This window comes from Limanda limanda, chromosome 19 (assembly GCF_963576545.1).
Source record: "Limanda limanda chromosome 19, fLimLim1.1, whole genome shotgun sequence".
Lineage (NCBI taxonomy): Eukaryota > Metazoa > Chordata > Actinopteri > Pleuronectiformes > Pleuronectidae > Limanda > Limanda limanda.
In genome coordinates, this window is record NC_083654.1 from 11,015,112 (window position 1) to 11,087,200 (window position 72,089).

The 72,089-nt window shown below is 40.9% G+C and overlaps 4 protein-coding genes and 1 pseudogene across 4 annotated transcripts in view; 1 reads left to right on the top strand and 4 right to left on the bottom strand.

Annotated features, from left to right (window-relative positions):
• Positions 1-5,859: 5,859 nt before the first annotated feature.
• On the top strand, positions 5,860-6,504 carry LOC133026269 (lactose-binding lectin l-2-like). Its single transcript, XM_061093142.1, has one exon. The coding sequence runs from the start codon at positions 5,922-5,924 to the stop codon at positions 6,411-6,413; it is 492 nt and encodes a 163-aa protein (XP_060949125.1). The 5' UTR covers positions 5,860-5,921; the 3' UTR covers positions 6,414-6,504.
• A 6,749-nt stretch (positions 6,505-13,253) lies between these two features.
• Positions 13,254-13,829, bottom strand: LOC133025788 (lactose-binding lectin l-2-like; annotated as a pseudogene).
• A 2,269-nt stretch (positions 13,830-16,098) lies between these two features.
• LOC133026276 (lactose-binding lectin l-2-like) lies at positions 16,099-34,270 on the bottom strand. Its single transcript, XM_061093147.1, has 2 exons — positions 34,214-34,270; positions 16,099-16,736 (listed from the first exon to the last, which is right to left on the bottom strand). Exons 1-2 carry the CDS (start codon positions 34,237-34,239, stop codon positions 16,187-16,189), a joined length of 576 nt encoding a protein of 191 aa, XP_060949130.1. The 5' UTR covers positions 34,240-34,270; the 3' UTR covers positions 16,099-16,186.
• Positions 34,271-34,949: 679 nt separating this feature from the next.
• On the bottom strand, positions 34,950-41,967 carry LOC133025789 (lactose-binding lectin l-2-like). Its single transcript, XM_061092531.1, has 2 exons — positions 41,655-41,967; positions 34,950-35,295 (listed from the first exon to the last, which is right to left on the bottom strand). The coding sequence occupies exons 1-2, from the start codon at positions 41,899-41,901 to the stop codon at positions 35,039-35,041; spliced, it is 504 nt and encodes a 167-aa protein (XP_060948514.1). The 5' UTR covers positions 41,902-41,967; the 3' UTR covers positions 34,950-35,038.
• Positions 41,968-49,605: 7,638 nt separating this feature from the next.
• Positions 49,606-72,089, bottom strand: part of LOC133025869 (rap guanine nucleotide exchange factor 5-like) — a 44,740-nt gene continuing 22,256 nt past the window's right edge. Inside the window, exons 10-26 of the mRNA XM_061092654.1 lie at positions 65,392-65,537; positions 64,425-64,525; positions 61,176-61,254; positions 60,937-61,081; positions 58,515-58,606; positions 58,376-58,406; positions 58,176-58,254; positions 57,842-57,991; positions 56,955-57,052; positions 55,986-56,108; positions 55,340-55,518; positions 55,154-55,244; positions 55,003-55,053; positions 54,815-54,902; positions 54,608-54,672; positions 53,622-53,676; positions 49,606-53,299 (exon numbers count right to left, since the gene is read on the bottom strand). Coding sequence (XP_060948637.1) covers positions 53,181-53,299; positions 53,622-53,676; positions 54,608-54,672; positions 54,815-54,902; positions 55,003-55,053; positions 55,154-55,244; positions 55,340-55,518; positions 55,986-56,108; positions 56,955-57,052; positions 57,842-57,991; positions 58,176-58,254; positions 58,376-58,406; positions 58,515-58,606; positions 60,937-61,081; positions 61,176-61,254; positions 64,425-64,525; positions 65,392-65,537 — 1,692 coding nt within the window. The 3' untranslated portion in view covers positions 49,606-53,180. The remainder of the gene's footprint in view (positions 53,300-53,621; positions 53,677-54,607; positions 54,673-54,814; positions 54,903-55,002; positions 55,054-55,153; positions 55,245-55,339; positions 55,519-55,985; positions 56,109-56,954; positions 57,053-57,841; positions 57,992-58,175; positions 58,255-58,375; positions 58,407-58,514; positions 58,607-60,936; positions 61,082-61,175; positions 61,255-64,424; positions 64,526-65,391; positions 65,538-72,089) is intronic.

The window sequence follows — 72,089 nt, forward strand, 5'->3', positions numbered from 1 at the left end:
ACCTCACATGCTTTTTTATGCTTTTTTGGTGTGAGAAAAACACCTGTTTGGTCAGATTTAGTTTTTCTTAATAATAAATCGGTTAAATCTATTTTTTTCAAGGTTTAGGCCCTACTCAGTGGTGCCCCCCATAGGTTTGCATTGGGCTATGATAGTGGAGTTCAAGACCTTTCCAAAACAGTTCATACCATGTCTGTTGCATATTTAGTTTCCATCCTGTAAGCCATCAAAACTGACTCAGGTGAAAGGTTCAAAGGTCATACCTGAGGAGCAGGAGCTATCCACAATTTTCCCACTGACATAATGTTACTCCCGAGGTCAAGACCTTAACGATGATGTCTTTGTCTACAATAGGGGTGTCACGATACCAAAAATTCAGTAGTCGGTGCCAATACCATTCAAGTAACACGATTCTCGATGCCAATTTCAATACCACGGTAAAAAAAAAAGTGCATTATTTGGATGTTGTTAATGTCATATATGGTAATTCAATGTGCTTGCGCTGCGCATATACTGAGGGTTATACGGTAGTTGCGGTCGCATGTGAGTGACGCTTTGTTGTGAGCGCAGCACCAAGCCTTAAATAACAGCTGGCTCCCATCCACTCCCATGCGCCGCTTCAGCTTCCGGTGTAAACAACCATGTGCCGGCGCGCTAAGGATTAGCGCGGAGCGGCGGCGATGCTTCCGTGTCCGGTGTAAACCCGGCGTCAAACGCAAAATACTTCCATACACGACTCTTTGTGCCTTTTTAATAAACAAGTCGAGGTGGGGCGAACGCTGCAGCCGCAGTTGCCGTCTTGGTTTTCAGAATGTAAAAGTCGACTGGCGCAGCACCGATGCTAATGCTAAGTTGCTAACAGCTGCTGGCATCGAAGCTGACGGTGCCTACGGTACTTCAAAAACTTGGGCATCGGCATCGTTTTGTTATGTTAGTATCGAAAGGTATCGTAGGTATCGGTTCTCGTGACATCCCTAGTCTACTACATAGTTTACTAGTTTACATTTCATCTCACTCCAAAAGCACAGGCCCTCTCGGCCCTTTTGAGGTCCAAGCTGTATTAAATCTGTCAAATATGTTTTAAGTGGTATTTAATGGCCAGATATGGTAAAAATATGTATGTTTGCTTTATAACCAATCATATGTTTGAACAGAGTTCATATTTATTTTTCATATAAGGGTTAGGGTTAGATGAATGTCTATCATGTTTCTTGTTTTCACGAAGAGAGAGAAGCGCATAGGTCACGTGTCCCTAGCCTCCTGACCAGGCATGTGCACAGACATTTTGGGGGGCAGGTGCTCAAACCAAAAAAAAGGGCAACCATCGCCAAAATTATTTATGAAATTAAAAACATTAATAACAAATAAATAAAAACGTACTGATTCTCCCTCATTTGTTTTACTAGTTGATGGCCTGATCCAATATAAAAGAGAGCTGCTACCCTGAGCAGTTTGTTGCAGTTCCCTGTCCTTCTGCTTTTGGAGTCTCTCTTTTCTTGGCATTATGCTTAAAAAAATTTAAATGAGATAAATCAATGTTGTGCATAATAATCAAGAGTGACTTACATAATCGCTATAAAGCTGACAAAACAGTACACACACTTTTGTTTACTGTTTTCTGACAGAGTGGAAGTATAAGCAGCATTACACTAATAATATACCACAATATACCTCACCGGACTGTCATGTAGCTCAACTTAAGACCTACCTTTCAGTTCAATAATAATAACTTGTGCCTGCCTGCCTGCTTTACTGCCTGTCTGTCTGTCTGTCTGTCTGTCTGTCTGTCTGTCTGTCTGTCTGTCTGTCTGTCTGTCTGTCTGTCTGTCTGCCTACCTGTCTGTCTGCCTGTCTGCCTGTATCTCTCTCCCAACATCAGCGGCGCTAATGTTGTGGTTCATTTATCACCAAACACCGTCGGGGTATTGCACACACAGCGTCATTACCTGTTTGTCTGATGCTGCGGATCAGAGGAGAAGTGGCTGCAGCTGTTTGGCGCTCAGCGCTGCATGAGGAGGAGGAGGAGGAGGAGGAGGAGCAGTGTCGGCGCTATGGCGGGGCATGCCCTGTGTTGTATTAATTAATTATTTTTATTATAGTAAAAGTCAGACGTTTTCCTTTATAAATAGGCTATATAGGCTATTATTAAACGAAATCAAACAAAAATAATCTTAAAAGAAGTGTGTGTGATTGTTGATTGGTGTGTTTGAATTTATTATTACACTTGCGTCACGGTTGAGTTGACGGCTGTAGTCAGAGCGGAAGTTAGAGCGATAAGCATAAGCAACAATTTTATTTTGTCCTTCTGCATGTTTATGTAATATGTATGTGTTGAAACAGCTTTGGCAATAGTGTTAAAAAACATCCATGCTATTAAGCTTCTTTGAATTGAATTGAATTGAATTGAGAACTTGTGTGTGCGAACGTTTTGTTTTGAGATGTAGGCGCTATTAGAAACATGGCTGCATTGACTGTGATCATATATTTATTCAGTGGTGGAGGAAGTACTGAAGTTTAGTACTTAAGTAAAAGTACAAGTACCCAGGAAAATATATACTTAAGTAAAAGTAAAAGTACTACATCAACAATCCTACTTAAGTAAAAGTAAAAAGTACTGACTTTTAAATTTACTTTAAGTATTAAAAGTAAAAGTACTCACGCAATGGGTTGTCTCTCAATGTCTAGGCTGTGCCATTTTGATAAAGAATGCAGATATAGCTACTGGTAATACTCATGCCTCTACAGATGTCACTACTAGTAATTATTATAAGCAACAACATTTGCAGGTATGGCCTGCCCCTTTAAGGAACGGGCCCAGAGAGTGACGTAGTGCACCTGGGTAACTTGCGCAAGAAGTGTGTGAATACGAGAAGTGAACGACCACCTAGAGGTGATGACAGTGTTGCTCCGGAGGACAGTCAATAAATAAAGTGGCAGCGTTAAAACTAAAGAAACGTCTCCTCCTCCTTCTTCACGGAGTGGTCCGTACGGCTGCTTACCCGCCACTGTGTGTGACTGTGTGACTGTGTGTGTGTGTGTGTGTGTGTGTGTGTGTGTGTGTGTGTGTGTGTGTGTGTGTGTGTGTGTGTGTGTGTGTGTGTGTGTGTCACCCAGATGCGGAGCTGACGAGTGGGCACCCTCCGTCGGCCCAGCGCTAAACAGAGTAGCTGATGGTTAGATAGTGATCAACTACGAACTTTAACAGGAACGGTGGAAATGTTTGTTGGCGTGTGTGTGGCTGCGTGTGCGCGTGTGTGACTGTGTGTGCGCGTGTGGAGCGCTGGCGGTCAGTGACGGAGCCGCTCCGTCACAGCAACATCTTGGCGAAACTGTGTTCATGAAATGTAACGAGTAACGACACATATTGTAGAAATGTAGCGGAGTAAAAGTATAGATAATAGCTGCAAAATGTAACGGAGTAAAAGTAAAAAGTATGCACTATTATTTTTACTTAAGTAAAGTACAGATACGTAAAAATGTACTTAAGTACAGTAACGAAGTAAAAATACTTCGTTACATTCCACCACTGTATTTATTGATGCAATGGTGATAGTTGTACTGTAACATTACCTACTTAATTATTCGTAGGCTTGTCACTTGTGGTTTCGGCGATACTCTGATGCGCACGGTGCACAGTAGGCTACTCAGTGTGTGGTTTCGCCGATGCGTGTGTGTGTGTGTGTGAGAGAGAGAGAGAGAGAGAGAGAGAGAGAGAGAGAGAGAGAGAGAGAAAGAGAGAGAGAGAGAGAGACTGACTGACTGTCTTACGTGCACTCATGTTTTGAGATTGGAGGTTAATGTGTTTTGTGTGTTTGCGGAAAATTCATTTTATGTCACTATATTTGGTTACGCCTCAAATGTGTTTGTCTTCTCCCGGATATCCTTGTCGTGCTGTGTTACACAATGAACAATACGCTATTTGCACTTCTGTTCTTTTTACATTGGCTGCTTTGCAAATTGTTATGCTTAAAAGTGATTGTTATTGGATTAAGATAAAATAGATTAAGATACATTTATTTGTCCCAAACACATGCACAGACATGCACACTCATGCAAGGAGGGAAATTTAACCTCTGCTTTTAACCCATCTGGTGCAGGACACACAGAGCAGTGGGCAGCCATGTACGGCGCCCGGGGAGCAGATGTTAGGGGGGTAAGGTGCCTTGCTCAGGGGCACTAGACAGGGTAGGGAGAATCCTCTTGGATTTTTGGACAGATCAATCCAGGTTCGTCTTTTTGTCGTTTCTCCGTGGAGTCGAACCATAGACGAACCAGAGACCTTTTCTGCCCATAGTCCAAGTTTCTGCCACTAGTCCACCGCCTCTCCACTGCATATGCCTGCATTTAAATATACAATTATTTTAGCTATAAAATCAATAATATGTATGATTCTAGTCCTGTGTGTGGATCATTTAGTTATAAGTAAACTTCTTAAGTTTGGGAATGGCTGATATAGAGAAAGTGAAACTCTTAACAGTTAACAGTTTTCTGAAGGTGAACCTACGGAGGGATCGTTGGCAGATCAGCCTGCTCGACCCCGGTCGACCAAGGCAGCCCGACCAACATCCAGACTTTTAGGGTCTCGTGCTGCCCCCCCGACGGCAAACACGCCACTGGACATGCACATCTCCCGAGGCAGCGGGCAGGCGCGTGAGCAAGAGAGAGGTGCGCCGTGTGTAGAGGCGCACCTCCGCTGCTCAAGTAACGAGCCAGTTTTGAGAATATATGAAGTAGAAAGTATAGAAATTTGTGTTCAAATGTAGCGAGTAAAAGTAAAAAGTCGTCAGGAAAATCAGTAGTAAAGTACAGATATGTGAAAAATCTACTTAAGTACAGTAACAAAGCATTTCTACTTCGCTACTTCCCACCACTGCTATTTACCACTTTGGCCACTATAGGTTCCTATCCAGATTACAACTTGCTCAGAGCAGCAACTGTTTGGCAAAAAAGGCCCAAATTCGTTAAAAATGCAGATATTAACTGATATATGTAGTGGAGTGAAAGTGAGAAAAAGACAAAAATAAATCCACTTAAAGTAAGGATATGTGGAAAATGTTCTTAAGTACATTAAGTAAGTAAATATAACTCACCATGTGGCACTGTTATAATGCAATAAAATAAATAAAAGATAAGAACATAGAAAACAGAGAGCAGAGCTCTCCTAGACGTTCCAAAGCTTAACAGTTGTTAAAAATTTGTGAAGAATTATTTTCCGCCCTCTAATTTACTTATTGTTTTTTAGAGTGTTTGGTGATTCTGGGGCAAACGCTTCTGGTACACACTCGTTGGTTGACTATCATGTTTAAATCATTATGTATTTATTAACAGCTTGTAACCATCAGAGTTCTTATTGGGGAGATCCAAGCAGTAGGGAGATGCTATTTATTCATAGCACTAATAACAATTAAACCACTTTATGAGATCATTAGGAGTCACAGCAGGGATCCATCAAAGGTTTTTTGCCTATCTGTAGGTTGTGACAGTGTCCACTAGAAGGGAGCAGATGAGCAAGTCAGTCTGCTTGCTGTTTGTGTGAAGTCCTGTTTAATTACAGCAATGCTGTTTGCATGTTGGAAAAACACAAAGTTTACAATACAAGAGAGGAAACATTCAAGACTTTGTAATCAATAGTCGATGTGTCAACTTGTGTTTGGCAGTTGTTTACCTGGTGTGAATGAGCTGTTGATTTTTCTGACTCGTTTCCAGTGAAACCCCTTTATCGGGCAGCTGCTTATAAAACAAAGTGTTTGCCAAGTGCCTTTGACCAATAATATCAAACTTACCACGCAGACACCCTCTCTGAAGAGTATAAAAGAACAGCCTGCCCACCTGTCTCCTTCAAACTCTCATTCTCATCCAACACTGCAGATCATCTCCAACCCCTCGTCCTGCTCCTGTGAGAGAGAGAGAGAGACGCCAACATGATCCTGCTCCTCCTTCTGTTCGCCCTGACCCTGGGTGCTGTCTCTCCTTCAGATGGACCTGAGGTCAAGCTGCATTGTGGAAACTGTCCCAGGTTCTGGTTCAGCTTCAACAGCCGCTGCTACAAGTACGTGGCCACACAGATGACCTGGGCTGATGCTGAGTTCCACTGTGTGTCCCAGGGAGCCAACCTGGTGTCTATCCACAGTCTGGATGAAGAGAATTTCGTCAAAGCCCTGATCAAGAACTTTGATCATGCTGAAGGATTCACCTGGAACGGACTCAGCGACGTCCACAAAGAAGGCAGCTGGATGTGGTCAGATGGTTCTGCAGTGGACTTTACCTTTTGGTTACCAGGAGAGCCAAACAACTCTGCAGGACATGAAGACTGTGTTGAAAATAACCAAAAGGTTGCAGAAAAGAAATGGAATGATCTACCTTGTAGCGAGCGTATTCCCTCTGTTTGTGCATCTCGCATAATGTGTCCTTAGTGATTGTAAAGTCTGATTTAACCTGGTCACTGATCACCAGATGCTTGTTGACATAAAATAGTCCTCAGCAATAAAGATACAAATGCAAACTCCTCTGTTTTTTCTCCCTTACTTTTCGTACCTGTTGGATTGTGATGAACCCAGTGGTCGATTGAAGGAACAGCCTTAAAACAGATAACTCATATTAACGCTGTGGATGATCTGTGTACATATATACAGAGGTCCACTAGTGGCCTTTTAAAGATTAAATTAAATAGAAAGTTAATAGAGTTAATAGAGTTAATAGAGTTATAGAGGAACTAATTGTTCACTAAATATCAACAACTGTTTAGTTTTGGAACGTCCAGGAGAGCTCTGCTCTTTGTTTTTCTATGTTCGTAGATTTTATACATATTGATTGCACTATAACAGTCAGTGTCACAGTGTTTTGTTTCTTTTAAAGTAATCAATAATGAGTGGTCCCTGGTCAAATCAGAGTTGGCACGAAACATTACACTGGTGAAGAAGCATCTTGCGAAATCCAGCTAACAAACAGATAAACAGCAATGAGAAAAGACAAACTATCTGTCAATGATCCATCTGATATCAATGCCATTTAAATACCAGTGAGTTAAATGTTCCCTTTGCCCTCACTGGGAAGCTGCTGAGATCACTGGGCACCAGCAGCTGACATAGATCTACAGATATGATAACTACTTTAATCCTTGTGTAACGGGGTCAATTCTTGGTGACGTTTTATACTTTTAGCGGGGTTATTTTCCCCGTTCGGGATGTGTTCGGGATGTGTTAAATTTTCCTGACGGGAAAGGCGATGCTCATAGGCTGCGGGGAGGCAGCAGAGTTTATTTAGGGACGCCGTAGCGCTCTCCCTCTCTCTCTCTCTCCCCACTGCCAGTCCTGAGTGTGTGTGTGTGTGTGTGAGGAAGTGCAGCGTGAGCGCAGCAGATGCGGACGCAAATTGTTTGTTGTGAGCTCAGCGTGCAGCCGTGTCTGTGTGCGGGTGTGTGTGACGGTGTCGGCGCCGCGGTGGATGCACACGGTCCCTGCTTTATTTTAATGAATTAAAAGTACGATATAATTATGTGTTTTTATGTTTGTAACTGTTTTTAAACATTTTGACAAACTTGTTTAAATTGTGTGACCTAACTACAACATGTTTGTTTTATAGGGCTGCCTTCAGCAGAATAGTTACGGTCACTGTTTTCCCCCAACTTTAGATTTCATTTAGATTATTTGGCGTTGTTTAATTTTAGTTATTTGGGTTGATTATTGGTTTCTTTGTTTTATTTTATTTTGTTTTGTTTTATGGCAATGTGCAATATATATGGTTGAGTGGAACTGTGGGGTGTAATGACTTGAATAATAGTGAGTTATTGGCTCCATCAACTAAAGACCCTCTTTTGTCCTTTTGTTTGATTATATCGCTTGCAGAGTGTTTTAAAGTTTGCTGTGTTTGTTTTAATGCATGATGTTTTAGCATTGTATAATTGGGTCTGGAGCCTTTCATTTCTCTACTTTTAATCTGTTATTTATATTAAGTCCAGGCCAGTCCTTCAACCTTTGCACATGTCACTGTCTTTTAAATAATTTGCACCTATTGAATAAATTGTATACTTCTGAAATCTCAGCCTCCCTTCCTGGTTGTTCTGATTGACATTTAACTGTAATCTGTAAACCATTTTAAAACACTACATTTGTACTGCGCTTTTCCTTGACTCACTTTGATACAGTTAGAGGCTTCATAATAGATTCAGTTAAATAGTACAAATTGTCTAAAAAAGTAAGAAAATTAGTTTGTCCAGCAGTTTAGATTCATGATTCAAACATCTTAATATAAAAACTTCATCATTTCCTTTTATTTTCACTTAGCTTTTAATTTGACAAGCCCAAAATGCTTGATACCACTGTCTTCAATGGTATGGATCCAGTTCAGTAGAATATTCTTTCTTTGACTTTCTTTGACGGATGTGTTCGGGATGTGTTAAATTTTCCTGACGGGAAAGGCGATGCTCATAGGCTGCGGGGAGGCAGCAGAGTTTATTTAGGGACGCCGTAGCGCTCTCCCTCTCTCTCTCTCTCCCCACTGCCAGTCCTGAGTGTGTGTGTGTGTGTGTGAGGAAGTGCAGCGTGAGCGCAGCAGATGCGGACGCAAATTGTTTGTTGTGAGCTCAGCGTGCAGCCGTGTCTGTGTGCGGGTGTGTGTGACGGTGTCGGCGCCGCGGTGGATGCACACGGTCCCTGCTTTATTTTAATGAATTAAAAGTACGATATAATTATGTGTTTTTATGTTTGTAACTGTTTTTAAACATTTTGACAAACTTGTTTAAATTGTGTGACCTAACTACAACATGTTTGTTTTATAGGGCTGCCTTCAGCAGAATAGTTACGGTCACTGTTTTCCCCCAACTTTAGATTTCATTTAGATTATTTGGCGTTGTTTAATTTTAGTTATTTGGGTTGATTATTGGTTTCTTTGTTTTATTTTATTTTGTTTTGTTTTATGGCAATGTGCAATATATATGGTTGAGTGGAACTGTGGGGTGTAATGACTTGAATAATAGTGAGTTATTGGCTCCATCAACTAAAGACCCTCTTTTGTCCTTTTGTTTGATTATATCGCTTGCAGAGTGTTTTAAAGTTTGCTGTGTTTGTTTTAATGCATGATGTTTTAGCATTGTATAATTGGGTCTGGAGCCTTTCATTTCTCTACTTTTAATCTGTTATTTATATTAAGTCCAGGCCAGTCCTTCAACCTTTGCACATGTCACTGTCTTTTAAATAATTTGCACCTATTGAATAAATTGTATACTTCTGAAATCTCAGCCTCCCTTCCTGGTTGTTCTGATTGACATTTAACTGTAATCTGTAAACCATTTTAAAACACTACATTTGTACTGCGCTTTTCCTTGACTCACTTTGATACAGTTAGAGGCTTCATAATAGATTCAGTTAAATAGTACAAATTGTCTAAAAAAGTAAGAAAATTAGTTTGTCCAGCAGTTTAGATTCATGATTCAAACATCTTAATATAAAAACTTCATCATTTCCTTTTATTTTCACTTAGCTTTTAATTTGACAAGCCCAAAATGCTTGATACCACTGTCTTCAATGGTATGGATCCAGTTCAGTAGAATATTCTTTCTTTGACTTACTCATGTTCCTTGGAAAAATTTGCAAATCTGGTTTCTGATTTAAGGAGTAGGACCTCAAAATTAATATATTTATAACCTATCTGTCGATTTACACTTAATAACACAAGGGATCCACCGAGTTCTGAATATTTTGGTGTTGTCTATGGAGTTTCTTATCGTGTAATTGTTAAAAAAGAAAATGAAGATGGACCAAATACATTCCTCTAAAACAGCTTCCCACCTCAGCCATGTTCTTTTTGGGAGCTTCGGAGAGGGTGCTTGATATCATTGGACATTTCAGTAATATACAACCACAGTGTGAGTGAACGCAGGTGAAATAAACCTCCTGCTCACCTGGATGTCACATAAAACCTATAGTTTATTCATTTTCAGTCAAATGTTCACATAGTAAAACGTGTAGCTCCAGCTATCTGAAGGCTGAGGGGTCACGAGGGGTAGACGTGTTGCTTCATTGTTGACTCTTTTGGTTTCCATTTACATCAGATAAGTAATAAAAACATAACAACTCTAGGCGTATATATTTACACAGACATTATTACAATAGTACAAAGCCTTCAATGTGTCCTGTCTTGCATTGTGAACTTTGTGTTTTTCTTTTAACATGCAAACAGAATTTAAATACTGTTATAAAAAATCTTTACATTGTTATGACAATGACAAAGTACTGAATACAAACAACCTCCTGTGGTTTTCTCAAGGGTCATCTCACCAACTTGCTCCTCTGCTGCCCTCAAGTGGCCACAAAACACAACACATACTTTTACATTCCAGCAGTGCAGCTTCAAACCCACACATACCTTTTCGATCTGATGTGTGTGCACGTGTTAAACCTCTGATACATAAACAATTTGATCAACTTTCAAACACATAAATAAACAATATAGTACAATAAATAACTCATTCAGCACAATTATTCTGCTCCGTGGACGAGGTGGAGCAGAGTTGTGCCTGTGCACGTGTGTGTGTGTCATGGTTAATAGTAAATATGACGACCACAGGGCCTCTCTATCGTGAGGAACACCGCATATATCAAAAGGGTGAAGGCACCACACCAACACAAACAATTATCACAGAAGTAATTGATTTTTTAGAAAAGAAACACAAACTAATGAAAGGAACGTATGTTAAATATCAATCAGATGCATAATTCTAATATGCCATCGCACAAACTCACAGTGCTAGGGAAAGAGATTACATTCCTTGTAGTTTCAGGAGCAACACATTCAGTCATAAAGAGTGATATGTTTGACACACATTCTCAAATGAGCGGATGATTTGTCAGATCTTTGGGGTTTCAGGAAACACCGTGTTTGAAAAATTCACAACTCCCTTATTATGTATTGATAGCATCACAGAAAAATTCAAGTGTTAATTTTTGCTATCCTCATGTTGTCCAATTAATTCGATAGGAAGAGATGGAATGTGTGTTTTGGGCATTTCTCTCGTTTCCACCCCATCAGGAGTCGTAGTGGTCCGAACGGCTGATCTGGATCCACCACAGATTTACACAAGATTTAAGTGTAATGATGATTCACTGCTATATGTGTATGAGTGGAAGCTCTGTTCTAGTTCAAGGCCCTTTCAGTCACACTAAGAACAGACACCATGTGTATGCATCGAGAAGATTAACGCTGCACTGCACACATACACAAAGGGAAAGATGCAGGTTTTGAAAAAATATGGTTTACAGAAAGTTTTAAAGAAAGTTGTGTGAAAGATAATTTAACACTAAGTTGCATGTTCTGGAATGAACATAGATGTGCTGTTTCTGTAGTCACCCTCTCTGTTCATTCGCAGATGTTCAGAGGATGCTTTCCTTTTTTGACGTTCCTGGTTCACACGCACATGTCTTGCTGTCAAAACACAAATTATAAATGGAAAGTTTTGGGACCGTGGATTAAAAAGTTTGTCAATGCTGACATTTGGGAAAAGACATCAGATCCTGTAGTTCAGTATAAACCATTTTTGAAAGTGTATGAAACACTATTTGCATCTGTTGTTCACACTTTAAAGGCTGTTCAACTAGTGCCAGACACACAAACAGACACCCAATATGCACATGCATATTTACATTATAAAAACAACATTTCAAGGGCTCAAGGCAATCATGATGTGGGTTTAACTCGAAGCAAGAAACCTGTGATCATTAAACCAGAATCTGACTACAGACCACATCAATCACAAAATGCACTTGAACAGGAAGCCATCAATGGTATTACACCAGTTTTCAACTCTTTTGAGGGCAGGTGTAATTGTTCCTGGCAAGGTTTCACTAGTGCACGCTCCGATTTATCGGAACTGATTGACTGATTTTATTGCACTATAGCAGTGCCACAGTGGTGGGATGTAAAAAAAGTACATTTACTTACTTACTGTACTTAAGAACATTTTCAATGTGTCCTTACTTTAAGTGGATTTATTTTTGTCTTCTTTTCACTTTTACTCCACAACATATATCAGCTAATATCTGCACTTTCTAAGAATGTGGGCCTTTTGTGCCAAACATGTGGTGCTCTGAGCAAGTTGTAATCTGGATAGGAACCTATAGTGGCCCAAGTGGTAAATAGTGAACATGGATCAAAAAGCTAAAACTAACTTTGCCCTCTAGCCCCTATGATTCACTCCTCTGTAAAGAGTCTTAGTGTTCATTTGGACAGTATGTTCAAATTTGACAATCTGTTGTTAGGTCTAGCCCCCCCCCCCCCCCCCCCCCCCCCCAACTACTGGAACAGCGCACCAGTCCGTAATAGATCTGCCCCGTCTCTAGCATACTCTAAATCATTGTGAAAAACACGTCTCTTCTTTTCAAGTTGAGACATGTTTTATCCCAGCAGATTTAATTAAATTTAATGTAATTTGGTTTTATATTATTTTGTTTTGTTTTGTTTTATTTCATCTTTACCATTGGTATTATGATGTATTGCATGCTGCTGTTTTCTTGTTGCCATCATCATCATCATCATCATCATCATCATCATCATCATCATCATCATCATCATCATCATCATCATCATCATCATCATCATCATCATCATCATCATCATCATCATCATCATCATCATCATCATCATCATCATCATCATCAGCATCATCCTTTTATTTGTACTAAAAAGAATCGTACCATGGTCTTTTACTTTTTTAAATCTATATCTGATTAATAAAGAAAATGTATCCAATCCCTTTTATTTATCTTCTCAGAGCAGATGTTGTCTGTGTTTAAATTTCACAATCATGCCATGTCTGTGGTTTTTCTCACAGAGCCCTGAGTTCGAGAAAGAGAAAGTGACATCATGTAGGTTTCGATCTTAGTGTTCATGTAAACGTGTTGGTAACATTGACCTTGACAGTAAATCCTGTGTCATAAACAGACTGGAAGCCTTCATGCTGCTCCCACCCACATCACAGTGAGGTCTATCAGGGTATTTATTAAATGCATTAAAAATGTTCATGCATTCACAAAAGTTTGAGCAATGCACAAAGGTCCTTATGATCACACAAGTGTCCTTGAGATGATATTGAACCATTAAACCTGTGTTAGTACAAAAAGAATAATTTAAACTTAAAATGTGAGTGTTTATTTGTCATTGATTTTAACAATAACATTGGAGTTGTTAAAATCAACAAACAACAAATACCTGAAAACAAGTCTGAAAAGTAAGAGGGTGAAATGAGAACAAACAGAGAAGTGTGCATTTCTATCTTTATTGCTGAGGACTATTTCATGTCAACAAGCATCAGGTGATCAGTGATCAGGTTAAATAAGACATTACAATCACTGAGGACACATTATTTGAGATGCACAAACAGAAGGATAATATTCACTACAAGGATAATCATTCCATTTCTTATCAATGTCATAGTTGTTAAGAACACAGTTTTCCCATCCATGGTAGTTGTCTGGCTGTCCTGAGGACCAAAAGGTAAAGTCCACTGCAGAACCATCAGACCACATCCAGCGGCCTTCTTTGTGGACGTCGCTGAGTCCGATCCAGGTTCTTCCTTCAGCAGGATCAAAGTTCCTGATCAGGGATCTGACGAAATTATCTTCATCCAGACAGTGGATAGACACCAGGTTGGCTCCCTCTTTCACACAATAGAGCTCTGCAGCAGCCCAGGTCATCTGTGTGGACACGTACTTGTAGCAGCGGTTGTTGAAGCTGAACCAGAACATGGGACAGTTTACTCGCTGCAGTTAGACCTCAGGTCCATCTGAAGGAGACACAGCACCCAGGGTCAGGGCGAACAGAAGGAGAGGCAGGATCATGTTGGCGTCTCTCTCTCTCTGTCTCAGGAGCAGGACGAGGGGTTGGAGATGATCTGCAGTGTTGGATGAGAATGAGAGTTTGAAGGAGACAGGTGGGCAGGCTGTGTTCTTTTATACGCTTCTGCGAGGGTGTCTGCACGGTTGGTGTGAAGTTATTGGTCAAATACACTTGGCAAACATTTTGTTTTATCCACAGCCGCCCGATAAAAGTGTTTTCTCATAGCATAAGTCAGAAAAACCAACAGCTCACCTGGATGTCACATAAGTTTTCCCATGATTTTTCAGTTCAACCTTTTGACCTCGTAAAACGCAGCTTTAGAAAGGACGACACAAGGACAGATATGTCATTTTGTGGTTGACGTCTTCTCATTCACACCAGGTTAACAACTGCCAAACACAAGTTGACACATCGAAAATGTTACGATTACAAAGTCTTGTGTCCTCTAATGTGTCCTCTCTTGTATTGTGGACTTTGTGTTTTTTACAACACGCAAACAGCTTGGCTTTAATTAAACAGGACTTCACACAGACATGACAACAGCAGATAAATGATTGAGCACAGCATCATCAGACTGACTTGCTCATCTGCTGCCCTCTGCTGGCCACTGTCATAACCTACAGATAGTTTATAAATTAGGCAAAAATTCTTTAAATGAAATACATGTAATAGAATAGATTATATTTGGGTCTTTGCTGTGACTCCAAATGATCTCATTAAGTGGTTTAATTGTTATTAGTGCTATGAATAAATAGCATTTTTCTACTGCTTGGATCTCCCCAATAAGAACTCTGATGGTTACATGCTGTTAATAAATACATAAAGATTTAAACATGATAGTCAACCAACGAGTGTGTATCAGAATTGTTTGCCCCAGAATCACCCAACACTTTAAAAAGACCATAAGGAAATTAAAGGGAGGAAATAATTCTTCACTAATTTTTAACAACAGTTTAGCTTTGGAAAGTCCAGGAGATCTCTGCTCTTTGTTTTTTATGTTCTTATATTTTATGGATTATTTATTGCACTTTAACAGTGCCACAGTGCTGGGATGTAAAAAAGTATATTTAATTAGTTACTGAACCTAAGAACATTTTCCATGTTTCCTTACTATTAGTGGATTTATTTTTGTCTCTTTGCACTTTTACTCCACTACATATATCAGCTAATATCTGCCCTTTCTATGAATGTGGGCCTATTTTTGCCAAACATGTGGTGCTCTGGGCAAGTTGTAATCTGGATAGGAACCTATAGTAGCCCAAGTGGTAAATAGTGAGCATTGGCCCAAGAAGCGCAAAACTAACTTTGCCCTCTAGCCCCTATAATTCACTCCTCTGTGAAGAGTCTTGGTGTTCATTTGGACAGTGTTTTTAAATTTTACAATCTGTTGTTAGCTCTACCTTCTTTCAGTTGAGACTTATAGCTAAGGTAAAGGTCAATCTCCCACCTAAAGATCTAGTGAGGGTGATCCATGCCTTCATAACTTCTCGACTTGATTACTGTAGCCTGCAGCTCATCCAAAATGCTGCTGCTCGCCTCCTTACAGGAAAGGAAAAGAGGGACCATATAACACCAGTGTTTAGCTCCCTCCCCTGGCTTCCTGTTGGTCACAGGATTGATTTTAAAATGTTATCGTTAACTTTCAAACCTCTTAATGGACTGGCACCGCCTTACTGAACTCCTTCATGTCCACTCTTCACTTAGAGAGCTGAGGTCAGCCACTCAGCTGCTCCTGGACTTACCTAAGCAGAGGCTCATAACCAGAGGTGATCGAGCCTTTGCAGTAAATTAGTAAATTAGTAAATTAAATTTCACAATCATGCCATGTCTGTGGTTTTTCTCACAGAGCCCTGAGTTTGAGAAAGAGAAAGTGACATCATGGAGGTTTTGATCTTAGTGTTCATGTAAACGTGTTGGTAACGTTGACCTTGACAGTAAATCCTGTGTCATGAACAGACTGGAAGCCTTCATGCTGCTCCCACCCACATCACAGTGAGGTCTATCAGGGTATTTATTAAATGCTTTAAAAATGTTCATGCATTCACAAAAGTTTGAGCAATGCACAAAGGTCCTTATGATCACACAAGTGTCCTTGAGATGATATTGAACCATTAAACCTGTGTTAGTACAAAAAAAATTATTTAAATTTTAAATGTGAGTGTTTATTTGTCATTGATTTAAACAATAACATTGGAGTTGTTAAAATCAACAAACAACAAATACCTGAAAACAAGTCTGAAAAGTAAGTGGGTGAAATGAGAACAAACAGAGAAGTGTGCATTTCTGTCTTTATTGCAGAGGACTATTTCGCATCAACAAGCATCAGGTGATCAGTGATCAGGTTAAATCAGACATTACATCACTGAGGACACATTATTTGAGATTCACAAACAGAAGGAATATGTGCCCTACATTGTCCATCATTCCATTTCTTAGCAATGTGAAAGTTGTTATGACCACAGTTTTCCAATCCACCGTGGTTGTCTGGCTGTCCTGAGGACCAAAAGGTATAGTCCACTGCAGAACCATCAGACCACATCCAGCGGCCTTCTTTGTGGATGTCGCTGAGCCCGTTCCAGGTTCCCCCTTCAGCATGATCAAAGTTCTTGATCAGGGCTTTGACGAAATTCTCTTCATCCAGACTGTGGATAGACACCAGGTTGGCTCCCTGGGACACACAGTGGAACTCAGCATCAGCCCAGGTCATCTTAGTGGCCACGTACTTGTAGCAGCGGCTGTTGAAGCTGAACCAGAACATGGGACAGTTTCCACAATGCAGCTTGACCTCAGGTCCATCTGAAGGAGACACAGCACCCAGGGTCAGGGCGAACAGAAGGAGGAGCAGGATCATGTTGGGGTCTCTCTCTCTCTGTCTCAGGAGCAGGACGTGGGGTTGGAGATGATCTGCACTGTTGGATGAGAATGAGAGTTTGAAGGAGACAGGTGGGCAGGCTGCGTTCTTTTATACTCTTCAGAGAGGGTGTTTGCTCTGTTGGTTTGATATTATATTATTATTGGTCAAAGGCACTTGGCAAACACTTTGTTTTATACACAGCTGCCCGATAAAAGTGTTTTCTCATAGCACAAGGAGGGAAAATCAACAGCTCACCTGGATGTCACATAACTTTCCACATAATTTTTCAGTTAAAACTTTTGACCTCGTAAAAGGCAGCTTTAAAGACGACACAAGGGCAGATATGTCACTTTGTGGTTGACGTCTCATTCACACCAGGCAAACAACTGCCAAACACAAGTTGACACATCGACAATGTTACGATAACAAAGTCTTTAATGTGTCCTCTCTTGTATTGTGGACTTTGTGTTTTTTACAACACGCAAACAGCATTGCTGTAATTAAACAGGACTTCACACAGACATGACAACAGCTGATAAATGATTGAGCACAGCATCATCAGACTGACTTGGTCATCTGCTGCCCTCTGCTGGCCACTGTCACAACCTACAAATAGTTTATAAATGAGGCAAAAATGCTTTAAATTAAATACATGTAATAGAATAGATCATATTTGGGTCTTTGATGTGACTCCTAATGATGTCATTAATTGATTCATTTAATTGTTATTAGTGCTATGAATAAATAGCATTTCCCTACTGCTTGGATCTCCCCAATAACAACTCTGATGGTTACATGCTGTTAATAAATACATAAAGATTTAGACATGATAGTCAACCAACGAGTGTGTATCAGAATTGTTTGCCCCAGAATCACCCAACACTCTAAAAAGACCATAAGGAAATTAAAGGGAGGAAATAATTCTTCACTAATTTTTAACAACAGTTTAGCTTTGGAAAGTCCATGAGATCTCTGCTCTTTGTTTTTTATGTTCTTATATTTTATGCATATTTATTGCACTATAACAGTGCAACAGTGCTGGGATGTAACAAATTACATTTACTTACTTACTGTACTTAAGAACATTTTCCATATGTCCTTCCTTTTTCTGGATTTGTTTTTGTCTTTTTTTCACTTTTACTCCACTACATATATCAGCTACGAATATGGGCTTATTTTGGAAAAAACGTGGTGCTCTGAGCAAGTTGTAATCTGGATAGGAACCTATAGCACAGGCCCTCTCGGCCCTTTTGAGGTCCAAGCTGGAATCAAATCTGCCAAATATGTTTTAAGTGGTATTTAATGGCCAGATATGGTAAAAATATGTATGTTTGCTTCATACACAATCATATGTTTGAACAGAGTTCATATTTATTTTTCATATTAGGGTTAGGGTTAGATGAATGTCCACCATGTTTTTTGTTTTCACGAAGAGAGAGAAGCGCATAGGTCACGTGTCCCCAGCCTCCTGACTCACGATTACGTGGAATTCACAGAATTCTAGTGCATTACTTTCGTAGCACTTCCTAAGAAATTTTGCTAAACGCAGGCCCAGGTTAAACGCCTTAAGTATATATGGTTAGGCCTAAAATGTGTTTGTCTTCTCCCGGATATCCTTGTCATGCTCTGTTATACAAACAGTAAGAATGTATTTTTAACAATACCCTATTTGCACTTCTGTTTTTTTTACATTTGTTGCTTTGCAAATTGTTATGCTTAAAAGTGGTTGGTATTGGATTTGCACTGCATATGCCTGCATTTAAATATACAATTATTTTTGCTATAAAATCAATAATTTATGATTCTAGTCCTGTGTGTGGATCATGTAGTTGTGATTAAACTTCTTAAGTTTGGAAATGGCTGAATTAGAGGAAGTGAAACTCTTAACAAAGTTTCTTAAGGTGAACCTGCGGAGGGATCGTTACCAGAACAGCCTGCTCAACCCCGGTCGACCAAGGCAGCCCGACCAACATCTGGACTTTTAGGGTCTCGTGCTGCGGCAAACACGCCACCGGACAATCACGATTGCATGGAATTCATACGAATTCTAGTGCATTACTTTTCATAGCATTTCCTGGGAAGCTTTGCTAAACGCAGGCCCAGCTTAAACGCCTTAAGTATATTTGGTTACGCCTCAAATGTGTTTGTCTTCTCCCGGATATCCTTGTCATGCTCTGTTATACAAACTGTAAGAATGTATTTTTAACAATACCCTATTTGCACTTCTGTTTTTTTTACATTGGTTGCTTTGCAAATTGTTATGCTTAAAAGTGGTTGTTATCGGATTTGCACTGCATATGCCTGCATTTAAATATACAATTATTTTTGCAATAAAATCAATAATATGTATGATTCTAGTCCTGTGTGTGGATCATATAGTTGTGATTCAACTTCTTAAGTTTGGGATTGGCTGATCTAGAGGACGTAAAACTCTTAACAAAGTTTCAGAAGGTGAAACTGCACTCTAAAAAGTGGGACTGGGGTTGATTAATATTTAATAAATAAATAATAGTCACCTTTACATAATAAAAAAGACTTTGTGCAGTTTTGAATCAAAGTGAGCTGAATTCAACAAATTAGATGTTTTTATTGATTGAATTTTACTAATTTGTGAGGGAATAAAATCAGCTCTGAATCACTTAGTAGAATTTAATTGCAATTTTTAGGAAAGTCCAAAGTTCAAGAAAATTAATAGATTTTACTCATTGGGAGGCCTTAGGTTTTAATAATGTTACACTTCCTGAACCTGCTGGTCCTGAAACAGAGGACCCTGTAGCGCCTCCCAGAGGGGAGGAGGGCAAACAGTCTGAAGCTTGGGTGTGAGAAATTGGGTTGTTAACGAATAAAGGTGTCTCTAACTTGGTCCAAAGTGAAACATATGATTGTGTATAAATCAAACATACATATTTTGACCATATCTGGCCATCAAATAGCACTTAAAACAGATTTGACAGATTTGATCCAGCTTGGACCTCAAAGGGGTCTGAGAACATACACCCCAGAGGGCCTGTGTTTGGCGCAAGATGAAATCTAAACTTTGTCGTAGGACAAAAGCAAAGACATCATCGTTAAGGTCTTGACCTCGGGAGTAACATTATGTCAGTGAGAAAATTGTGGATAGCTCCTGCTCCTCAGGGATGACCTTTGAACCTTGCACCTGAGTCAGTTTTGATGGCTTCCAGGATGGAAACTAAATATGCAACAGATATGTTATGAACTGTTTTGGAAAGGGCTTGAACTCCTCTACCCTAGCCCAATGCAAACCTATGAGGGGAGCAACTGAGTAGGGCCAAAACCTTGAAAACACTAGATTTTACCGTTTGTTAGTAAGAAAAACTAAATCTGACTAAACAGGTGTTTTTCTCAAACCAAAAAACATAAAAAAGCAAACAAGGTTCCCAGTCCCAATCTCACTTAATAGTGAAAACACATTAGAACTACAAAGGATGGGTTGAGATTAGGGTTGTGAAAATAGGGTTTAGAAAACATATTAGCGGTTTGTTTTTTAACCATGAATAAAAATATTGAAACTGAAACACACATATCTCACCATAAATATCATCAAAACACATTTTTACTAAGAAACATTGCTAAAATATAGCGTTTTTCCACCAAGAATACAGCAATCTCTGCCATCTTGCTTGATCAGAGCGCTACAGAGTTATGCGCAGGCGCACTTGTCGTGGATGACTCTGCATCGATGCAAGCTTCTGTCTGCGTCAGAGTCTCTGATGGAGTCTGTTCCCTCCTCACTCCCCCTCTCACCTGCGCTCAGTTCACACTTTTACAATAAAAAACACCATCACCTATCACAATTTATTAGGACAAGAACAGGACTGACTTTTACTTTGTGTTTGTTTGAGATCAGTTCTAGGTGTGAGTGATTAGAAAACATCAGAGGAGCATGAGAGAGAGAGAGAGAGAGAGAGAGAGAGAGAGAGAGAGAGAGGTGAGCATGCCGTCAGTGTGTGTTGCAGCACCTGCTCTGATGGATTTGATTGGACACCTTCGACAGGAGAACTCACTCTGATTGGCTGCTGGCATTTTGACTGCGCATGAAGTACTCGGCTTCCACTCAGCTCAGCCTCTTTCATCTGCATCAGGTAAGTGATGGATCAGTCTATATTAGCTGCTGTTACCTGCTGCTGCTGCTACATGTTTAAATACTGTTGATGGCTTGCCTTGTGTTTTCTGCTAGTTATACTGTATTTGATCCCGGTGTTATTCTTGTCATTATATATTGGCATTTAAATGAATGAGTGAGCCGTTAGCGTGATGCTAAGTAGCGTTAGCTTGCCTCGGGCAGGCCAGTGTGGGAAAAACGCCTTTAGCCACGGACTATTTTCACATCTTACACGGTGAACTAAGGGTTTAACTCGACCTGACATCAGTGTGAGCGGTTATGAAACAGTGCGGGCGGGCTTGGTGAGTTTTATTTAGTTTCTGCGGAGTTTCATAAATAGTTGGCAGGGAAGCTAAGCTAACGCACGTTAGCATTAGCCACGTAGCTCCCTTGACCGGAGGTTGCTGCTGTGTGTGGGCGTGCGAGAGAGAGGGAGCATGTCCCAGTGAGTACACGCTACTTCCCCAGATGCACGTCGAGTTTCAGCGCCGTGCTGAGGCAAGCAAGCAAGCCATGAAGTCTCGGCTGGTTGGATTTCTGTCTGTGTAAAATGTGGACTAAAAAAATCCTTCACTCGCCTTACAGCTTAGTTTAGATCTCAATGAGGAAACACGCTGTGTTTTTTCTATTTTCACTGCATTTTAATATAGCCTATAAATAGGTAATAGGTAAATTATATTTTTTTCCCTCTGCTGCTTGTGTATTCAGTACTTTCCCGACTGAAATGTGCTTAATAAACTTTCCAAAACTGTTGAATTAGTGACCACAATCTGTAATAGATTTGTATCCTCTTTGGATAATTAATTGAATTAAAGGTAATTTTTTTTTTCCCAGGTGCATGAATCAATGTCAACTTCAACTTATCAAGAGGTATGTATCAAACTTATATGCATAATACAATATGCTTGGATATAACATTTCACATACATGTGTAAAGGATTGTACACCGTTTGTTTTGCAATACAACATTTTATTATTACTACTTTTTGCTGGTTAAAAAGCAGATTTGCTGCAGTTTTGATTGTCAGTGATGATCTAAACCTGTAGCTCCAACCTGAATTTGAAATTAAATCACCCAGAAATATATTGATATACTGATCACTTGATGTTTAATTAAGCTAAGATGACACATTGTTTGCGCATACTTTTACACACCATTCTTACCATTTATGTGAATTTGATTGCGTTGACAGTTATCAATCAAACTTTCTTCTTGTAATATTGTAACAGTGAAAAAAGGTTTAGTTTGAAAATTATTTTGAAGTCAAATGTCTATAAATAAAATTTGAACTTAATTTGTACAACATAAAAAAACTAAAGAAAATGCCAAATCTCTAACATTACATTGTTTTATTTAAGTATGCTTACTATTAGTGATAAAGGCTACTTTTTCTTATGTCTTTAGGTTTTCACCTATGGGATGGCAGTGTAAGATCTGCAAGGCTTTGTCTGCCACAAAGGGAAATCTACTTAAGCACTACAGACTGCAACACGCAACATTTGGTCCTGGGCAATCCCAGCCGTGTCTACATGTAAGCTGCCCTTGCACATTTAAAACACGGAGTGCCCTTCACACCCATTTGTCCAGATACCATACAGCTGAGAGTCTAGAGCCAGGAATCTGCTCTGCTTTTAAGTGTTTAGATTGCGATGCTTGTTGTTATACAGAGGACTACTTTCAGCATATTGGAAATCATCTAAAGAGCCACAAAACTGTCTTTTGTGTATTTGAAGGATGTAACTTTAGGACAAATATATACAATACATTTCTGAAACACAAAAGCAGAAGACACAAATCCTATTCTTTGAGTGATTTTAAGCAAGAAGTGAAGGCAAGTCACCATAATCAAACTGTTGATCATTCAGATTTACCAGAGGCCAGTGATGGTGAGGGTTTAGATTGTGATCAGGAAACAAGTTTTAGGTCAGTGCATGATTTTTACACCATGAACTTGAATAATGTTTGTTTTTGTCATTTCAGGCTCCAAGGAATCCTAGCATCCACGTATCCAGAGATGTTGTCATTCGTTGTTTGATTGTTTACCTTGGGGAATCGACAGATCAAATCTTAAAAGAGTATGATGTAAGTTGAAGAACATATAAAATATAAAGAAGGTGATCACTATTTCTTTCATCTCTCCCCCCTGGTTTGTCTTGGGAAGTTCAAAACACAAAATACAATCACAAGTAACTCCCAGTAATTCTTGGCAAGCTGCTAAGGTTTGTGAAGTCATGTAAGTAATCATTGGGGATTGTACATTTGTTTTCCATTAGGGAATTTTAAAGTACTAAATCCTCCCCATCTCTATCTGATTCACCAACTGGCAGAATTCAAAAGTTATCAGTTTACTTATTGTCTTTATAATGTAGCCCTAAACGTTCCTAGCTAAGAGTTTCTTCCTAAGAACTATTCACAAAGCAGTTGAGAGAGACTTTTATAGAGATACTGAGGCAACTTCTAAAATTGGCAGAGTTGGTTCAGTTGCTGTGGTCGACTTCAAGAATCAATAATGAGCTAAGGGTGCTTTATAAAGATTGGTTGACATGTGACCAGCCTTTTTAAGTCAATGTAAAATAAGATTTATCAATACATACGTGTCAGGAAGAAAATAATTTATGTAGGTATCCATTGATTTCATTTTAAAATTTAATTAACAAATATCTACAATAGTCAGTTCAGACCATCATCTCTGGTGTCACTTAATTTTTATCATTTGTTGGTGAGCTGGTTTGATCCTTTTTAAGTTATCTTGGATGGCAGTATACTTTTGCAATTACATGATCTCAGATTTTTTTTTTTTTAGCGTTATAAATGGTGAAATAGGCTGTGACAGCCCATTTCAATAGATTTTATTGTCCAAAGGGTTTGATGCACTGAGGGAGATATTCAATTAGGACATTCACATTTGGCTGTATAGTCTGAGAAACACAATGTTTTTACTCTTTCAGGATGCTGATGAAGACAGTGTTTCACAGGACCTTGCTGAACAAAAGATGAAGATCTTCAAGATAAATACATCAGAGGGTGCCGACAAAGTTGGTATCGTGGTGGAAAGCGTAACAGTTCTGACTGCACTGACCAATTTTCCAAGGGCTTGCTCCATGCTCGTTGGACTGACATATGCAGTGAATCTTGCCTATCCTAAGGAGCTCAGGTACACTTTCGAAGCCTTCCAGAAACTCTTCCTGGAACTGGATTGTTCAAAGCTGTCCCCAAAAGTGAACAGCCTCAAGAACAAGCTGCTAGCTTAAAAATGAAGGGAAGTTTGTTAGGTCAATGGCAAAACATCAACAGTTTTGACATTGACAAAACAAATCTCCTTTCATTTGAAAGGGTCCCTCTTCAAGTTTTAAGTTAAGTTTTGCTTCAAGGCTTTGGTAAATCCCACAGTGTCTGTGTTGAGGGATTGTCCTGTCTCAACCATACTCATTTGAGGGGAGGGGCATTATGTTTTTTACTATGCAACTGTTCTTAAACTTTGTCTACTGTGCACACTAGGGATGCAAATTTAAAAATTTTTACTGAGGAATTTTAAGTCAAAAAGTATCCAAGACCTTGTCCCGGATTAGCAGTATAAATTGTATCCCTATTGTACATATACATGTTTTTCATAATATTTGTATAACTCCTTGTTTTTTTTGCACTTCAAAAATGTTGAATAAACATGTTTAAGCAAAGTTGCACAAATAAATGTTTACCTACTGTTCTTGTTATACATGGTGATCTGTTGATCCTACTGAAGTAACTTGTGCCACCAAAAGTCATGGTATTGATTGGGGTAGATAGACAAATTTTTGCAACAAAGTGACATCCAACATTATTGAATATATTGATTTAAAGTATTGTGAAGCAATTTAATACTTGAATTAAAACATTATTTAACCACGTAGAGATAAATAAGAATAGCAGCGTAATTGTGTTGAACAATATGCAAAATTAGTTGATATAGTTAATATTAAGTGAATCCAAATCATTTATATCCTAATATTTAGTAAGGTTAAACAAATTTTACCCAGATAATCAGTAAAAATAAATCAATTTACACCGAATATTAATCAATTTACAGCAGATTTTCAGTAAATATAAATAAATTTACACCAGATTTTCAGTAAAAATAAATCAATTTACACCGAATATTCAGTAAATATTAATCAATTTACAGCAGATTTTCAGTAAATATAAATACATTTACACCAGATTTTCAGTAAAAATAGATCAATTTCCACCGAAAATTCAGTAAATGTAAAACAATTTACAGCAGAATTTCAGTAAATTTAAAACAATTTTACACCAGATTTTCAGTAAAAACAAATTAATTTACACCAAATCTTGAGTAAAAATAAATCCATTTCCACTGAACATTCAGTAAATCTAAATCAATTTTGCTTAGTAACTTAGTTAATTTAAATCTTTTTTAATGTTTAAAAGTAGTTAAATTATTCAATACTTTTTAATCAAAGTTGTAGTAATTAAAATCTACTCAATTATATCAATTGTCACTTTCTTGCCATAATTTTTTTGAGTAACCATTGGTCACATTTTTTAGGGTGTGCGGAGGGATCGTTACCAGAACAGCCTGCTCGACCCCGGTCGACCAAGGCAGCCCGACCAAAATCCAGACTTTTAGAGTCTCGTGCTGCCCCCCCGACGGCAAACACGCCAGCGGACCTGCACATCTCCCGAGGCAGCGGGCAGGCGAGTGAGATTTGCACCGTGTGTTGAGGCGCACATTCGCTGCTCAAGTAACGAGCCAGTTTTGAGAATATACGAAGTAGAAAGTACAGAAATTTGTGTTCAAATGTAGCGAGTAAAAGTAAAAAGTCGTCAGGAAAATCAGTAGTAAAGTACAGATATGTGAAAAATCTACTTAAGTACAGTAACAAAGTATTTCTACTTCGCTACTTCCCACCACTGCTATTTACCACTTTGGCCACTATAGGTTCCTATCCAGATTACAACTTGCTCAGAGCACCACATGTTTGGTGAAAAAGGCCCACATTTGTAGAAAGTGCAGATATTAGCTGATATATGTATTGGAGTAAAAGTGAAAAGTAGACAAAAATGAATCCACTTAAAGTAAGGACACATGGAAAATGTTCTTTAGTACAGTAAGTAAGTAAATGTACTTTTTTACATCCCACCACTGTTGCACTGTTATAGCGCAATAAAATAAATAAAATATAAGAACATAGAAAACAGAGCAGAGCTCTCCTGGACTTTCCAAAGCTTACCAGTTGTTTAACATTTGTGGAGAATTATTTTCCTCCCTCTAATTTACTTATTGTTTTTTAGAGTGTTTGGTGATTCTGGGGCAAACGCTTCTGATACACACTCGTGGATTGACTCATGTTTAAAACAGCATGTATTTATTAACAGCATGTAACCATCAGAGTTCTTATTGGGGAGATCCAAGCAGTAGGGAGATGCTATTTATTCATAGCACTAACAACAATAAAACCACATTATGAGATCAATAGGAGTCACAGCAGAGATCCAATTATGTTACGCCCCGGGTCTAGGGGACCCCAGAGACGTGCCATGTGGTGCTCCCCCCATTCTTCCCACTCCCAAGCAGGCAAGTGTCACAAAGGGGTTTGGTTTAGTGGTAGCTTTTATTTGCTTCGGAGGGAGAAAGGCCAACACAACAAACAAAACAATCTTATTCCCTACGTTCCTATCTATCAAACAAAACTGTTAACAAAAAGACAAATGCTTATCTAACTCCTACTCAGGAAAACACAGGAGAAAACAGGGGTAAAAGAAAAGGCTTCTCCCTCCTACAGGGCTACCACCAACACACACTTCAGATATATACAACAGAACAACACGGCATACAAACACTGGTCCTGGTTGGAGGTGGGAGATTCGGTGGAGAGGGAGACTGCAGTCAGTCCGTGCTTCTTGTAGACTCCTCTCTCCAGTCTGGCCAATCCTGGAGCAGCAATCAGGCAGCTCACTCCAATCAGCAGGTCCAACCTGCTAACAATCAGGCCACACACACACAGTCAAAGGGAGACGGCTTACATACAAGGAGGAGAAACAGACAGTGTCACACAAACACACAGGGTCGTAACATCTCCCCACCTAAAAATCAAACATTTATCCCCCAATAAATATTTGATTCATTGAGCACGTGATAGAGCATCAGCCATGACGTTGTCCAACCCCTTTGCATCTGGCTCAAAAAACTTAACTTAACTTAAAATCTCAGAATTTCGGAGGCGCGCACTGCTGAGTTGTGCCTGTCATTCAGCCCATCATCCGAGGCATTGTATGGGGGCTGTATGACAGATATGGAGGCTACAGGCACAATAACCCGGGGCGGGTCGGCACAGTTCTCACGACCAACATACTTTTTAAGCATGTTGATGTGGCATACGCGAGTTTTCTTTCTGCGGTTAGGTGTTCGGATTACATAATCCGTCTCACTGAGTTGCCGATCAACTAGGTACGGTCCTGACAATTTGGCTTGCAGAGTAGAACCAACGACGGGCAGCAAAACCAACACACGGTCCCCTGACTGGAAGACCCGTGCAACAGATTTTTTATCAAAACGCACTTTCATTTTGTTTTGGGCGGCTGAGAGCGAGGCACGGGACAAATCACACACATGGTGCAGTCGCTCTCGAAAAGAACTTACATAGTCCAGAATGTTTTCTTTGGAGCTGGATTTATCTGTGACAGGTATTGGCTTTAATGGAGCAGCTGGTATCACCTGATTGGGTTTACTGGAGATCTGGCAAGTGTGGCACAAACGGCAGAATTTCACCACGTCAGATTTAAGTCCAGGCCAGACGTAGTAACGGAGGACACGCTGATATGTTTTTCTGACACCCAAATGGCCGGACATACTGTGATCATGAGCCAGACTCAGGACCTGAGGACGGAAGGGCTGTGGCACTACAATTTGGCGCACAGACTGGTACGTAAAAACAGAGTCAGGAGACCAGTGGCGCATTAACACACCATCATCAACCAGGTATGACACCGCCTTTTTACATGCAGATGTATTTACAAGTGAAAAACAATGGGACAAAGTAGTGTCAATTTCTTGAGCCTTAATTAGCTGTTCCTTTTTTACAGGTAAGTTGAGGGGTTCGTCGTCAGGCTGGAGCTCGGTCACAGGTGCACCCATTGCACCCTCGGAAAGAGAGTTTGGTGGGTCAGAGGAACCCATGAACGAGTCACTCAGATCCACCAAGTTTTCGAATTTACGTCCCTGAGCACGGGTTATGGCACCCACGGGAAACAGGGGAAACGAACCTGACCCAGCTGGGTCAGAAACACACATATTTATAGTCGGGTTTTCGATAACCTCGGGAAATGGGAAAACTTTCCCTCCTGCTAATCATTACCGAGAATAAAATCCACACCCGCTATCGGTAACTCAGGACGCACGGCAATCTGGAATTCCCCTGAAACAAATTGCGAATATAACTGAACAAAGTGCAAGGGGGCACGAATATCACTCATTTCCAACCCCCATGCCAACACATCCGACCCACAGTAAGACTGCGCAGAGATCTATTTCATGTATTTCATTAAAAATATTTGTGCCCTCTTTATAAAATATCTGTAGGTTGTGACAGTGGCCAGCAGAGGGCAGCAGAGGAGAAAGTCAGTCTGATGATGTTGTGCTCAATCATTTATTAGCTGTTGTCATGTCTGTGTGAAGTCCTGTTTAATTACAGCAATGCTGTTTGCATGTTGGAAAAAACACAAAGTTCACAATACAAGAGAGGACACATTAAAGACTTTGTAATCGTAACATTTTCGATGTGTCAACTTGTGTTTGGCAGTTGTTTACCTGGTGTGAATGAGAAGACATCAACCACAAAGTGACATATCTGCCCTTGTGTCGTCTTTTCTAAAGCTGCGTTTCACAAGGTCAAAAGGTTGAACTGAAAAATCATTTTGAAAACGTATGTGACATCCAGGTGAGCTGTTGGTTTTTCTGACTCGTTTCCAGAGAAACACTTTAAACGGGCATCTGTGTATAAAACAAAGTTTTTGCCAAGTGCATTTGACCAATAATATCACAACAAACAGTGCAGACACCCTCTCTGAAGAGTATAAAAGAATGCAGCCTGCCCACCTGTCTCCTTTAAACTCTCATGCTCACCCAACAGTGCAGATCATCTCCAACCCCTCGTCCTGCTCCTGTGACAGAGAGAGAGAGACGCCAACATGATCCTGCTCCTCCTTCTGTTCGCCCTGACCCTGGGTGCTGTGTCTCCAAACACTGATCGAGAAGTTTGACCATGCTGATGGAGGAATCTGGATTGGACTCAGCGACCTCCAAAACGAAGGCAGCTGGATGTGGTCTGATGGTTGTCCGGCTAGATTTGTCCTTTGGTCCACAGGAGAGCCAACCAACGGTGCAGGAAATGAAGACTGTGTTTAAAAGAACCATCTCACAGATAAGAGATGGAATGATCGAACTTGTAGCCACTGTCTTCCCTCTGTTTGTGCATCTCACATAATGTGTCCTCAGGGATTGTAATGTCTGATTTAACCTGGTCACTGATCACCAGATGCTTGTTGATGTGAAATAGTGCTCAGCAATAAAGATACAAATGCAAACTTCTCTGTTTGTACTCCCTTACTTTTCGTACCTGGTGAAGATTGTGATGAACCCAGTGGTCGATTGAAAGAACAACCTTAAAACAGATATGAATATACAGAGGTCCACTTTTAATGAAATAATGCTTGATATATAGTATTTGTCCTCTGATCCTGGACCGTTACTGACAATAATCTATCAATTCACTGACCTCCAGTTACAACCCAGTCTCATCAGCAAACAGTAGTGGCAACGTTGGTCCACTTGGAGAAACGTTTCCATCTCACAATCTGGCCTCTCAAAATGTGAGATGGGAACGTTCGGTCCGCCCATTGTTTTGCATTGGCGTGTTCTCACGTCACGTGACAGAAAACCACTGTCTTCAATGAATCCAGTTAAATGGAATATTTTATTTCTTTTACTTACTCATGTTCCTTAGAACTGTGCAAATCTGGTTTCTGATTTAAGGAGCAGGACTTCCACCGAGTTCTGAATATTTTGGTGTTGTCTATGGAGTTTCTTATAGTGTAAGTGTTAAAAAAAGAAAACAAAGATGGACCAAATACATTCCTCTAAAACAGCTTCCCACCTCAGCCATGCTCTTTTTGGGAGCTTCAGAGAGGGTGCTTGATATCATTGGACATTTCAGTCATATACAACCACATTGTGAGTGAAGGCAGGTGAAATAAAACACCCGCTCACCTGGATGTCACATAAAACCTATAGTTTATTTATTTTCAGTAAAATGTTCACATAGTAAAACGAAGCTTTAGAAAAGACATGTAGCTCCAGCTATCTGAAGGCTGAGGGGTCACGAGGGGGAGACGTATTGCTTCATTGTTGACTCTTTTTGTTTCCATTTACAACAGATAAGTAATAACATAACAACTGTAGGCGTATATATTTACACAAACATTATTACAATAGTACAAAGCCTTCAATATGTCCTGTCTTGCATTGTGAACTTTGTGTTTTTCTTTTAACATGCAAACAGAATTTAAACATTGTTGTAAAAAATCTTTACACAGTTATGACAATGACAAAAATAATGAATACAACCTCCTGTGGTTTTCTCGAACGTCATCACACCAACTTGCTCCTCTGCTGCCCTCAAGTTGCCACAAAACACAACACATACTTTTACAATCCCGCAGTGCAGCTTCAAACCCACACATACCTTTTTGATCTGATGTGTTTGCACGTGTTAAACCTCAGGCACATAAACTGAAATATTGTCAACTTTAAAATACATAAATAAACAATATATCATAATAAATAACTAATTCAGCACAATTATTCTGGTCTGTGGACGAGGTGGAGCAGAGTTGTGCCTGTGCACGTGTGTGTGATGGTTAATAGTTAATATGACGACCACAGGGCCTCTCTATGACGCTGAATACGAAGAAACCAAAGCTCTGACTCATCAGCTCCTACAGCCGAATCACAAATCACTGAATTAGTTTCACAAAAAGCATCTTTGAAATTTGACTTTAAAAAGAAATAACAAGAGTCTCTCACAATTAAAAAGCTAAATACAACTAAATTGTTGCCGAAGTAAGAACCCGCTGGAGTTTTGCTGCTACTGCTGCATTTGGTCTGGTGTGACCAGTCGTTTTTTTGAATATAGGACAAGATGGTGAATATCCATTGTACGTTTGAAGGTCTTCTGCACAATATAAGTTACCAACTACCAGTAGATGTTAGCAGGTGTTTGCAGCCACCAGCGGATGTTAGGGATGTCCCACTTCAGCTGTGCATGTTTGCATCATCAAGTGTTTTGGCCTCGTAATCAATGATACAGGACGAATTTGAGCCTACGCTGAGATAAAGGTAAATTTGACTGGCTACTGGCTTGTTTGTATAGAAATAGAAATAGATTGCATTCGTCTATTTGAATATAATTTCAAATTGAATATTATCATTTGAATATTATTCAAATGTTCATAAATTGTTAATGTAGCATTTGTGGACGTCAATAACTGGAAGGAAATGATCTCAAGGCTCACTTGTGTAATATCAGGCAACACTTCCTGGAGGATAATGTGTGTAGTATTTTAGATTTTAAATATATCTACATGGTTACGTAGCATGACATAAAATTAAGTTTAAGGTGAGTCTTCCCCTTGTGATCCCTTTTATAAAGATACTGGAAAAATTACCACAAAAATTGGTGGAACTATGTGGTAAAGGTCACAGTAGAGCCCATTCAGTTTGGGTTCTGGGTCTGGGGGCAGATCCAGGATCTTTTATTACATTCTTTAACATTGTGATTAAGGGCGTTTTTCAACATTTTCATTGATTTCACAGAGAAGAATTAATGGTTCTTGACAAAAAAATAAGATTGGACATGTTTAGGGGGGTATTGTGTGCAATTTGATGCCGATCCATATAAAAATCTGGACCAACTGAACCAAATAATCTTTTTTCAAATTCAGATTTTCATTTACCTAGCTGAATCATCATGGTCTGCAGGAGAGAGCAGCTCTGTGTTCTGAACAAGGCTTCGTTTTGAATTGATGGTGATGATGAACACTTGTGGCAACAAACATTTCTACTGTATTGCACTTGACCCCCATGCTTTATAACTATCTAAACAATGCAAGACATGCATCACCACGCACGTGACACTTAGGAATCTCAACCTCTGATGGTTCCTCCTACTGAGCAGAAAAGCACCACTGAAGTGACGGCATGAACAGACGCAGGGCAAAATGATGCAAACACAAGTGAGGTCTGCTCATGGGTCTGGAGAGTGTCTGGCCTTGTATGTATCATATATCATATATCATTTCTTAATCATTTCCCCTCATCTCCTGCTGCATTCTGGTTCTGATGACGACAGTGAGGCAGGGTTATAATTATATTTACAAGACTCACTGGTTCCTCTGGGATTCGAATGACAAATAGAAGCTTTTCGTGAGTAGTGGATGTGTCAACAGGAATACACATCCAGAATATGAGAACTTACTTGATTCAGAAAGGAGAATTTTCTCCAATATTTATTTAATTATAAGAACTTTAGAAGATTTGAAAAATCAGTGGATGAACCAAATCTGTAAAACTCTCAAAAGACATTCTTACTATAAAGGTATAATGTCCACAACCTGTGTTACTTTTCAGACAGTTTACACATGATCCCTTCTGAATGAAGTGATCTTTTCAGGCAGTAAGAACAGATAGTAACAGGTTAGAATCTGCTCATGAACACGATTTTGTAGAATAAAGCTATTTCTTAACTGTGATGCAGTGCTTTGACTTTAACTACTGGGGCTGTTTTTCCATAGCAACCCATGATGTGAGGAATAACATCTTATACAACTTGAAATCAGTCATCATAATGTCAGAAAGCATCTCTACAAGGAGTCAGAGCTGCTTCACATGATCAAGGACCAGACGTCATTTCAGAGCTCACTCAAAAATAAAACAAATCTGTGATTAAGAAAAAATAAAAAACAAAACAAGATTTCAACATCTGTGCTGCACGACTCAACGTGACATTTGGCACTGAAAAATGTATAGGTCCATATTATATACAATGTAAAACAATTATCTATTCACAGAAAAAAAAACATCACAGAAAAGAGAGCAGGAGGAGTGTTAAAAGTCAGCCAGGACTTTACAACAATTCAACTATCCAGTATTCATCAACAGTATTTGAGAGACGTTCAGGAGAGCTTCGGGGTTTCAAACCTCACGGGTCAGTCAGTGGAAACCTCTCACAACGCTCCATTCACAGGCCAGGACTGACACGCCATTAATGTTGCACCTTTTGTCACTGAAGCTGCACATTTTTAGTCAAAATACAGAACTTTAGTGAGAAAAAGGTTAAAAAATGTGTTGAATAATATGCTACAGTATAATAACCAAACCTACACCTGCATAACTACAGCATGTATCCTGCGTTTACATGCATCACGAGGCAGATACGTGGTATGCAGATTAAATGATATGACACCGTCAGGTTATAACCACAGAGCGTTTGTGACTGAAATGATGACGAGGCTCTCACGTCCTATTTGACCCCCAGAAGAAACTGACGAGACTTTGACAGAATTAAAGGAAACGTTCCACCTGCTGGACAGGCTCATAAATAACCAAAAGCTCATCACAAGAACTAAACCAAGGGCATATTCAGTCCAATAGATACTTTACAAACTAATTACAGCCTCCTTTACCGTCTCTCTCAGTTTGGCAAATCTCTGCGCTGCTGCACAGATTCTCTTCCCAGAGACATTTCACAAAGCGTGTGAATCCTTCAAAAGCACATGTCCAGTGTTTGAAGCCGAGTGCAGCTCTGTGTCTTTGTGGGTTTCACCACTTGGCAGCAGTGTGTGTGAGTGCGAGTATGCGACATTGTGTTGTGAAGTGTCCTCCATGTCACAGAAGCTAGGATCTCCATTCCGCTGTGTCCAGTGAGGTTGTGTGTTTAAGCACGTGGCTCCAGTTTGTGCGACAGCTCGAAAAGAGTCTGCTGATTGTCGATGATGTGCAGGTAGTTGACGCTCGCCCTCACCTCCGCACTGTTCACCCCGATTACCTCCGTTTTACTCCACTACATATATCAGCTAATATCTGCACTTACTACGAATGTGGGCTTTTGTTGCCAAAAACGTGGTGCTCTGGGTAAGTTGTCATCTGGATACGAATCTATAGTGGCCCAAGTGGTAAATAGTGAACATGGCACAAAAAGCGCAAAACTAACTTTGCCCTCTAGTCCCTATGATTCACTCCTTTGTAAAGAGTCTTGGTGTTCATTTGGACAGTGGTTTCAAATTTGACAACCTGTTGTTAGGTGTAGCTTCTTTCAATTGAGACTCATAGTTAAGGTAAAGGTATATCTCCCACCTAAAGATGTAGAGAGGGGGATCCATGCCTTCATAACTTCTCGACTTGATTCCTGTAGCCTGCAGCTCGTCCAAAATGCTGCTCGCCTCCTTACAGGTAAGAAAAAGAGGGACCATGTAACACCGGTGTTTAGCTCCCTCCCCTGGCTTCCTGTTGGTCACAGGATTGATTTTAAAATGTTATCGTTAACTTTCAAACCTCTTAATGGACTGGCACCACCTATCTGAACTACTTCATGTCCACTCTCCACTTAGAGAGCTGAGGTTATCCACTCAGCTGCTCCTGGACTTACCTAAACCGAGGCTCATAACCAGAGGCGATCGAGCCTTTGCAGTAGCCGCCACAAACTAGTGGAACAGCGTACCACTCCATATTAGATCTGCCCCGTCTCTGGCACACTTCAAATCATTGTGAAAAACATGTCTCTCTCTTTCATTTTCGTCATGTTACGTGCAGTTTGCTTCCACCACCGACTCAGTGATTTTCCCAAAAAGCATATGTCAATAAAAGTAGCTGTTTAGTTTCATGCTTTATTTTTCAAGTCATCCACTCCATTCTGTCTTCTGTCTGCATTCACTCTCACTACCATCCTTTAATTTGACACATCATCACCATTTTATTTGTGCTCATATTTATCATTGATATTGAAAATAACATTAGATTTGTTAAAATCACCAAAAACAAATACCTGACAACAGGTATGAAAATTAAGTGGGTGAAATGAGAACAAACAGAGGAGTGTGCATTTGTATCTTTATTGCTGAGGACTATTTCATGTCAACAAGCATCAGGTGATCAGTGACCAGATTAAATCAGACTTAACAATCACTGAGGACACGTTATGCGAGAGGCACAAACAGAAGCAAAAGGGACACTACACGATTCATCATTCCATTTCTTTTCGGTGAATAAATTGTTATGACCACAGTTTTCCCTTCCTCGGAGGTTGTTTGGCTCTCCTGTGGCCCAAAAGGTAAAGTCCACTGCACAACCATCAGACCACATCCAGCGGCCTTCTTTGTGGATGTCGCTGAGTCCGATCCAGGTGAATCCTTCAGCATGATCAAAGTTCTTGATCAGGGCTGTGTCACGACCCGGCTCATGGTCGGACAAATAAAAGGAACTGCGCAGGTAAAAGTAACAAAAGGATAATTTATTTCCCTAACACAAGGGACCAAAATGACGGCAAAGCAAACCAAGAGAACACAATAGAAAACGAGGGGCTGCGGCGGAGCGGCACACCGCTCTCCCTCCGGAGCCAGGCGATGTCAGGAAGAGACTCAGGCAGGAGGAAGGACCAGCTTAACAGAGGTTTGGGAATTGGCCACGCCCACCAGCTCATCACCTGCAGCTTGACAAAGCATACACACACATTGACAAAGCATACACACATCCACAGGCAGGAGGCCGTCACACCCCCCTCCCTGAAAAACGGGGCCCAACCCCGAACTCGACAATGGCTCCCTCATTATTAAACCAAAACCAAATTTATTTATTATTTTTTTTTTTTTTAACTTTGCACATATATAGGCTACACATTCTACCTACTATAAAGTTTATTTTCTTCACAAATATATACATTCTACTTACTTTGAAGTTTTACTTTTTTTTTTTTTTTTTACACGTATAGAGTTTACGATGTTTAAGGCACACACACAAGGGCACACACATCCGAGGACAGGAACACCAGCTGCTGTTGAGAACCACACAGCTCACTACGCGCATCTTCCACACCCCCACCTCAGCAACCTGGTACCAGTGGGAAGCAATTTAAGAGGGAAGGATGACAGAAGAGGGAACAGGAGCGCAACAGGACACCATCATAACAGCATTAAAGTCTTAGCTCAAACCTCAATCCTGAGGAACGCGAGACAGTGCGTCGGCTACGACGTTTTCCGCACCCTTTATGTGTCTAATATCAAGCCAATGTGACTGTAGAAATAACGACCAACGTATCAGACGCTGGTTAGGACATTGCAGCGAGTTCAAAAACAAAAGTGGGTTGTGGTCAGTGTACACCACTACGGGTACCGCTCCAGAGCCCAAGTACACTTCAAAGTTTCTCAGAGCCCAAACTAAGGCCAGTGCCTCCTTTTCAATCGTTGAATAGTTCAATTGATATGAGTTAAAATTCTTGGAAAAGAAACAAACTGGTTTTTCCAAACCCAACTCATCGGCTTGCAACAAAACGCCACCTACTGGTGTGACTAGCGTCGACTTGAAGCGCAAAAGGTCGGTCAAACCTCGGAGCGGCCAGGACCGGTGCTTCACACAGCAGAGACTTTATCCTCTCAAACGCCTGCTGACAGAGAGGAGACCACACAAATGGGACACGCATTTTAAGTAGATCAGTTAATGGTGCAACGACTTCTGAGAAATTACGGCAAAACCCCCTGTAATACCCCACCAAACCCAGGAACCTCATCAGTTCCTTCTTAGTAGTGGGCGGAGGATAGAACTGGACAGCTCTTATTTTCTCTGCAACGGGACGGACTTTACCCTGACCCACAACCCGGCCCAGGTACGTCACCGTGGCCCGTGCAAATTCGCACTTGGCGAGGTTGATGGTCAGGCGCGCCTCAGCCAAGCGCAGGAACAACGCACGGACACGCTCCACATGAGACGGCCACGAGTCTGAAACCACCACCACGTCGTCCAAATACACAGTGCACCCCTCTAAGTCCCCCAAGACTCTGGTCATGAGCCTCTGGAACGTGGCAGGAGCGTTTCTTAAACCAAAAGTCATAACATTATACGAGAAGAGACCATTTGGTGTAATAAATGCAGACAGGTCACGTGCACGCTCGGACAGCGGAACCTGCCAATATCCTTTCAACAGGTCAAATTTACTCACAAATGCGGCGTGGCCCACTTGGTCAACGCAATCCTCCATACGAGGCAGCGGGAAAGAATCTGGTTTCGTTACAGCATTTAGCTTGCGAAAATCAGTGCAGAACCTGAATGTTTTGTCTGGCTTCGGCACTAAAATGCAGGGAGATGCCCAACTGGAAAAGGAGGGAACAGCAATACAATTATCCAACATATACTTCACTTCCGCATCAAGGGACACACGTTTTTCAGGACTAACGCGGTAAAACCTTTGGCGAATTGGGAGTGCATCACCTACATCTATATCATGTTCAATTACATTTGTTTGAGTAGGAGTGTCACCAAACAGAGATGGGAAGGAACTTATCACTTCAACTAGGTCGGCTTGTTGTGACTCAGACAGATGGCCCAACAGAAGATGTAATTTGTTCAAGGACTCAGAGTTTTTTAAACGACCTTGCTGCACCCCAGCATCAGCGTCGGGCAGACCATCCTCCACCCCGGCAGGCACCGACTGTGGAGGGTAAACCACAGACACTCTACTCACAGAACACACAGGCCGCACAGGCACAGAGGAGGCGGAGACAGCTTCACCTGGAGGGACACGTTCATAGTAAGGTTTCAATAAGTTGACATGACACATCTGGACACTCCGTCTACGATCAGGCGTAGCAATGATGTAGTTATGTTCAGACGTTTTTTTCTTTATTTCATAAGGACCTCCATACTTCGCCTGAAATGGAGAAGTAATGATGGGAAGTAACGCCAAGACCCGGTCCCCCTCACTGAACACGCGCTTCTCAGCCCTCCGGTCATACAGTGTCTTCATCTTACTCTGTGCAGTACCCAAGTTTTTCTTTGCCAATACCCCTGCAGCATACAACCTATGACGGAACCCATTTACATAATCAAGTACATTTTCTGGTGGAGCAGCATCCTTCCATTGCTCGCACAAAAGATCCAGAGGGCCGCGCACAGTGTGCCCAAACACCAAATCGTTGGGACTGAACCCTGTGCTCTCTTGGGACACCTCCCTCGCCGCTAACAGTAACCAGGGCAACCCCTCCTCCCAGTCTCCGTCCAGTTTCACACAATATGTACGTAACAACGACTTCAGAGACTGGTGAAAACGCTCCAGGGCCCCCTGACTCTGAGCGTGATATGCCGATGCTTTATTGTGTTTAACCCCCAACTGTTTCAAAACTTGTGAAAACAGGTGAGAGGTGAAGTTTGATCCGCGGTCAGTTTGAATCACCTTCGGGATACCGAATATAGCAATGAACTGTGTCAGGGCGCGCACCACAGAACGCGCTGTGATCGTGCGTAAAGGATACGCTGCCGGATAACGGGTGGTTTGACACATGACCGTAAGCAAATAAACAGCACCCGACTTGGAACGTGGCAACGGACCCACACAGTCTATAATAAGGTGTTCAAATGGCTGACCCACAGCCGGAATCGGAAACAGAGGAGCTGGTTTAATCACCTGATTTGGCTTCCCCGCAAGTTGACAGGTATGACAGGTTTTCACATACTCAGACACATCCCTCTTTAATTTAGGCCAAAAAAAGTGTTTCAGCACTCGGTTGTATGTTTTTCTCACCCCCCAGTGACCCGAGTCATCATGGGCCCGGCGAAGCACCGTCTCCCGGAGCTTCGAAGGCAGGACAATCTGGAGGACGGGATCCCCTACAAAATCGTCCCCGTGAGGCACCCATTTTCTCATGAGCAATCCCTTAAACAGAAAGTAACAGTGAGAGTCGTTCTTTACCTCCGACGCAGGCAACACCATGTCAAACAGTCCCTTCAGGGACGCGTCGGCTCGCTGTTCACTCTCCAACTCTTCCTGCGTAACTGAAAGGGAAACATCAGACAGGGAGAAACACCACCCATCTACTGCCTCACCATCACCCACGCCACACTCAGGCGGCTCTGGTGGAGAATGTTGGGACATAGACCGCGTCACCGCACACGCTGTGAACACTTCGGGGAAACTTATTTCATCCTCATCAGGCTGCTTCCTCACCAGGGGAACTGAGGAAACCACTGGAGACGGGGCCACATCACCCCACACACGCTCACCTGCAGCACCGTTACCCAGGATCAGAGTGACCCCCTCAACAGGCAGCGCCGGCCTCACACCCACAACTATCTCGCCCTGGAAGAGATCAGAGTGTAATGTGATTTTGTGCAGAGGGACTTGCAGAACATTAATTTCCATACCTACAACAGGCACCCAACAACCTGTGTGAGTCTCAGCGGAAAAAGGCAGCACAGAAGCCTGAATGAAGGAATCAAAGGCCGCTGTGTCGCGCAGTATTTTAACTGGCACCTTCAACCTGCCCCCCACCAGAGAAACATGGCCACCAGAAATGAACGGCAGAAAAGACGCCAACCCCACAGACACGGATTCACCCCGAGCTGGCACACCCACCTCACTCACCGCTGGTGCGCGAGGCAACGAGACAGCGCAGCAAGCACCTTTTGGCTGCGCCATGGGACCCCCCTGGGGAACCCTGGGTTTAAGTGCGTAACAATCAGCTCTGAAATGACCTCTTTTATGACAATAACTGCAGGTTTTCTCAAAACCCCTCGAGTTACGTTCCCTGGCGTCGGATTTACCTGAACGACCAACATAACTCCCCAGAGCTGCCTCAGCACGCTCTGCAAACGGTCCACCACGGCTGCCACTATGCGCGCGCCACTCACCAAAAGAGCGTTTATGCGTCAACACATAGTCATCTGCCACTGAAGCAGCTTCAGACACACGTCTTACCTTGAGATCGTTAATGTGTTGTGCAATGTTTTCAGGTATGGAATTTTTGAACTGCTCCAACACAATTAACTCGGACAAATCCTCAAACGTCTCCACTTTTAACGCGGCACACCAACGCGCAAAATGACCCGCCAGGTCACGAGCAAACTCGAGGTGCGTCTGCTTCTCCACTCTCTTCCATGAACGAAAGCGCTGACGATAAGCCTCCGGCACGAGCTCGTACACTTTCAATACGGCAGACTTTACACACTCATAATCTTGGCCATCAGCCACCGACAGAGCAGAATACGCCTCCTGCGCACGGCCAGTCAGTGCGCACTGGAGCATCACCGTGCGGGCTGACTCAGGCCACTTCCGTGACTCAGCCACACGTTCAAACAAAGAAAAAAACGACTCTGGATCCCGCTCATTAAACTTCGGAAGTAACCGCAGATTGCCAAGCACATCAAAACACTCACCTCCGCCCCCGGGACGAACGGAGGAACTCTCCTGCGCTCCCGAGGCGGCTCCACCCGAAAATCCAGCCCTCAGCAACTCCAGCCGAGACTGCTCTACCGACAGCTTCGCTTGCTCCGTCTGGTAGCGGAGTTTTTCCACTGCAATCTGCTTCTCCATTTCAACTGACTTCAACGTCTTAGCATGCTCCAACTGCAACAACAGTAACTCTTTCTGCTGCTCAAACGTGAGGTCACTCGCGCTCGCAGCCAGTGGAGCCAAACTCTCCACCCTGGCCTGGGGAGGACGCGCAGCACCCGACAATATACCCAACTCGCATAATGCAGCAAACAAAACATTCTGAATTGTCGCGTCTTTCACTCTTCTATCTGGGATATCGATACGATAATGCTCCGCTATTTTAAACAATTGTTCCCGCGTGCACTTATCCAGCAACTCCTCCGACGGAGCCTGAACAAAAAACGCCACATCCGCCATACTCTACACACAGTAATACAAAACTCCAGGATACTTACTTTTGCTGCTACTTACCAGGTAACTCCCAAACAAGGAGCTACGAAAAAACACAAGCCGAGACACCCCAACCCCTAACTACCTACCACAATACTTACTAAACCTCACGTAGTCTTCGTCGGCTTGCCGAGCTCGAAGTGACACCAACCGCAGGAAATTACATCTGACCGAGACTGGCCAGCTGCAACAACCCAAAGCCAGCGCACTCCCTCCTCAGGGTTACCGACCAAAACAAAAAAGGCAAAATAATAAAGTGGCGAGATCTGCTCACCCGGCGGCTAACTGATCAGGATGCCCGGACAAAACAATTATCTTCAAGCAGCAACAAAAGCCAAGTGACCCAGAGAAACAACACAACCATGGCCCAAAATTTACCTTCGCAGATCACAGCTAAACCGTGGCGTACAAACCACACACACAAGCCCTCGCGACTTCCGGGTTCCCACGCCACTCAACAGCAACGCCGCCAAAACGGTTCCATTCACAAACTCCCGTGAGTTCATTCACAACTCTGGCTTACTAGCGCACACGGACAACGAGACGAGCCCCCACATTTGTCACGACCCGGCTCATGGTCGGACAAATAAAAGGAACTGCGCAGGTAAAAGTAACAAAAGGATAATTTATTTCCCTAACACAAGGGACCAAAATGACGGCAAAGCAAACCAAGAGAACACAATAGAAAACGAGGGGCTGCGGCGGAGCGGCACACCGCTCTCCCTCCGGAGCCAGGCGATGTCAGGAAGAGACTCAGGCAGGAGGAAGGACCAGCTTAACAGAGGTTTGGGAATTGGCCACGCCCACCAGCTCATCACCTGCAGCTTGACAAAGCATACACACACATTGACAAAGCATACACACATCCACAGGCAGGAGGCCGTGTGATGAAATTCTCTTCATCCAGACTGTGGATAGACACCAGGTTGGCTCCCTGTGACACACAGTGGAACTCTGCATCAGCCCTGTTCAGCTCTGTGGCAACATACTTGTAGCAGCGGTTGTTGAAGCTGAACCAGAACGAGGGACAGCTTCCACGCTGCAGCTTGACCTCAGGTCCATCTGAAGGAGACACAGCACCCAGGGTCAGGGTGAACAGAAGGAAGAGCAGGATCATGTTGGCGTCTCTCTCTCTCTGTCACAGGAGCAGGACGAGGGGTTGGAGATGGTCTGCACTGTTGGATGAGAATGAGAGTTTGGAAGAGACAGGTGGGCAGGCTGCGTTCTTTTATACGCTTTAGAGAGGGTGTCTGCTCTGTTGCTGTAATGTTATTGGTCAAATGCACTTGACAAACATTTTGTTTTATACACAGCTGCCCGATAAAAGTGTTTTCACTGAGCACGAGGCAGTAAAACCAACAGCTCACATGGACGTCGCATAACTTTCCGCTTGATTCTTCCGTTCAACCTTTTGATCTCGTAAAACGCAGCTTTAGAAAAGACGACACGAGGGCAGATATGTCACTTTGTGGTAGACGTCTTGTCATTCAGACCAGGTAAACAACTGCAAAACATAAGTTGACACATCGACACTGTTGGGATTACAAAGTCTTTAATGTGTCCTCTCTTGTATCGTGAACTTTGTGTTTTTTCTAACGTGCAAACAGCATTGCCAACAAACGTGTATTAGAAGTGTTAGCCCCAGAATCCCCCAACACTGTAAAAAGACAATAAGGAAATAAAGGCGGAAATAATTGTTCACTAAATATCAACAACTGTTTAGCTTTGAAACGTCCATGAGAGATCTACTCTTTGTTTTTCTATGTTCTTAGATTTTATACATATTGATTGCACTATAACAGTGCCACAGTGTTTTGTTTCTTTTAAAGTAATCAATAATGATTGGTCCATGGTCCAATCAGAGTTGGCACGAAGCATTACACTGGTGAAGAAGCATCTTGCGAAATCCAGCTAACAAACAGATAAACCGCAATGAAAAGGACAAACTATCTGTTAATGATCCATCTGATATCAGTGCTTTTTAATTACCAGTGAGTCAATGTTCCCTTTGCCCTTTCTGGGAAGCTGCTGAGATCACTGGGCACCAGCAGCGGCCATTTATCTACAGATTTGATCATTTACTTTTATCTTTGTACTGAGCTTTTCCTTTAGAAATTCTTTACTCACTTTGATACAGTTGGAGGCTTCATAATAGATCCAGTTAAATAATACAAATAGTCTTAAAAAGTAAGAAAATTAGTTTGTCCAGTTTAGATTTATGATTCAAACATCTTAATATAAAAACCTTATCATTTTGACAAGCCCAAAATGCTTGATACCACTGTCTTCAACGGATCCAGTTAAGTTGAAGATTCTCATGTTCCTTAGAACTGTGCAAATCTGGTTTCTGATTTAAGAAGCAGGACTTCAAAATTAATACATTTATGATCTCCCTCTCGATTAAGACTAATAACACAAGGAATCCACTGAGTTCTGAATATTTTGGTGTTGTCTATGGAGTTTCTTATAGTGTAAGTGTTAAAAAAGAAAACGAAGATGGACCAAAAACATTCCTTCAAAACAGCTTCCCACCTCAGCCATGTTCTTTTTGGGCGCTTCAGAGAGGGTGCTTGATATCATTGGACATTTCAGTCATATACAACCACATTGTGAGTGAAGGCAGGTGAAATAAACCACCCGCTCACCTGGATGTCACATAAAACCTACAGTTTATTCATGTAATAGAATGTTCTTGATCAGGGCTTTGACAAAATTCTCTTCATCCAGACTTTGGATAGACACCAGGTTAGCTCTCTGTGACAAATAGTAGAGCTCTCCATCTGAAGGAGACACAGCACCGAGGGTCAGGGCGAACAGAAGGAGGAGCAGGATCATGTTGGCGTCTCTCTCTCTCTGTCACAGGAGCAGGACGAGGGGTTGGAGATGATCTGCACTGTTGAATGAGAAAGATAGTTTGAAGGAGACAGGTGGGCAGGCTGCAATTTTTTTATACGCTTCAGAGAGGGTGTCTGCTCTGTTGGTTTGATATTATTGGTCAAAGGCACTTGGCAAACACTTTGTTGCAGCTGCCCGATAAAAGTGTTACCTCTGAACACGAGGCAGAAAAAACAACAGCTCACCTGGATGTCATATACGTTTTCACATGATTTTTCAGTTAAACCTTTTGACCTCGTAAAACGCAGCTTTAGAAAAGACGACACGAGGACAGATATGTCACTTTGTGGTTGACGTCTCATTCACACCAGGTAAACAACTGCCAAACACAAGTTGACACATCGACAACGTTACGATTACAAAGTCTTGAATTTGTCCTCTCTTGTATTGTGAAGTTTGTGTTTTTTCCAACTTGCGAACAGCATTGCTTTAATTAAACAGGACTTCACACATACATGACAACAACTAATAAGTGACTGAGCACAGCAGACAGACTTGCTCATCTGCTGCCCTCTGCTGGCCACTGTCACAACCTACAGATAGTTTATAAGGAAGTCAAAGGTACTTTTAATGAAATATTAGTGCTATGAATGAATAGAATTTCCCTACAGCTTGGATCTCCCCAATTAGAGCTATACTGGTCACATGCTGTTAATAAATACATAATGATTTAAATATGATAGTCAACCAACGAATGTGTATCAGAAGTGTTTGCCCCAGAATCACCAAGCACCCTAAAAGTACAATAAGGAAATTAAAGAGAGGAAATAATTGTTCACTAATTTTTGACAACTGTTAAGCTTTGGAACGTCCAGGAGAGCTCTGCTCTTTGTTTCCTATGGTCATAGATTTTATGCATATGTATTGCACGATAATAGTGCCACAGTGTTTTGTTTCTTTTAATGTAATCAATAATGAGTGGTCCATGGCAGTGTCGGCGCTATGGGGGGGCATTCGCGGGCCACGCCCCCCCGACAGCCTTACTGTGCCCCCCCCCCCCCCCCCCCCAAGTCATGCCCTGTGTTGTATTAATTAATTATTTTTATTATAGTAAAAGTCAGACGTTTTCCTTTATAAATAGGCTATATAGGCTATTATTAAACGAAATCAAACAAAAATAATCTTAAAAGAAGTGTGTGTGTGATTGTTGATTGGTGTGTTTGAATTTATTATTACAATTGCGTCACGGTTGAGTTGACGGCTGTAGTCAGAGCGGAAGTTAGAGCGATAAGCATAAGCAACGAGGGTCAGGGACGTTAAAACACAAAAAGATGCATTGACTGTGATCATATATTTATTGATGCAATGGTGATAGTTGTACTGTAACATTACCTACTTAATTATTCGTAGGCTTGTCACTTGTGGTTTCGGCGATGCTCTGATGCGCACGGTGCACAGTAGGCTACTCAGTGTGTGGTTTCGCCGATGCGTGTGTGTGTGTGTGTGAGAGAGAGAGAGAGAGAGAGAGAGAGAGAGAGAGAGAGAGAGAGAGAGAGAGAGAGAGAGAGAGAGAGAGAGAGAGACTGTCTTACGTGCACTCATGTTTTGAGATTGGAGGTTAGTGTGTTTTGTGTGTTGGTTTGCGGAAAATTCGTTTTATGTCACTGTCAATTGAATGGGAACTTATGCCCCTCCGCTGTGAGCCTATGCCCCCCCATTAGATTGGTTCTGACGCCGACTCTGGTCCATGGTCCAATCAGATTTGGCACGAAACATTACACTGGTGAAGAAGCATCTTTCGAAATCCATCTAACAAACAGATAAACTGCAATGAGAAAAGACAAACTATCTGTCAATGATACATCTGATATCAGTGCTTTTTAAATACCAGTGAGTTCAATGTTCCCTTTGCCCTTTCTGGGAAGCTGCTGAGATCACTGGGCACCAGCAAAGGCCATTTATCTACAGTTTTGATAATTTACTTTAATTTTTGTTTTGAGCTTTCCCTTTGGAAATTCTTGACTCACTTTGAAACAGTTGTAGACTTTGTAATAGATCTGGTTAAATAGTACAAATGGTCTAAAAAAGTAAGAAAATGAGTTTGTCCAGTTTAGATTCATGATTCAAACATCTTAATATAACATAGCCATTCTTTTTTTTTTCACTTGGCTTTAATTTGACAAGCCCAAAATGCTTGATACCACTGTCTTCAATGGATCCAGTTAAATGGAATATTTTATTTCTTTTACTTACTCATGTTCCTTAGAACTGTGCAAATCTGGTTTCTGATTTAAGGAGCAGGACTTCCACCGAGTTCTGAATATTTTGGTGTTGTCTATGGAGATTCTTATAGTGTAAGTGTTAAAAAAAGAAAACAAAGATGGACCAAATACATTCCTCTAAAACAGCTTCCCACCTAAGCCATGTTCTTTTTGGGAGCTTCAGAGAGGGTGCTCGATATCATTGGACATTTCAGTCATATACAACCACATTGTGAGTGAACGCAGGTGAAATAAAACACCCGCTCACCTGGATGTCACATAAAACCTAAAGTTTATTAATTTTCAGTAAAATGTTCACATACTAAAACGAAGCTTTAGAAAAGACGTGTAGCTCCAGCTATCTGAAGGCTGAGGGGTCACGAGGGGGAGACGTATTGCTTCATTGTTGACTCTTTTTGTTTCCATTTACAACAGATAAGTAATAACATAACAACTGTAGGCGTATATATTTACACAGACAATATTACAATAGTACAAAGCCTTCAATGTGTCCTGTCTTGCATTGTGAACTTTTTGTTTTTATTTTAACATGCAAACAGAATTTAAACATTGTTGTAAAAAATCTTTACACAGTTATGACAATGACAAAAATACTGAATACAACCTCCTGTGGTTTTCTCGAACGTCATCACACCAACTTGCTCCTCTGCTGCCCTCAAGTGGCCACAAAACAGAACACATACTTTTACATTCCAGCAGTGCAGCTTCAAACCCAGACATACCTTTTTGATCTGATGTGTTTGCACGTGTTAAACCTCAGGCACATAAACCGAAATATTGTCAACTTTAAAATACATAAATAAACAATATATCATAATAAATAACTAATTCAGCACAATTTTTCTGGTCCGTGGACGAGGTGGAGCAGAGTTGTGCCTGTGCATGTGTGTGTGATGGTAAATAGTAAATATGACGACCACAGGGCCTCTCTATGACGCTGAATACGAAGAAACCAAAGCTCTGACTCATCAGCTCCTACAGCCGAATCACAAATCACTGAATTAGTTTCACAAAAAGCATCTTTGAAATTTGACTTTAAAAAGAAATAACAAGAGTCTCTCACAATTAAAAAGCTAAATACAACTAAATTGTTGCCAAAGTAAGAACACGCTGGAGTTTTGCTGCTACTGCTGCATTTGGTCTGGTGTGACCAGTCGTTTTTTAGAATATAGGACAAGATGGTGAATATCCATTGTACGTTTGAAGGTCTTCTGCACAATATAAGTTACAAACTACCAGTAGATGTTAGCAGGTGTTTGCAGCCACCAGCGGATGTTAGGGATGTCCCACTTCAGCTGTGCAAGTTTGCATCATCAAGTGTTTTGGCCTCGTAATCAATGATACAGGACGAATTTGAGCCTACGCTGAGATAAAGGTAAATTTGACTGGCTACTGGCTTGTTTGTATATAAATAGAAATAGATTGCATTCGTCTATTTGAATGTAATTTCAAATTGAATATTATCATTTGAATATTATTCAAATTTTCATAAATTGTTAATGTAGCATTTGTGGACGTCAATAACTGGAAGGAAATGATCTCAAGGCTCACTTGTGTAATATTAGGCAACACTTCCTGGAGGATAATGTGTGTAGTATTTTAGATTTTAAATATATCTACGTGGTTACAAAGCATGACATAAAATTAAGTTTAAGGTGAGTCTTCCCCTTGTGATCACTTTTATAAAGATACTGGAAAAATTACCACAAAAATTGGTGGAACTATGTGGTAAAGGTCACAGTAGAGCCCATTCAGTTTGGGTTCTGGGTCTGGGGGCAGATCCAGGATCTTTTTTTACATTCTTTAACATTGTGATTAAGGGCGTTTTTCAACATTTTCATTGATTTCACAGAGAAGAATTAATGGTTCTTGACAAAAAAATAAAATTGGACATGTTTAGGGGGTATTGTGTGCAATTTGATGCCGATCCATATAGAAATCTGGACCAACTGAACCAAAGAATCTTTTTTCAAATTCAGATTTACCCAGCTGAATCATCATGGTCTGCAGGAGAGAGCAGCTCTGTGTTCTGAACAAGGCTTCGTTTTGAAATGATGGTGATGATGAACACTTGTTGCAACAAACATTTCCACTGTATCGCACTCTACCCCCATGCTTCATAGCTATCTAAACAATGCAAGACATGCATCACCACGCACGTCACACTTAGGAATCTCAACCTCGGATGGTTCCTCCTACTGAGCAGAAAAGCACCACTGAAGTGACGGCATGAACATACGCAGGGCAAAATGATGCAAACACAAGCGAGGTCTGCTCATGGGTCTGGAGAGTGTCTGGCCTTGTGTGTTTCATATATCATATATCATTTCTTAATAATTCCCCTCATCTCCTGCTGCATTTTGGTTCTGATGACGACAGTGAGGCAGGGTTATAATTATATTTACAAGACTCACTGGTTCCTCTGGGATTCGAATGACAAATAGAAGCTTTTCGTGAGTAGTGGATGTGTCAACAGGAATACACATCCAGAATATGAGAACTTACTTGATTCAGAAAGGAGAATTTTCTCCAATATTTATTTAATTATAAGAATTTTAGAAGTTTTGAAAAATCAGTGGATGAACCAAATCGGTAAAACTCCCACCAGACATTGCCAACGAACATGTGTCAGAAGTTTTTGCCCCTGAATCACCCAACACTCTAAAAAGACAATAAGGAAAATAAAGGAGGAAATAATTGTTCACTAAATATTAACAACTGTTTAGCTTTGGAACGTCCAGGAGAGCTCTGCTCTTTGTTTTTCTATATTCTCAGATTTTATGCATATTTATTGCACCATAATAGTGCCACAGTTTTTTATTTCTTTTAAAGTAATCCGTAATGATTGATCCATGGTCCCATCAGTATTGCCGGGAAAAATTACACTGGTGAAGAAACATCTTTCGAAGTCCAGCTAACAAACAGATAAACAGCAATGAGAAAGACAAACTATCTGTCAATGATCCATCTGATATCAGTGCTTTTTAAATACCAGCGAGTTCAATGTTCCCTTTGCCATTTCTGGGAAGCTGCTGAGATCACTGGGCACCAGCAGCTGCCATAGATCTACAGATTTGATCATTTACTTTAATCTTTGTACTGAGCTTTTCCTTTGGAAATTCTTGACAACCTTTGACACAGTTGCAGGCTTCGTAATAGATCCGGTTAAATAGTACAAATTGTCTAAAAAAGTAAGAAAATTAGTTTGTCCAGCAGTTTAGATTCATGATTCAAACATCTTAATATAAAAACTTCATCATCTCCTATTATTTTCACTTTGCTTTTAATTTGACAAGCCCAAAATGCTTGATACCACTCTCTTCAATGGATCGAGTTGAGTAGAAGATTTTCTTTCTTTTAATTACTCATGTTCCTTAGAACTGTGCAAATCTGGTTTCTGATTTAACAGAGCAGGACTTCAAAACTAATTCATTAATGATCTCCCTGTCGATTAAGACTAATAACACAAGGAATCCACTGAGTTCTGAATATTTTGGTGTTGTCTATGGAGTTTCTTATAGTGTAAGTGTTTAAAAAAGAAAACGAAGATGGACCAAATACATTCCTCTAAAACAGCTTCCCACCTCAGCCATGTTCTTTTTGGGAACTTCAGAGAGGGTGTTTGATATCATTGGACATTTCAGTAATATACAACCACATTGTGAGTGAAGGCAGGTGAAATAAACCACCCGCTCACCTGGATGTCACATAAAACCTATAGTTTATTAATTTTCAATAAAACGTTCACATAGTAAAACGAAGCTTTAGAAAAGACGTGTAGCTCCAGCTATCTGAAGGCTGAGGGGTCACGAGGGGGAGACGTATTGCTTCATTGTTGACTCTTTTTGTTTCCATTTACAACAGATAAGTAATAACATAACTGTAGGCGTATATTTACACAGACATTATAACAATAGTACAAAGCCTTCAATGTGTCCTGTCTTGCATTGTGAACTTTGTGTTTTTCTTTTAACATGCAAACAGAATTTAAACATTGTTATAAAAAATCTCTACACAGTTATGACAATGACAAAATACTGAATACAACCTCCTGTGGTTTATCGAACGTCATCACACCAACTTGCTCCTCTGTTGCCCTCAAGTGGCCACAAAACAGAACACATACTTTTACATTCCAGCAGTGCAGCTTCAAACCCACACACACCTTTTTGATCTGATGTGTTTGCACGTGTTAAACCTCAGGCACATAAACCGAAATATTGTCAACTTTAAAATACATAAATAAACAATATATCATAATAAATAACTAATTCAGCACAATTTTTCTGGTCCGTGGACGAGGTGGAGCAGAGTTGTGCCTGTGCAGTGTGTGTGATGGTTAATAGTAAATATGACGACCACAGGGCCTCTCTATGACGCTGAATACGAAGAAACCAAAGCTCTGAATCATCAGCTCTTGCAGCCAAATCACAAATCACTGAATTAGTTTCACAAAAAGCATCTTTGAAATTTGACTTTAAAAAGAAATAACAAGCGTCTCTCACAATTAAAAAGCTAAATACAACTAAATTGTTGCCGAAGTAAGAACCCGCTGGAGTTTTGCTGCTACTGCTGCATTTGGTCTGGTGTGAACAGTCGTTTTTTAGAATATAGGACAAGATGGTGAATATCCATTGTACGTTTGAAGGTCTTCAGCACAATATAAGTTACCAACTACCAGTCGATGTTAGCAGGTGTTTGCAGCCACCAGCGGATGTTAGGGATGTCCCACTTCAGCTGTGCAAGTTTGCATCAAGTGTTTTGGCCTCGTAATCAATGATACAGGACGAATTTGAACGTACGCTGAGATAAAGGTAAATCTGACTGGCTACTGGCTTGTTTGTATATAAATAGAAATAGATTACAATCATCTATTTGAATATAATTTCAAATTGAATATTATCATTTGAATATTAAAATTTTCATAAATTGTTAATGTAGCATTTGTGGACGTCAATAACTAGAAGGAAATTATCTCAAGGCTCACATGTGTAATATCAGGCAACACTTCCTGGAGGATAATGTGTGTAGTATTTTAGATTTTAAATATATGTACTTGGTTACATAGCATGACAAAAGCAAAAGTCACAGTAGAGCCCATTCAGTTTGGGTTCTGGGTCTGGGGGCAGATCCAGGATCTTTTTTACATTCTTTAACATTTTGATTAAGGGCGTTTTTCAACATTTTCATTGATTTCACAGAGAAGAATTAATGGTTCTTGAATTTAAAAAAATTGGACATGTTTAGGGGTATTGTGTGCAATTTGATGCCAATCCATATAAAAATCTGGACCAACTGAACCAAAGAATCTTTTTTCAAATTCAGATTTTCATTTACCCAGCTGAATAATCATGGTCTGCAGGAGAGAGCAGCTCTGTGTTCTGAACAAGGCTTCGTTTTGAAATTATGGTGATGATGAACACTTGTGGCAACAAACATTTCTACTGTATTGCACTTTACCCCCATGCTTCATAGCTATCTAAACAATGCAAGACATGCATCACCACGCACGTGACACTTAGGAATCTCAACCTCGGATGGTTCCTCCTACTGAGCAGAAAAGCACCACTGAAGTGACGGCATGAACATACGCAGGGCAAAATGATGCAAACACAAGTGAGGTCTGCTCATGGGTCTGGAGAGTGTCTGGCTTTGTATGTATCATATATCATATCTTAATAATTCCCCTCATCTCCTGCTGCATTTTGGTTCTGATGACGACAGTGAGGCAGGGTTATAATTATATTTACAAGAATCACTGGTTCCTCTGGGATTCAAACGACAAATAGAAACTTTTCGTGAGTAGTGGATGTGTCAACAGGAATACACATCCAGAATATGAGAACTTACTTGATTCAGAAAGGAGAATTTTCCCAATATTTATTTAATTATAAGAATTTTAGAAGTTTTGAAAAATCAGTGGATGAACCAAATCGGTAAAACTCCCACCAGACATTCTTACTATAAAAGGAGAAAGTATGTGCCCTTGTGCTTCATGTACAATTTCAACAACCTGTGTTACTTTTCAGACAGTTTACACATGATCCCTTCTGAATGAAGTGATCTTTTCAGTCAGTAAGAACAAATAGTAACAGGTTAGAATCTGCTCATGAACATGATTTTGTAGAATAAAGCTATTTCTTAACTGTGATGCAGTGCTTTGACTTTAACTACTGGGGCTGTATTTCCATAGCAACCCATGATGTGAGGAATAACATTTTATACAACTTGAAATCAGTCATCATAATGTCAGAAAGCATCTCTACAAGGAGTCAGAGCTGCTTCACATGATCAAGGACCAGACGTCATTTCAGAGCTCACTCAAAACTAAACAAATCTGTGATTAAAAAAAATGAAAAACAAAACAAGATTTCAACATCTGTGCTACAGGACTCAACGTGACATTTGGCACTGAAAAATGTATGGGTCCATATTATATACAATGTAAAATAATCTATTCACAGAAAAAAACACATCACAGAGAAGAGATCACGAGGAGTGTTAAAAGTCAGCCAACGATTCAACTATACGGGGTTTCAAACCTCACGGGTCAGTCAGTGGAAACCTCTCACAACGCTCCATTCACGGGCCAGGACTGACACGCCATTAATGTTGCACCTTTTGTCACTGAAGCTGCAAGTTTTTAGTCAAAATACAGAACTTTAGTGAGAAAATGGTAAAAAAAAAGGTGCTGAATAATATGCTACAGAACATAACCAAACCTACACCTGCATAACTACAGAATGTATCCTGCGTATACATGCATCACGAGACAGATACGTGGTATGCAGATTAAATGATAGGACACCGTCAGGTTATAAACACAGAGCGTTTGTGACTGAAATGATGACGAGGCTCTCGCGTCCTATTTGACCTCCAGAGGAAACTGACGAGACTTTGACAGAATTAAAGGAAACGTTCCACCTGCTGGACAGGCTCATAAATAACCAAAAGCTCATCACAAGAACTAAACCAAGGGCATATTCAGTCCAATAGATAATTTACAAACTAATTACAGCGTCCTTTACCGTCTCTCTCAGTTTGGCAAATCTCTGCGCTGCTGCACAGATTCTCTTCTCAGAGACATTTCACAAAGCGTGTGAATCCTTCAAAAGCACATGTCCAGTGTTTGAAGCCGAGTGCAGCTCTGTGTCTTTGTGGGTTTCACCACTTGGCAGCAGTGTGTGTGCGTGCGAGTATGCGACATTGTGTTGTGAAGTGTCCTCCGTGTCACAGAAGCTAGGATCTCCATTCCGCTGTGTCCAGTGAGGTTGTGTGTTTAAGCACGTGGCTCCAGTTTGTGCGACAGCTCGAAAAGAGTCTGCTGATTGTCGATGATGTGCAGGTAGTTGACGCTCGCCCTCACCTCCGCACTGTTCACCCCGATTACCTCGTTGCCTAGGAGACAGACACAAAACACGCGAGTCAGTCATGCAGAAGAGTTTTCCGCCTTAGTCAATAACACACTGGAAATGGTTGCTTAGGAACTGTAACAGAAAGAGAAAAGGTGCAACGGATTGGTGCAGTACACCAACTCAACTGCAGATGGTGGCAGATTCCTCACGATGAATTGATGCAAACACTAATATTCAATTCATACAACACTTCATCAGAGACAGTGAAACTATCAGAGCCCCTGGTAAAAAAACAACTGTCTCATCATTTGTGATGTTTGGATCATTTACACCAATTAAATTCACCCAGAAACAAGAGGACTCACCTGGTTGGTCGCTCTGGCAGTGGCGAATCATCCTCACGGTGTCGGCGATCATATGCTGTTGGTGTAGGAGACATGGCGCATCAATGCAGAGAAAAAATATCTAATATTTCACATTGAACAACATGAATACCAGCTAAAATTATATTTTTATTCAAAATAAGGCAGATCATTTCATTTTTTGTCAGTTGTCAATTAATATGTTGAAAAGAAAACAGAAACTTTATGTAAAATAGAGCCTGGTCTCTTACACTAACTCCTTAATTTCAGTAGCACTCTCCTCTCCATTACTACTCTCTGCCTCCTGCAGCACTTTTCTACTCTCATGATAAATGCACCCCTTTTTAATAATGTTAATTATGCTTTTGTAGTGACCAGAACTCATTAGCCGGCCAGTAATCCTGTTTCAGTGCTTTTCCCCTGGCACCACTCTGGAGTGATTCTATTGCTGAAGATTAACTTGGCAGTGATGCGCTCAAGCAACCCTCCTGAAACAGGTTGGAATTAAAATCAGAGTGGTTTTAACAAAGGAAAAAAACACGCCTATTTCCAAGTTGTAGTTAGAAAAAAAAGGCAAAAAACAAAACAGAAATACCGCCCTGTCGTTGTATGCCTCTGCCAACAAGTGCAATTTAGTTTTTTTGGTAAGTGCTATTCTGATTAACAGGGGTACTCAGTTCCATCTCCAGCTCCTCCTGTCCACATGTCGCTGGTTCCTTTGGCAACAAACTGAAACTCCTGATGATGAAGCCACTACGGTGCATCGTAGCTCACTGCCATTAGTATGTAATTGTGAATGAGAGGCAAAAAGTACCGAATAAATGACTACATTTATATCAGTTTTATCATTGATGGGGTTGATCAATCAATCAGTCAGCTGTTAATGCATCTCATCTTGTTCTCTAAAAATTCACTTGAGCATTTATAGAGCTAAGATTCCTGAAAAAGGATTGAGAGTTGAAAGAAAAACTCGGAAAGACTCAACTCACCAGCTTCTCAAAGTTGACCAGGTTGTCATGGAACGTCTTATTTCCCTCGTGGATAAAGGTGATATCTAAGAGCAGTGGACAGTCATATTAAAGTTTCACTCATCAGTGCGTGTGTGCTTGTGTGTGTGTGTGTGTGTGTGTGTGTGTGTGTGTGTGTGTGTGTGTGTGTGTGTGTGTGTGTGTGTGTGTGTGTGTGTGTGATGATACCTTTCAGGAGAAGAGGCATAAAAGGGATCTTGGGAGGTTTCATCCTCTTGAAGGATTCCCTGTAGGCTTTGTGGTTCAGAGACGGATCCTGGAGAAAGACAGGCAGAGAGAGAAGAGAGTAGAAATATTTGATTATCAAATCAAAAGAAGAACATCTCTCACACTGCATTTATCTTATTAAGTCTCACCGTGATGAGCTCCAACTCTGAGAAAAGCTTCTTGAACTTCCCCGGACATTTCTGAAAGGAAGATGCATGGTCAGAATTAGATTTAAAACAAAAAGTATGTGTATGAATGAATACACTAAACAAAACAACACACACACAGACACACACTTACCTCCCAGGTTTGGTTGAGTCTGCTGACAGCTGCGGTGTTGAGACCCATGATGATGGCAAATGCAGAGTTCAAATTTCTTTGGGCTTTGCAACTACAAGCAAACAAAAATGTGACAAAATATATCAAAGTGCAGAGAACTCTTGATTTTTCCAATAAATACAAGTTCATTTTAGTTTGAGTTCTTACTGAGCAGCGATCTTGATGAACTTCTTCAGCAGCTGCACTCTCTTATTGAGTGAGACACACATGAGCACCTCGGACATGACCCACTGCTGGACCTCGTTGCAGCGCTGGAGGAGGAGTGAGAGCGCTGTCGTGTGGCCGGATCCGGGAGCACGGCTGAGGGTGTAGTACACCAGCTCCTGCTGCAGGTGGGAAGCAGGAATAAGGAGTGTGAGTGAAAGACGTCAAGCTTTTCAGACGAATGCACGAAAATCCCTTCCTTTAGTAATTTTCCAGAAGCCTATGTGACATGTTAATCAACTTGTTTTGACCAAAATATTAAAAAAAAAATACAAATGTTATTTTAAATTATATAAAAACAGAAAACAGAAAGCAGTAAAAGCTCACATTTCAGATCAAGAGTAAAACACTAAAAGGTGTCTAAAGATTCGCTAACACCGAACATGTCTTTACTGTGCTTCACACTGATGACAACTAACATTCAGCTCTTCCTGGCAGCCACTCAGCTCTGAGTCTTTGATGCCCGTGTCCAAGAAATGAAAACTTTTAGTTTACAGAAGAAATAATGCAGAAGAAATAGACAATGTTTTCTTTTTCAATCCATGTTCTATATATTTGTGCTCTTATATTTGGTTAAATGAGTTCAGACCTCGTGAATGGATTTGAAGAGGCTCCAGTCCAGGTGTGCTAGAGCAGCCGCCACGTCCCAGGTGTTGATGCCTAAGAGTCGTACGGGCCTCCTGCTGAGCTCACCACTGTCTGTTAGAGGAGGCTGCGCATACAAGCACACAAGGAAAAGTGAGGTTAACGCAGATACAGTAACTGTATCTAAGGAAAGAGGACTATTTCTAGATGATAAACAAAAACAAAAGTATTGCAGCTTCATGATAAACACCAATCAGGCTGGAGGGAGATTCAGACACAAATCGTCATTAATAAAAGAATATGTGCAAGTGCCTTTTGCCAACACACAGGCTGAGATGGGAGCACTGGTTGTTACATCCCTATATATACTACATTTCTGCTTTTGTGTGGCTGAAAGTTTATATTAATTCAGCAGATATATGCTAAATTAAATAATTAAATTGGTTTATTGTAGAGAATCTATTGTTTACTCAATGTACATTTCCAACAAGAAAACTTTGTAAAATGCCAAATAGTGCCAAATAATTTTAGGATTCACAGCTGAGGCTCCTGTCTAAAAGAAAAATACAGAACAACTCTTAACCTGATACAGCACTTTCCATTTCTGCTGTCACACACAGTTGGGCGTCAAAATAATTGTGGCTCGCACCTTTTCTTTCCTATCGAGTCAGAGTTAATAACCATCACCTGACCTGAATCTCTCCAGCTCGTTTATAATGCATGACTCATTACACTGTGGAAATGTATCAGCTGGGGATGTAGAATATTAATTTTAATGCTCGATTTCGCCGGAAGACAATACAATGGTTAACCAACAGTATCAGAGTCAGCAAATTACCAAATAATCATATCTTTGAGAGGTTGTGGTTTGCTTTAAACCTGCCAGCTGCACTTTTATAGACTTCTGTCAACGTATATCAATCACATGGAAAGATCGAATGATATGGAATGATAGAGCAGTGCAGTTACATACCAAGATCTCAGTGAGATCCCTGCGACAGGCCACAAGCTTTCCCTGTGGGGTCAGAGACTCTGAATACACACAGTCACTGGGCTGTAACACCCTCCGCTCTGCAGAAACCATCGTTTAAGGGAAGAGAAGGGAAGAAGCAGAGAGGAAATGAGGATGGTAATTTAGAGCCAAGAGTGTAGAAAGTTATGATTCGATTTTTTAAGAAAATTATGTTTGACCCATGAGTGCTCAATATTCATCACTACATGAGTTCTTATTATATAGTACTCACTATAAGTATATTATTACAAAGCTACAACATCTGTTTGTACACAGACTGACAAACATCTGCCGCTGAACTCAAAACCAGGTAGTTCCTTCTACAGTTGGTGTCTCCTGGACCCCACTTTGCCATTATGACACATACACGAGTACATGTATCTGTATATTGATTCAGCAGTAAAGGCTGAACACAGTTTATTTAGGTAGAGAAGCAGAGAAGTCTTAAAAGTTCACTAAGTAACAAATGGTTAACAGCAAAAATGTTAGCCTAAAGTCATTGATAACGTGTTGTTATTGTTAAAAGCATGGATAAGTCGTTAATAGTGATACTGAAGTAGCCAAAAGTGATGCAAACTTTACCAAATTGACCAAACACCAAATTTTCAATAGTATTAAAAATAGTGTGACAATATTGACTTCAATGTAATTGCAATGATGAGTTTATAATCCTTTAAAAAGAACATATTTGGTACATGAAGGTGGTCTCAATGAGGGACTACTTCGGACAAACAAGGGAAGGAACAGATGTAGATACAAATTTAATTTGAAAGGGAATTTAATATTTGTGTTCACTGTGTTGTGCGTGCATTACTTTCATGCGTTTGTGTCGGTATGTAAATGTGTACCTCCGGTGTGTGAAACCACTGCGAGCACCATCTCTTCTTCTGCTCTGTCCATCTTCTGACCAATGATCCTCAGCAGCTCACGGGACTCCAGTGACGGGTGGATGTGGACACTCAGGTAGGAGTCAGCGCTCACGTACACGCAACAAATGACTGAAGGACACAAGCATTTACAGAGAGAAGCTTGAGCTGATGTTTGTCATGTAGACAAGCAGACAAACCGAACTCCCTCTGCTGAGGCAATGTGCATGTGCACATGGAAATGACAACCCGCAGGCGTTCCTGCACGTTTGTGTATTGTCCTGGAGATTGTGTTGTGTACGGTGTGTGTACTCACCCTCTCTGGTGTCTGTCTGTGGACTTCTGAGGTGCAAACTGTTTTCCTTCAAACTCAGCTGCTGATACATTTGTTTACTCTGACAGGGAGAGAACAGCAGAATGAGTTTATATGTCACAAAATATTTTGATTCGCTGACAGCAGCTGTATCAGTGCCTACACAGCGCTAATTTATGTTTTATGCTAATCAAAGGCCTTACCTTTTGGTTGGGAGGACAGTCATCCACAGTGCTACAAGAAGCAGGTCATACAGTAAGGACCGGTGAGGATAGGCATGGGAGGGGAAATAGAGAACAAAAATCCTTGTGTAGATATATGTATATATATATATTCACTTACTGTCTCCGACGCAGGAGCTTCTGGAACTCCTTCAGATCTTTCTCCAGTGTAGGGAACTCATACAGGTCTTCTAAAACACACCTGTACAGAGTCTGAAAGAAGGAGAGAAAATAAATCCATGATTCATAACATTACACCCACAATCTCATGTTAACACTTGTTAACACTTGTTAACTATAAAATATTTGTCTGGTGTATGAGAGTGGGTGGCACCTGACCACAGAAATATCATTTGAATGCGTCAGACTTTGTTTTCTAGCTGTTCTCAGACTTTGGCTCAACTTTTCACCACATACAGACATGCCAACCATCACACTGCACTGGCTCCATATCAAACACTTATGACTTGCGGCTGTTAACAGAAAACTACACACATTCGAAGGAGTAGAACAAACGTATTAAGATATCAGAAGTATGATAAGAGGCAGCATGTACAGCCTTTACAAGATGTGCAGTGGAAGATGACATCTTCAGACATCTCAAAACCAAAGCAAATAGGACATCTATACAAACCACTGTAGGGCCTTATTATGTCAAAACATTGTTTGGGCTACTTAACAAACTTTTGGCGTATTTCTAATTGTTCATCGATAAGGGACGCAAACAAGACACTTCCAGTGGTATTGATGAGCCAAAAGTTCAAATTCAAACACTGCAAAGGATACTTTATTTATGAATAACAATGTCAAAGAGGTCATAGAGGCCATTTATATGAAAATAACCCATCAAATCATTGAATTGTTCATGTCCATATTGTATAAAAACATTGACAGAGAGGGGTGGGAAAAAAATGTGTGAACTCTTTGGCTAATCAACAAAAGCTTATTAAAGCTATACGTTGAATAACCGTTGAGTTGTATGAAGCAGGGTTTTGAAGTATATTATCAAAGAGTTTAAATATTCTCCAGTCCACCTTCAGGAAAAACTACCAATAAGTGGGGCTGAATTACTTTGGTGGCCACTTAGCCTTTATGCCCCCCCCATCCCCCATCAGACTACAGCCCCCAGCCCAGTCAGAGCTGCTGTGGACTGACCTCCAGACAACCGTTCACTCCAGACATCTTGAATATGTTTGAGCTGAGGCAGATCAATAAGAAGAATTCCTCTTGAACATTGTGCAGGTCTGATCCACAGCTACTGGACGAGTTTGTTTAAGGTTATTGCTGCTGAAGGATTTCCAGCAGCTATTAAAGCCCAGGGTTCACCAGTGCTTTGCATGTTTAACGGCTGTTTTCAATAAAGATATGAACGATTGCATTTGCATGTTTATGAGTTGAACCAGATTGTGTTGGTCTGAAAATCAGATGAGGTTTTATGACCAATTAATGCATTCTGTGTCGCCACTGTGTGGTATGATGTACCGCTGAGGTTAGGAACATCTTCCGAACCAACAAAATAACACCGCGTGGCATTAACATTCCAGTGTATGCAGCTCACTGAATACCATCAGGCGAAAATTATGCTGCGTAGGTAGACCACATTCAAAAACAGACAGATTCTGTACCTTGTATTCAAATGGGTGTCAAGACACATTCTGTAGTGTCTGTGCAAGCTAGTGTGTCTATGGCGGAGCATTAGTATATAGCATGAAGGCTCAGAGGGAAGAAGAAACAACTTACAGGAGACGCACACAAATAAATTCAGAGGACATTATATTGATTTGCATTAATTTCATGGAAACCTCCAAATTTAACCTGAACCTGAGCTTAACTTAATTTAAAAACATGTCTTCAAATTAAAATTTAATAATTTACATTATAGAGGCTGTATTTTTCTCCCCATTAGGAAGACACTTTTCCCTGTAAACAGCTTTATGTGCCCACAACATGAGTAATACCTGGACCCAACACGCACACACATGCACGCTCGTATGCACACGCACGCAGACACACACCAACCTGATTATCATTGTCATTGACCCACCGTAGCCTCCCATCCCAACTCCCCACTCGTTCCTCTGTTACTAGGCAACTATCACCTGGGTTACGCTCTCCATATGAGATTATACCCATGCCAACCCTCGCACTTTCGTTTCCATGGCAACCCTGCACCGAGCAATCGAGCCTTCAGGTTACAGAGGGACAAGTGATTGGTGAGTGTATGATGTTGGAATTTTTTCTCTTCATGAGTTTGTTCCTTAGTCAGAGGGAGCAGGTAAAAACATCCCCAATTTTCCCCTGCAGGCTGAGATGCTGTGGAAATGTAACTAACAAGCGAATCAGGGAGGAATCACACACTAAGCTGGAAGCCAAGATACTGTATGGTGCAGAACTTCCGGGAGTACAACGCTGTTTTAGAACAAAAGAAGATACCTCTAATTTTACTTTGTGACAGAGGATCAAACTCATTAAATCTTTGAAATACAAGACACAAATTTGAAAAAAAACAGCTAACGTGATGATGAAGACAAGCGGTTGCATACCTTCATAAAGCTCCTGACGTGCTCCTCATCCTTGAGGAAGTCCTTGTAAAGCCTGCTCCAGTGGGACACCAGCTGCAGTACCTTACGTTTCCTAAAGAGAGCGTCCTTGCCCTCCTCCTGACCCCTGCAGCGGGCGCTGCTATAGGTAAGTGCGGTCAAGGAGGTAACATACGTTAGTGTGGAGGCTGAACGGATGTGGGTAGGAGAATGTTTGTGCATGTGTTTGCCGATAAGGATATTGTCCCAGAAGAGCCTGACAGAGGTCACTGGTGGACATGAACACCAGGTAGGTCAACAGGAAGTCATCCAGCAACAATTCTGTAACACATGAAACAAACCATCAGTCACCTCATGAGCCTCAACACATAAAGCACACAGTGGTCCAAGAGGAATTTTCCTTCTTCTTTGTAGATATAAGTAGCTGTAGCTTTGTAGCTGGAACAATCAGTTTTATACATGATAGGTAAAATGACTGTGTGAAATGTGAAGAAGGTTCCTCATACTGAGGAACTCCAAGTAGATCTCTACCTGACTGTCTCTCCTAGCACAGCACTTTAGCCTCTTTCCGGTAACTGTTTTGGTTTTACTGCACAACTTTACTGATTGGAATGACTCTCGACACATTTGTAGCATAAGTCTTTTGGCGGTATTAAGCAGCAGGTTTCCCTGAAAAAGACCAACAACTCGTTCTACAGGACATGCCCAGCCCCGGACCGCAGACAGAGTTAGAGTCTAGCTAAAAGTGCTGTTTGATTTGGGAAAAAAACTGATTTTCTTGCTCAGAATTGATTTCACAATTCTCTCCCGTAATCAGAGGGCGTTTCCTCTGGATTCAGGAGGAAGTTGGAGTGCCTGAAACACCTGAGTTCCATAATTTAAATGCAGCAGAATCTGGGTCAATTACAAATGAGATCAGATATTCACGCAAGTAACTGTGCAGCCCTTCTAGCTGGTGAGCTGAATGCAGACGTTGCATTGTGTGTGTTGGAGGTATTAACAGGCAGCTGTTTGACGACAGGTTCACCAGAACAAAAGCAAGATATTATATAATATTTAGAGTCGTCGGAGTCTTAGTTTGGGGTCGTAGAATTTAAAGGTTTGCTTACTGTCAAATCCAAATATCCCCTCATAGTCTTGATAAAGTATTAAGATGTTAAATGTTACTGACATATATTCCCCAGATATTAAGTTGATTGGTTATTTCTTGTTTTATGTTTTAGGGTTTTTTCAGAAACTATGAAAAACAAAAACAAACATTTTCATCCCTAAAAAATTGAGGCTCATGTTCCAAATAATAAATTCACATTAGAGAAAGTTAATGACCAAGTGGGATGCTCTGTGTGTGAGCATGTGTGACTCAGCAGGTGTTCAATGGGTAAGAACCGAATATAAACTGCCCTCGTGGCAGATGGGTAATGAGCCATTGTTGGTGGTGTGAGGAGCTGTGATGCGTGTGCTCGTGTGTGTGTAGTTTCAAACTCTTTCCCTGGCAAAATGTGTGACCCAAATATGGCTCTGTCAGACAGAGAGCAAAGAAATCAATTATAGAAGACTGAGTAGAGGCCGTGGCATTAATATTTGAATGAGTCTCTTCTTTTTAGATATAAAAATACAACTTTTCTCAAGAAATATTTCCAGGCAGGTCTGACTGAACTCATCACTTCTAGCAAAACACTAGGGACTAACCCCGCCCCCCCTCTAGTCTGTGGCTACAGAGCCCTTTCTTGACTAGTCCTTTCCCTGCTTTCCAATTCCCTCTGTCACTATTTCACCCCCTCCCCGTCTTTCACTACAACCCTGTTTTTCATCTTCTTCGCAGTGGATACACCCCCCCCCACCCACCCACTAGTACTCTCCTGCTTTAATCCTCTCTCAGCTCCCTGTGATGATAAATATCAATTTTCATCCTCAACATATGCCCTCTACATTTGCCCGCTGGCACACACAAAGTCAAACACATCCTCATAAACACAGCAACACTCTCTCATATACACCCACACACCCACGCACACACAGCACCCTGATGAATTACTCATTCAGTTCTGACCTTGGGGAGTTTATCTTTTGTGAGAGAGAAAGGGAAAAGGGGAGAAAATGTGTCTATGTGTGTGTTTGTGTGTGTGTTGAACTAATCGCAGTAATCTGCTGCTGTGGTTTTTTTTGTTAGTTGTGCGTGTCTATGTGTTTTTTGTGTACATGGCGTGGGGTGGTTGCGGTAATCGCTCTCTCTCTGTGAAAGCGTGTTCGTGCCTGTTCAACATGCTGCACAGCTAAGCCCACTAAAACGGCAAACTGATGCTCAATACCCCCCCAGAGGGCCTACACATACACACAGACACACATAGACCCCCTCTTGCTTATTCAGTGCACACAGATCAAAAAATGAAGACACAAATGCAGTCAATCATGTACATACAGTCTTAAGCGGCATCTTTGCCTCATTATCTCCCTCCAAAACAATAATAAACCTAAACTTTAGAAAAGTGTATTTTTTCTCTTCAGTGAAGAATTATCAGGCGTTCTGTCCTCCACAAAGACCATCTCAGTTCTCCCTCTCTCTCTCTCTTTCTCTCTCTCCTACATCCATCCCTCCCCCTTTCTCTGCTTCCTGCAATTCAGGGAGATGGCTCCCTGTGGGATGCTGGGAACTGGTGGTGCTGAGGAGTTGATACAAAAAGACGCCTTATCTTAACTCGGTGCCAACAGGCAATAGCAGTGTGTAAGAAAATACCAACTGACACCCTGAATTCTTTTGACCCGTAGAGAATTGATTGTCTTCCATAGCTATATTTTAAGTCAAAAAGCACATCAGTGTATTATTGGATAAGTGGTAAAAAGCTGTAGTTGGTGTCTTAACCTGGAAATGGGGCATCTCCTGCTTCTCTCTGCTGATGACAGACTGAATAACTATGGGATTTGAACATGGGCAAGATATACAAATATGTCAGATTATTTATCCTTATCAAAATTGTATAGTTTCATTTTCAACATTTCACACAGCCTACCGAAATGGTGTGCAGCAGAAATGGCTTCCGTCCCCTAAGGGAATAGTTTGACAAACTCATTAAAGTATTTAACCTCTTGCATGTTCCTCATATTTACTGACAATGACATACAGGAGTGGTTGCACGCATGCACCTGGAAGTGGTGTGAGGGCTGACTGACTCATGCAGCCACACAGACAGACACACACATACATACACACACACACATGCACACACACACAAACAAACAAGACTGAGAAAGGTAAACGCTGGGCTAGGTTTCAACTTGAAAATAATTCCCTGGAATGAGGGGAAGGTGTGGTGCTTAGTTTTGAGAATACCTTCGGTCCAACAGCGCACAGCTGCTTTTATATAACAAGCTGATAGACTGCCTTTCATTTTATGTAAATTCTCATCACTCCTTCTTTTTACGGTCATGCGTTCACATTGTGTGCATAGCTGCCTGTCTGTGAAACATGTTTATGTTGGTGTTTCCAAACTTACCGCTCTCTCTGCTCTCTGACACCCCTCTTTGGTCATCCAACCGCAGGTCACTTAGTAGATGCTCCAAGATTTTGAGTGGTGTTCCCGAAACCACCACATACCTGTAAGAGTCGCCAAAGCTTTCGTCACCAGAGCCTGAAAACCAAGTGCGACCACTTCCATCCCTCCATTCTCCCTCCCTGTCTTCCTCCTTGTTCTCTCCCACATCGTCTTCATCAATGAAGCGGAAATGGGGAACATCAAATGTGCAGATTTCGGAAACGCTAGCATTTTCATCCCCATTATCATGATCGTCCTCATCCTCTTCATCATCTATGTCCTCCTCTGCTTCTGCGAGTGCAGCCAGCTCAGTGGTCATCTTCATATCGGAACCATTCCAAAGGATGAGCCCTCATTTAAGCCTTGCATATCCAGGGTGGGTTCTCTCTCTCGGGGTAACCGCTCTCACTGTTTGAGCTATGAGCTCCGACAGTAGTGCACTGAGGGAACTGATTGCTACCAATGATGCTGAGCCACACACACACACACACTTAACCTGCCTGTCACCGACACTCCCTGCATTGTGCCTGAGGTCTTGGCACATTCTGACTTAAATACACAAAAAAACAAAACACGAAATGTCCTTACACACGCACGTCAGCCTAAACTCTAAACACATACACGGATTTGTTGAAGGAAGTAAACCAGTCTTGGTGTCATCTCTGTTTGTCTTTCAACTGAAAACAAATAAGCCATTCTTTTCACACTCTGAGGCAGAAGCGAAAGAATACATTATCTTAATCACACACACACACACACACACAGACACAGCACAACTGATAGTTTGCATGTCTGTGTAGTGCGTGGTTGCAGCCTGAGCTTCCGAAGTAAAGAAAAAAAAGAAAAGAGAGAGGAAGTAGCACTATGATTATGTCTTTGTTACTACAGTTGGTTTGGAAGCTCTCATTATATAGTAGGAGGAACTGACCTCTTGTCGCAATCCTCCTCCCTGGAACCGCCCCCTGAGAGTGTGGGTGAGGGCCGGTCCGATGGAGACGTCACTGTAGATGTCACTCTTCGCAACACCAACACGTCCCGACCTCGCTCCTTCAGACACACTCGTCCCAGTGCTTCCTGAGACAAAAAAAAGAAAGGAAACTAAATCAGAAAACAGCAAGGCTAGCTTAACCGGGCCAATATCATAGGCGTCTATAAGTAAGAAATTACTGCACAGAAAGTTTGGGGTTATTTACAAACTGTTATCATATTTTTGACCACTAGAGGGCACTGAAAAGTTTATTTTACAAATGGAAACCGTCATCTCGTTCATGACACTCTGTAATGGACATTTTTTTTAATGGAATGTGGTTATTTACGAAAAACAATTTGAGCTAATATATCATCATTCCATAAAACAAAATTCAATTTATGATAGCTTTATCAATCTCACATATCCAGTATCCAGTAGTTTGGGCTCAAGTGTCCAGATCTTTTCACTTAAGATTTAATTGTTTCTCCCAGACATACTGCAGGTAAATGCAGCACACACCCTCACATAGATTCATGCATGTACAAAGAGAGGAAAGTATAGCATTTCCTGCTTTTGAAAGAAAGTATTGTATGATGGTATATAAGAATAGTGACACTTGAAAATGATCTCTTGCTCCAAAAATTAACAGTAACTTGATCTGTGACTCTGGCACACACCAACACACCCACACACACACAGGCAGTGACAGAATACCGTGAACAGAGCTCCAGATGGACAGAGGAGAACAATAAGAAACAGCCCGAGGAAAGGATGGAAAGATGACAAGAGAGAAGGAGATCAAAGACGGAGGAGGAGAGCAGGGGGAGAGATAAAGAGGCAAAGTCTCTCCTCCAGCTGCTCGCTGCAGTCTCGGTCGCAGCCGGACTGATTGAGCAGCAATCACTTACACAGAGAGCTTTCTTTCTATCACACCATATGTCCTTATTATACCCAGACACATCATGTAGAACCACTCCATACAGTTGTATTTTCGATATAGCAATATTTTGATGCCACAGTTACATAATATCGCAGTGGTGAGGCTTGAAACTCTTGAAAAGGGTGCAAAGGTTCATACAAACAGCCAACGGTCTACTAATCAATAACTGATCTGAACATCTGGAATCTGAATTTCTTCTGGAGACATTGTGGTCCCTGGACACAGAGCACCAGTAATGCAGTCAGAGATATCTTTATAACTCACAAAAACAAGTCAATAGGCTGTAGACACACTAACACACTGTCTCTCTGTCTTTGTGATGGACTGATGAAAGGAGGCGTTTGAACCTGAGAGACAAGAGGTAGGATCAGACTTGGGTCATATACACCAATATGCCCTAAGTGCACCGAGTGTGTGTGTGTGTGTGTCACTCATTCTATTGGAGTATGATACAGATGTTCAGCTGTCACCAGATCCTTTCTCTCAGATGGACTTGTGTGTTGCTTTCTATAGTTATGAGGGCCAATTTTGGTTCAATACCATCACTGCGAAGACATTTTGGCTGGTCCTCACAAATGGGTTCTTTAAGGGTTAAGAGTTGATTTTTGGGTTAGTGTTAGAATTAGGATAGGGTTAAGCATTTAGGTACAACCATATACAAACACTACCCACCTGAGGACAATCTTTGATGTTCATTATGTAACATGCTGACATTAAATGCTCTCTAAGATTACACCAACACAAAGATGTGCACAGCTGATAAACAAGGCAGTGACAGCTGACGTCAAGAGTTCTGACACCGCAGGCCATTAAATACGTTTTGGGCTGGCACCCGCACCACACCCAGTGATCCCAGATGTGTTGTCATGTCAAGATAAGAAGTTTGGTGGAGGGGTGGTCTGAAGGGGACATGCCATTAAACCACATCATTCAGGGTTCAAATACAAACCAGGATGTTTGATCACAACTCTCCATTCTTTATCTCTGCACAACTTCCCTGTCTCTCTACACCAATAACTATCTCATAAAGGAAAATTGTCCCAGAAATGCAGTGAAAAAAGAAAAAGAGTGAGATTACGTAACCAATATAACCACTGCAAAAACAAAGTAGAGTAAAATGATGTGTTGTGCTCCAGATAAAGTGGCAAAATGTTGATCTTTCTGATACCAGAGTCATTATCTGTATATAGATGCCAAGAAAAACAACTGAGCCCACATACACTTGCAGATCAAAAGGCCTCAGGAAAATGTACAGGGTTTCCCCCAGAAAACTTGCTAAGCCTGGTGGTAGGGCTGCTGGAAGGCACCCGCGGGGGGGGGGGGGGGGGGGGGGGGGTGAGTCGGATTTTGAGCTGGACACCATTGTTTCTTATACTCTAATTATGTTGCACTTTGTTTAATATGCACACCTAACTTTTTTATTTTGATAAGGGGTTAAATAGATACTTTGATATCTTTTTGAGTTGCACTGCTGACTTAACTTATAAGCCCTCTTTTTTATTTATTTTTATCACGTTGGAGTTGCTAGTTTAAACCTACAGTTTTGCACTTTAATATTTGAGCCTTTGTTTACATTTTGTTTTGTGCTGCATTAACATAGCAGTCAGGCCTCTTATTTCAGAAACAATGAACCGTAACAGTAAGGTTACCAATAAAAGGTAAGCCTACTACTTCTTTGCTTTCAGCCAGCTACTCAAACAGACAAGCCACAAAAATAACAAACAAACAAAATACACAGGCAAGTGTCGGCCTACTTTGAAATAAATTAAACACAGAACTTTGTAGGGCTATTTGAGTCCTCCTCATATTTTTATGGAAAATGTATGAAATAAGAAGTACCCTATTTTTAAATAAATAAAACCAAATAGCTGCAGCCTAATAGTGTAACGGACTAGGTTTATGTTTATGTTTGGTTTTGACTTATGTTCAGTAAAACACTGTGTTGAAGGAGCGTTCTGATGTCTGAGGGCCAGTGAAGGTGACGTATGTTCAGTAAAACACTGTGTTGAAGGAGCGTTCTGATGTCCGAGGGTCAGTGAATGGGTCTGGGTGGGACATGTGACTGTTTGGACCAATAGGATGGTTGCTTGGGGATCGGGGCCATGTCTGTGATCGGGGCTCAATGAGGAAGTGAAGTGTTGTTGATGTGCGCGAGTGACGGATTTTTTTTTTTTTTTTAAATAAAAAAAACAATCGACGCTTAGCCTGGCGGGGGGGGAAGCCTGGCGGCCCGCCAGGCCTATACAGCACTGGAGGAAAACCCTGATGTACCACAACAAAACTCACAACACTGGATATGTCACTATACTACTTGCATACACATTCAAACAGACACATTATCTTGAAGATTTAAAAAGAAAAGTGCAAACAGAAGTTCCCATGAACAACATTAATTTAGCCTCAGAAAGAAGGCAAGCAACAAGAAGAAAAAATATACAAAGTGCGCACTTGAACACTGAGGAGAGGAGGGGTTCAGATTGTTATGCAACACAGAAAAGGAGAAATAGAGAGCAGGAAAAGAAAGGCCAGCGACCATGAAGGAGAGTGGGAGACGTGTGGGAAAAGAAGTGACTGAGAAAGAAATAGAAAGATGTGTGAATGCAACTGTTATAGATATTTTATCCAAACTATAAAACAATTAAAAAATGCTAATGGTAGGATTTCTGGGGCTCATTACAGATATCTATGGGAAAGAACCTTGTAAGACAATTTAAAATGTTCTTACTTACAATATGGATTTGATTTAAAGAAGAAAACAAATACATGGAGTTGTTAATTATGTTATACACTATTTAGAGAGGCAGGAATTATTGTCTATATCAACAAAAATCTAAACTATATTGGCACTCAATAGAGTGTATAACTTTCCAAGGTCATAATTTCCCCTTATGAAACCACATTTAAAGTCACCAGATCAGGATAACATCATCAGGTGGAGCTTTATTGCTTCTCTGCAAGCAGGTGGAAGAAGAGGAGGGAGATTGGCAGGTGTACAAAAAACAAATTAACAAAAATACTGAAATTACCCTTTTCTGTCGTGCAGATGATAGATTGTGGTATAATTGAAAAAAAACATCAGTCACTTTCATCGACAGGGTGCATTAGAGGATATGATAGAAGTTTAAAAAGGAAATGATGATATCATATGAGCTTGAAAAGATGCTGCCAGTCTTCTCTGAGTGGAAAGTAGGGAGCACATGTTGATCTATGAAGGAGCAAATGAGAAAACTGCATGAAAAGGGATGACTCAGCACAGTCACTTGTTCTCAGTAAACAGGTGCGTCAGTCTCTTTCCTTCCATTCCTCCCCATCCCTTCCTTCAATTCAACCATCTGTACTTCCTCCCCCCCGACTATCCACCCTTCCCTCCTCACTGTCTCCTTGCTACAAACTCACTCTTTCCTCTGTTCATCGCATTTGAGCCAAATCCCTCTGTCTTCGAATGGTCAGATTTTATGCTCTACAGGTTTTTTATTTTGGAACAGAAAGCAGAGGACGTGCACTTTTCCGTGCCCCTCACAGGGTCATAAGCTGCACACAAGCACACACTCATGACCTTCTCTGTAACATTTTGAATAGCTAAAGTTACAAATTAGGCTCACTCACTGTGTGTTATTAAATATTATTAAAACTGATCAGTGGACAGATGTATGATGCTTACCTAAAAGCAGTGTGTTTTCATATTCTTATCCCAAATTTTCAGCAATGGGGCCCAGAGCTATACAACACTGATATGGCTTTGTGTCTTTCAGCTCAGACACCAACACACACACATTCAGGAACAGGCAGGGAACAGAGAGTGCTTCCTTTTAGGCTTTCCATGAGGCCCACCTTTCCTCTGAACAACATGGTGTGTGTGTGTGTGTGTGTGTGTGTGTGCGCGTGCGTGCGTGCGTGCGTGCGTGCGTGTGTGAGAGACAGATTCAGTGAATGACAGATGAAGATAAGAATCAACTACTGATCTTGTAAGAGGCTGAATATATGCTGACTTCTATGCTTCTGAAATATTTTATTTTGTGTGTGTTTGTGTCATTGCACATGCTGTGACCCTGTATAATCCCTTGAGCAGGTCGACCTCTTGTAAACTTATATGGCTGAAAAACAAATATGAGTCTGTAGCAACTAGGAGACAGAGATTCACCCACAGCACATTTGAGTATCACTATGGAAACAGCCATCATTGGTTTGTTAGAGCTTGTCTGTCATGGGAGAAAAAGGAAACAAAAAAAAAAAAATCACCATGACGACCCAGTAAAAAGAGAGTGGTCGCTGATGTGATTCAAGCCTGTTACTTAATTTTGGCTTGTGCCACATTCTGCAGCCTGATATGAAACAACCAACACACCTATGTTATTAAGAAAGAGTCTTCTCTTGGATATGATTATAGATCAGCATGTGCTTCCTACGATCCACTTAGAAAAGAGTAAGAGGATCTTTTCCATCCCATAGACCTGAAAGAATTATTTGATTAATTTCCTTTCACACTTCTATCCCACCTTGTCGATGAAAGTGGTGCTTCATAGAACATAGTATCATTTTTATACTTCAATGTAAAATCAGTAAGATAGAGATTTAAACAATACTTTCAGTATTTTCTTGGGGTCACACGTCTCTGCCACTAACTGACCCGCCTGCCTGCGCGCACCCTGTCCTTACAAGTCCAAGAGACATACAGTGGCTGAAGCAGAGACAAAAGCCAGAAGTTGTCTGGCATGCGAGTCACGGTTAAGTAATTTTCTAGCAGTTGTCGGACAGTACACATTAATGCGCTTTGGGGGCGTAGCTTTGACAAGAGGGGGTGCGCTGTATCGTTACGTATTGTCAAAGTGTGGTTTGCTCTTGCTAGCTTTTCGAGGATTACGAACCCTAGCTGTAATGTCCATCTTTAGGGCATCTGCCAGTAGCGGTTCATGTTAATCTGCTTTTTATTTGATTAATATTTTGAATATTATCATAACTAGCAATATATATATTTTGCCTCTCCTTCCTATGATATCATTCCCATAATAAGGTTTGAATGTCACTGTTCTTGTTTTGTATTAGTATATGTAAAAAACTTGGATTCTGTCTACCTTAAAGAGAAAAGATTATTTGATGACAAACTGACTCATGCATTACCTAATGAACCTTTAAATAACATGGGCATTTCATTATTATCCTTTAAACATCAATTTATCCACATAGTTCCCTATGTATCCCTTAAAAGTCTGAGAAGATCTGAAGTTAAATAAAAACTTGATCTAAAAAAAAAAGTCATGTTTGTCAGATTGCGACAGGATTCTTTGAAAATATGGGATTTCTACATAAACAAAGCCTACAGAAATTCTGGTGTTTGTTTTCATACAACTTTCTTTGCAAACCAGCCTTGGCTCTGTATTTGAAATTTCTTGAAAATTCTAATATTTACTCTCAATAATTATTAAGCAGTGAATAGAAACATAAGTTCAAAAAGTTAAGAAACTTCAAAATGAAAAGATTATATTCATAGTCAGTTCTCATTTAACTTAAGTTGGTTTAAGATGGCTAAATTGTACCATATGGTATTTAAGACAAGCTTAAAGGGGTTGAATTGCCTTCTAATTTAAATGATCTTTATAGGGTTTAGGTAGGAGTGTAGTGTGTAGTTGAACCCTCTCTTTACTTAAACACTTTTGTTACAAATCAATAATACTCTTATTATCTTATGAAGGTAAAAGCACTTTGTAAAAATCTCCCA

Bases quoted from the DNA above. Each gene is read 5' to 3' on its own strand.
- LOC133026269 (XM_061093142.1), top strand. From the start codon at position 5,922: ATGATCCTGCTCCTCCTTCTGTTCGCCCTGACCCTGGGTGCTGTCTCT.
- LOC133026276 (XM_061093147.1), bottom strand. From the start codon at position 34,239: ATGGATCCCCCTCTCTACATCTTTAG. The intron at 16,737-34,213 runs GTGGGAGATATA...CTCATCCAACAG, and splicing joins CCCCCTCTCTACATCTTTAG to TGCAGATCATCTCCAACCCC.
- LOC133025789 (XM_061092531.1), bottom strand. From the start codon at position 41,901: ATGATCCTGCTCTTCCTTCTGTTCACCCTGACCCTGGGTGCTGTGTCT. The intron at 35,296-41,654 runs GTGGATGTGTGT...GTCGTGACACAG, and splicing joins CATCACACGGCCTCCTGCCT to CCCTGATCAAGAACTTTGAT.